Here is a 71,837-nt window from a genome sequence, read left to right as displayed (position 1 = left end):
GCCACACAGGTAGCTTGGCTGGTTATGGTCTTGTCTTGCTCATTCAGGCACCCCAGCTGCTGCAGCTAGCTCTCCTCTCTGCACCCCTGGAGTGTTTTCATGCCCTGGCTGCCACATGGGCTGCAGATGGCCGGTCCACTGGCAGCCTCATATTTGCATTCTGAGCAGGAGGGAAGAAGAAGAAATCAGCTACAAGAGAAGGACTGGGCAGTGACAACATGAGGACAGATGAGTTTCCCAGGAGGGGGTCCCCAGAAGACTCCACTATGGCCTCATGGGCCAGGGATCTGCCCGGAGCCACCTCTAGCTGCAAGGGAGGCTGTCCTGAACATAATCACAGTTCGCAAGGAAGAAGAAGAGGTGGGTTGGGGCAGTCAGGTGGGGTGCTCTGCACACTGGAGATCACCCCCACATTGAGACCACTTCAAATGCCTGTGATGAGTCCAAGACACAGAAAGCAGGTGGCAGGGACTGGAAGGAGAGCACCAGGGTCCAGAAGGTGGCAGAGTCACCTACGGGGATGCTGCTTCCGAGCTCCCTGCAGAGCTGAAAGACTCGTGCCCCCCATTGTGGGGAGTTCTACCAATGCAAGCTCAGCTGTCAGACTTCTTAGCACATCCTTGGCTGAAAGGAGTCCCACCCCCTTCCCAGGACAACACTCCTCCACTGCCTTGGCGCTTCATGGTTTTGCCAGGCCTGCCGGCTCCAGCTGAGTCTCTGCGGTTTGCCGAGACTCCCAGATTCTGTGGCCACCCCACTCCTCCCTCTTCCCAGTCCTGCCTCCTGCCCTTCCTCCACCCCCAGGGTCATCCCCAGGCTTTCCTGATAAACACCTACAGGGGCACAGCCCACACTAAGGACGAGCCACTTCTTTCTTTCTCTAGTTCACCTAACAGACATCTGCTGAAGGCAGGATATGTCTGAAGCCTGGAGCCAGGGCTGGGAGTGCAGGCGCCCGTGAACACAAACTTGAAGACGCATCACCACCAGCCCTCTTCAAGGAGCTCACAGGCTCAAGCTCATGCAACGGAGCTGGGAAAACAAGCAACTAAGACACAAGACAAAATACTGTAAGACGAATGTAAGGTGCAGAGGATGAAATCATATGATGCTTGTCTTTCTTTGGTTGACTTATTTTGCATAAGCGTAATATCCTTTAGTTCCATCCATGTCGTTGCAGATGGTAAGATTTCATCCTTGTTGACGGCTGAGTCATATTCCACTGTGCAAAGATACCACGTCTCCTTTATCCGTTCATCTGTCGGTGGACATCTAGGCTCTCTCCGTAGTTTGGCTATTGTGGATATTGCTGCTATAAACATTGGGGTGCAGGCGCTCCTTGGGTTCACTAGGCTTATATCCTTTGGGTAAACACCTAGTAGTGCAGTTACTGGGTCATAGGATAGGGTAGCTCTATTTTTAATTTTTTTGAGGAACCTCCATGCTGTTTTCCAGAGTGGCTATACCGGTTTGCACTCCCACCAACAGTGTAGGAGGGTTCCCCTTTCTCTGCATCCTGGTCAACATCTGTCATTTCCTGACTTGTTAATTTTAGCCATTATGACTGGTAAGAGGTGGTGGGGAAGGGAGGGGAAAATAGGGAGAGACAAACCATAAGACACAAACTGAGGGTTACTGGGGGGGAGTTTGGATAGGGGGATGGTGTCGCTGGGTGACAGGCAATAAGGAGGGCACATGATGTGATGAGCACTGGGTGTTATGTGCAACTGGTGAATCACTGAAGTCTACCTCTGCAACTAATAAGACACTATATGTTAACTAATTAAATTGCAGATGATGCTATCAAGTTTGGACCGTAAATCGGCAGAGATTAGGAAATCCAGAGGAGCATCCCGGGAGAGGGAGCCTTTGGAATGGCCTCTGAGGATGACAGGGCAAAGCAGCACTCCAGGCAGGGCCCTGCCCAGAGGGTAGCAACACATCCAGTTTGGCCAGAGTGGGAAGTGAAATCGAGTACTAGTTAAGAACACCAGGCTCCAAGTGAGTCAGACAGCTGGGGGCTTGCCTCCCAGCTCCTGGTCCTCTGAGAGTGGACTTTGTTTTTTTAAATTATTTTTTATTTATTTTTTTATTTTATTGGAGTTCAATTTGTCAACGTATAGCATAACACCCAGTGTTCATCCCATCAAGTGCCCCTCTCAGCGCCCGTCACCCAGTCACCCCCACCTGCCGCCCACCTCCCTTTCCACCACCCCTTGTTCATTTCCCAGAGGTAGGAGTCTCTCATGTTCTGTCTCCCTCTCTGATATTTCCCACTCACTTTCTCTTCTTTCCCTTTTATTCCTTTTCACTATTTTTTATATTCCCCAAATGAATGAGACCATAGAATGTTTGTCCTTCTCTGATGACTTATTTCGCTCAGCATAATACCCTCCAGCTCCATCCACGTCGAAGCAAATGGTGGGTATTTGTCGTTTCTAATTCACAACCAGGACTTTGTAAAACAGCAGTGACACGTGCCCTTTTCCCAAGGGGTTCGGGGGGGGGGGGGTGTCAAGCAGTTACAATATGTAAAGCACTGCAGAGATGCCTGAAATAGCATGAGACTAAACTGACTGTCACACAAGAAGAAATACTAAGGACATGGCTATTTAAACTAGGGGTTCTCAAAGTTAGGTTTCCAGACCAGCAGCACCTTGTTACCTGGGAGCTGGTTAGAGACACAGATTCTCAGGGTCCCACCTTCACCCTATTCAACCAGAAATTCTGGAGGCAGCACTCCATAGTATGCTCTTCACCAGCCCTCTGGGGAAGCCGAGGTGCATTAAAATTCAACACTGCTGGTTTCAGCCAACAGAGGAATATATTTGAAGGATATGGGGGCTTGTCAGGGGATCCAAGGACAGAAGTGCAACAGGACCTCAAAGATGGACAGCCAAGATGGGAGCCCAAGGCAACAGGAGCCTCCTCTCCCTTCTCTTACCCTTGGGCCCCACTCTTCCTGCAGCTGCAGAGGAGCTTCCTCTGAGTCTCCTTCCACAGGCCGGGGGTTTCTGCCACAGAGTGGCCAGACCAGGAGGCTCCACTCTTACACAAGTCATTCTGGAAGCGGCTCACTGGCCCTGCCAGAGATAGACCGAGTCACTTGATCTGAGCACAGTTACCTCCCCACCGCCAGCCCCCCTAAGTGGATGGAAAGGAGTGTGAGTCTCCTGTGCTTGGAATGCCAGCCACATGCGTGGGAAAGAGGTCAAGGTGAGGGGATGAAATTTAAGAATTATAAGCTTTGGGCTCAGTCCAACAGAGCAGTGGTGTCAGCCACCACCCCAGACCTACGGAACCAGAAACTTTCCAGTGGGCTTGAAAGTCTGTGCTTAGCAAGGACGAGTCAGAGAACCACTCTCAGGGCAGGCTCAGAAAGGGTGCAAAAACCCTATTTGATCAGAGGGACGAATCACCTCTATAACCTCATCTGTCTCTCACCCCACTTCCTTAAAGTCATAGTGAAATAGGCAGAAAGGACATCAGAAGAAAAAAAACCATCTGCCGGGGGCGAGGAGCAGGGGCGGGGAGCAGGGGCGGGGGCGGGGGAGGCTTCCCCTTACTTTTCTTGCTCCAATGCAGCCTGCGTAGCTGGAGCCGGCTTCTCAATGCCACGGACCCGGCAGGGCTGGGATGGAGCCTGATGTTCTTTCTGCACTGTTGGGGAAACTGAGGTTCTAAGAGGTCACAGGCCACGTCCTACGTCTCTCATTCATCGACAGAGGAGGACTGAAGCTCAGGCCTCTTGGCTTCAACTTATCATGATGAACAATGGAATTTTTCTTGGTCAAAGAGAAAAGTCACGGAGAAAGTAGATCAGAACAGAATCCCGTGAGACCTTCATGAATAATGAAGAGCCACGCAGAACCAGCCAGTGGAGCTGGCCTAAGGGTTGCATCTACAGTGTCATTTTGTAGAATCCCTAGCCAAAGCGATCAACCAACATCCATTATCAAGCCTCAGATCCCACCATTGTACTTAAGAGTTTTTCATAAATCGGGCAAGCCTAAACCCAGGGCTACCTCGAAATTAGAATATTCATAAAGCTTTTATAAGAACGGGAAGGAGAAGGGGAGAGGAAGGAGAGAAAGGAAGAGGCATTTTGCAGAGCAAAAGAAAACTAAGCTTCTAAGTTCTCAGAGTTATTATTATTTTTTTTTAAGTTCTCAGATTTAAATGGATCTGGGAAATATTCCACAGGGGCAAGTAGCTGAAACAACAGTGGACAGAGCAGTGAAAATGATCTACTTTAAAAACCTGACCTTTGGGAAACTACAAAAAGAAAAATACTCTTGGCAGTTATTGTGTCATCCTTAATAAAAGGAAGTGGCAAGTCCAGTCCGAATTACAGTAGGTCAGTGTGGCGTGTGTGGGATGCAGAAAGACGCGAGCAGACAAACAAAAGGAAAAAAAAATTTTTAACAAGGATAAAAGAGGAAGCAGACTGAATCCAAACCAAGAAATATTTGTTAGCTCTTAGCAATGGGTTTTACCAAGATGCAGACTAGAGGAGGGGTGGGCAAGGACAGTTGTGCAGGTTGCACCCTGAACACTGCTGGGTTGCCTTTTTGAGGTTTGTAATTTGCTGTATGTATGCTCAAAGTGACTGCTTGGCAACCCATTCACCTAAGAACAAATATAAACAAAACATGACTTGGGTTCTTTTCATAGAATACCTGTATTTTCTTTATAAAGTCCCAAACTCAGGAGATATAAGCAACCATTTAAGCAAGTCAATATCTTGGGGCCAGAACAAAATGATAGCACACTGTGAGTGACAGTGACCAGATCTGCTCTAGGGAAGGGGCCCCAACTACAGGATGGTGCCCTTCTGCTTCTGGAGCCAGAGTCAAAACTCTCCTTACTATTATTATTATTTTTAAAAATGTCATCTTGTTTATTTCTGCAACTAATATTTTCAAGATCTCAGGGATTTTGATGATCTATTTGGGGACTTGCTTTCTTATGTCTTTCCAGGACACCTCCATGCTTTACGCGACTAGGAGTTGTCAGACCATTTCAACTCTTGGAAATCCTTCCCGAACGTCCCCTCTCCGTGATCGAAATCCAGCAAACAGAAATAGTAGTGGCCTCCTCACTTCCACAGGGAGTGGGAGGGGAAGGCTGCTCCCCTTGGGAGAAACTGGCTTCCCACAAGGACATACTGAAGGGAGGCGGCTTGTTGGCTGTTTGAAAATTTCTCACCCACCCAACTGGACAGTGCGTGGGGGTGAGGCCAGGGTTATGCATGTGCTCAGCATCAGTCATCCAGGATCTGACCCCGTCTCCCCCACCTCCATTGCCATGGTTGCCAAGCCCCCACGCCCCCACTGCCACCGTGGGTAGGACTTGTTTCTCTGTGTGCTTGATCAGGCTATGTCCAGTGCTGCTTCCAGAGCAATCCCATAACAACATCAGTCCCTCCTCTACCCAGAGCCTCCAGTAGCCCCCCAGCTGGTGCCCAGTGAAGGGCAAAGCCCACCCAGGGCCCAACAGCTCCTCTTGACCTAGCTCCCACCTTCCCTTCTGCCAATGTGGATCCCCCCACACTCCCCCTTGCTCCCCTCCGCTCCAGCTACCCTGGTCTCCTGGCTGTTTCTTGTGGACCAGTGTTGCATTTTTCCAGGCCAGAGGCATACCTAAAAATGGAAGTGCCGAATCAGAGCATCTGTACATTTTCTAGATATTACCAAATTGCTCTCTTACCCAAGTTATCGAGGGAGCTGGCTCTCCACATCATCTGTAGCACTTGGTATTAAAGATTTTACTAATCACATGGGTGGGAAATGTTAGCTCAATACTGTTTCAATTTATATTTTCTTCATTATGATGGAAGTTTAGTGTATTTTCATGTTTACTGACCGTTGATAGCAAATACTCTGGAAATCTGCTGGGGTAGAGAGGAAATTTTTAACAATTCAGTTTCTTAAAAAGTTTATTCTGTTTTTCTATTTTTTCAGGGGTTAATTCTGACAATGTATAATTTTCTAGACAATTACTCATTTTGTCTGAATTTCCAAATGTTTTGGCCTAAAGTCATGCCAGGTATTCTCGTAAGGTGACTATTCTTTCTTCTATGTAGTTATGTATTTTGTTGTTGTAGTTGCTAATATAGCTTATTTGTACCTATTCTATTTTTTTCCCTTCATTGTCTTGCTAGAGGTGAGAAAATGAAGACTAAGTAGGCTCAGGTCAGATTTTGCCACCAGGCGAGTTATGAACTAAAGTTTCAGTTTTCAGAATCTTTTGGATTTCAAAATTGCAGACTGCATGGACTACAGATCTTTGCTTTCATTTTCATTCAGCTCTCATTTCTTGGTGATTTTTGTTCTGCTTTTATTTTGAACTCCTAATGCATTTAAAATTGTATTTTCCAGTTTTCAAAAACATGTGGTTTTTTTAGGATTTATATAAGGAGGGTTTTTAATTTAATAAATTACAGTCAGGGAATGCAGTCTGTGTGATACCATTTTGTTCATATTTGCTAATAAGTCTATTATGAACTTGCAAAAGGTCAGCTTTTATCAAAATCCATATATATTCTGTTTCAGAACTTCCCAGCCAGTGAGCTATGAACGGGCTATGGGTGTGTCGCAACATATGGATTTCTTCAGCACTGGGGACAGATGGGTGGGGCCTTATTCTAAGCAATCTCATCTGGGGTTCCTGGCAGGCAGCCTCTCGTCCAGGAAGCTCACCTGGTAGCCCCGCATGGGCAGCAAGCACACGACCTCCCTGCAGCCTTTGTACTCTAAGGTCAGGAGCTGAGCCTGGGCAAGGAGGCATCCTTCGGTGGACATCCACATCGCCCGCCAGCTGCAGAGCTCATGGCTGCCCATCAAAGACAAAGGGTCTACAGAATTATAGGAGAGTTCATTCATGTTCCAGGTGCCCAGGAGGTGGAGCACAGCCAAAGCCTCATGGTTGGTAGAGGTCAGGGGGCAAGAGAGTCTTTGCTAGGGCCCCTGGCAGACACAGCTTTAGGCAATAGCACCAACTCTCTGTTTTACGTTTTTTTGGTCACTTCTGCTCATTTGTGGCTGATGTGCTGTCTTACTGGCATCCAAACCGGCCACAGGGGTGACTCTTCTCACCATGTATGTGTGATTTGTAAAGTAGAGCTGCAGCATTTTTCAAACTCTTAGTATATGACATTTAGTTGCCTCTGATAGTCATTGTATTTCAGTATTACAAGAAATTTCAACATTACATGTGTTAATGAAAGTGAAAGAACTACCAGATTTCTCAAATATAATTTCAACTGTTGCAAAAGTTTGTATGGTTATAACCATTTTGTTTTAATTTTTATTAAAGTGAATAGAATTTCTCATTGATGCTGATGATCAAAGATTTGAAATTATTTCATCAAAAGTCTTGATCTGCAAAAAAAAAAAAAAAAGTCTTGATCTGCAATGTGTCCACCAATCTCAAGCATAAAATATGATTAAGGCTTATGTCTGTAGGGGCAACCTCATTTCTCGTTTAAAAATGGGAAAATACCCTATTTATAAAACTGATAAAAAGTCAATATTTTATATTTTATAATATTTATAATACAGTTATAAAATAAATTTAAAAGTCAAATAAAATTATAAAAGAAGATAAAGTTACAATAATTTCTAATTAATTAGACGATAATTGTGAATTTTACATTGTTTATAACTACAATATTAACAAATTGAGTATTACTTTCCTAATAGATCATTCTTTTAATATTATATAATTTTATTCTTTTCTTAAAGATTTTGCTTTAAGTTCTATTTTAACATTCTACCTCAGTGTTTGTGGAGTTTTTTGGTTAAATTTTTTCCAGAATATCTCTTTCCTTTTTTTTTTTATTTAAAGATTTTATTTATTTATTCGTGAGAGACACAGAGAGAGAGAGGCAGAGACACAGGCAGAGGGAGAAGCAGGCTCCTTGTAGGGAGCCCCATACGGGACTCGATTCCAGGTCTCCAGGATCACGCCCTGGGCGGAAGGCAGGCGCTAAACAGCTGAGCCACCCAGGGATCCCAGAATATCTCTTTCCTTCTCTTTATTTTCAACTTATGTAGTTTTCTTATAGTTCTGTGTAAGCAGTGCCTGATGATTTATGACATTTGACAAATGATGTCAATTCATTTACTTTTTATCTTTTTTTGCGATTACGAATATAATCAGACTGACCAAAGCCATCTTATTTTGTTTGTTTACCAGCTTTTCCCTTTTAGCTCATCCTTAAATCTCTTTCCCCATCTTTAATGTTTGTTTCTCTTGTGTTATTTTGGAAGCTAGAGATCATACTCAATTCTCTTTGAAGTTCCTTTTATGTTTTTAAATATGCATAGTTTTTTAAAAGATTTTATTTATTTGAGAGAGACGGAGAGAGCATGAGCAGGAAGGAAGGACAAAGGAAGAGGGAGAAGCAGACTCCCCACTGAGCAAGAAGCCCAAAGCAGGGGCTCCATCCCAGGACTCTAAGATCATGACAGCTGAAAGGCAGATGCCCAACAGACTGAGCCATCCAGGTACCCCTAAACATGCATATTTAATTATAGATTTTTCCAACAGATTCTAAAGTGATTTAATATTTTTATCTTCCTCCTAAACACAACATAGTTTTTGTACAATTTTTTCACTCACCGAGTATCCCCTCTGTACTATGTAATCATCACTGCCTTGAGTGTTGTTTCTATGTTTGTTTTACATTTATAAACAACAACCAAATTTTCTTCCATCAGAATTTAAATTTGCTGATAGATTTTTATTGGATAGTCCTTTTATTGTTTGTAGATAGTAAAATTCCTTAATCCTTGTATGTCTTGGGATCTTTTAAATTTGTCTTGAATGATAAATTAGCAGGGCATCAAATCTCTAGGTTGACAGTCATTTTCTGTAAATACTTGGATGTTATTATTCTTTTGTCATCTGGCTTAAAACCCATCTTTTCTCTCTGACACCTTGGAAGAGTTCCTCTGGACTCTTGATGTGCTACACTTTCATAATAATATGATTGGACATATTTTGGTTCCATTCAAGATGTGCCTAGACATATTGCTGTAAATTACTAAATATAGTTATTTTAAAGTCTTTTTCAATTAATTAATAATTTCATCCAGAGTTTCACATTTGAAGCAGCATAATTTTAGACACAACTAACAGAAAAGCCAACCAAAATAACAGCTTCAACAATAAGGAGGGTTATTATTTCATACTTTTAGAGGTCCAGAGCTAAGATAATGACCTGACAGTAACCAACCATGCACAATGCTTTAAGATAAATCTACCTGTATCATTAGTTTCTTTTACCTTCTACATTCTTCTACTTCATAAAGAAATTATACATGCCTTTTTCATTATAAGTATTTATACTTTACAAAATCATAAGAGCCATGAATATTATTACCAAGGGCAACAAATGATCAAGCAAAGAATCAATTCACATATCAGACATTTAGATACTTAAAGCTGCATTTGATAGTGATAGTGATAATAGTATAATGTCTACTGTCTATAGTAATGTCAGTGGTTATTTCTAGATGTCTTGAAAATCTGTTAGAAGTGCAAAGTAAGAATGACTTTTTATGATACGTGTAAAAGGTGATCGAAGTTAACGAATATTCTATTTCTTAACAGACAAAGGAGTAGGACCAATATTCTTGTGAATGTTTCCAACTTAATACATTACTTAGAACTGACTCTTGAACTATATGGTTCAGAACTTTGCCTTCTACAGCTGCTGAACAGTGGGGTTGGTAGAGAAAGAGAAAGGGAGAAGGACTTCCTTAAGTCTAATTTTTCTTAGACAATTTTCAGAATTGATAATGAAACTTGGAATTGATAACTAAAAGGACCTAAATTCTCAAGGTTAAGGACAGGCCTATCATTACTTCAATTTCTGAGCACACAGTTGTTTTTTTTTTTTTTCTTATAAAACCGCTTTCTTATTTTATTTTATTTTTTTAAATTAATTTTTATTGGTGTTCAATTTACCAACATACAGAAAAACACCCAGTGCTCATTCCGTCAAGTGTCCACCTCAGTGCCCGTCACCCATTCCCCTCCAACACCCGCCCTCCTCCCCTTCCACCACCCCTAGTTCGTTTCCCAGAGTTAGGAGTCTTTATGTTCTGTCTCCCTTCCTGATATTTCCCAATATTTCTTTTCCCTTCCTTTATATTCCCTTTCACTATTATTCATATTCCCCAAATGAATGAGAACATACACTGTTTGTCCTTCTCCGATTGACTTATTTCACTCAGCATAATACCCTCCAGTTCCATCCACGTTGAAGCAAATGGTGGGTATTTGTCGTTTCTAATTGCTGAGTAATATTCCATTGTATACATAAACCACATCTTCTTTATCCATTCATCTTTCGATGGACACCGAGGCTCCTTCCACAGTTTGGCTATTGTGGCCATTGCTGATAGAAACATCGGGGTGCAGGTGTCCCGACGTTTCATTGCATCTGAATCTTTGGGGTAAATCCCCAACAGTGCAATTGCTGGGTCGTAGGGCAGGTCTATTTTTAACTCTTTGAGGAACCTCCACACAGTTTTCCAGAGTGGCTGCACCAGTTCACATTCCCACCAACAGTGTAAGAGGGTTCCCTTTTCTCCGCATCCTCTCCAACATTTGTTGTTTCCTGCCTTGTTAATTTTCCCCATTCTCACTGGTGTGAGGTGGTATCTCATTGTGGTTTTGATTTGTATTTCCCTGATGGCAAGTGATGCAGAGCATTTTCTCATGTGCATGTTGGCCATGTCCATGTCTTCCTCTGTGAGATTTCTCTTCATGTCTTTTGCCCATTTCATGATTGGATTGTTTGTTTCTTTGGTGTTGAGTTTAATAAGTTCTTTATAGATTTTGGAAACTAGCCCTTTATCTGATATGTCATTTGCAAATATCTTCTCCCATCCTGTAGGTTGTCTTTTAGTTTTGTTGACTGTATCCTTTGCTGTGCAAAAGCTTCTTATCTTGATGAAGTCCCAATAGTTCATTTTTGCTTTTGTTTCTTTTGCCTTTGTGGATGTATCTTGCAAGAAGTTACTGTGGCCGAGTTCAAAGAGGGTGTTGCCTGTGTTCTCTTCTATGATTTTGATGGACTCTTGTCTCACATTTAGATCTCTCATCCATTTTGAGTTTATCTTTGTGTATGGTGAAAGAGAGTGGTCCAGTTTCATTCTTCTGCATGTGGATGTCCAATTTTCCCAGCACCATTTATTGAAGAGACTGTCTTTCTTCCAATGGATAGTCTTTCCTCCTTTATCGAATATTAGATGACCATACATTTCGGGGTCCACTTCTGGGTTCTCTATTCTGTTCCATTGATCTATGTGTCTGTTTTTGTGCCAGTACCACACTGTCTTGATGACCACAGCTTTGTAGTACAACCTGAAATCTGGCATTGTGATGCCCCCAGCTATGGTTTTCTTTTTTAAAATTCCCCTGGCTATTTGGGGTCTTTTCTGATTCCACACAAATCTTAAAATAATTTGTTCTAACTCTCTGAAGAAAGTCCATGGTATTTTGATAGGGATTGCATTAAACGTGAGCACACAGTTTTTATGTGACTAAAAAGAGGGCTTTACCTTAAAATCCAATATATTTTATCCCATTGGTTTTGGCCCATTATTCCAGCCTATTATGTGTGTTTGAATTTTGATCTTGTTTTTTAAATCATCAGCTATCACTCCCAACTTTGTGTCAGTTGCTATTCTAATAAAACACACTTCTTTATTTACTAATACCCTCAATCACACAGAGCAATCACTCATTCATTTGTGTGTGGTTTTTTAAAATTAGAGTTTTTTATTTCAAGATAATTGTAGATTCACAGGCAGTTATAAGAAATAATGCAGAAAGATTTTACGTGCCCTTTACCTCATTTCCTTTATGGTAACATCTAGGAAAGTCAAATACAGTATTACAGCTAGGATATTGACTTGGATACAGTCAAGGTACAGAACAACAGTGTGTTTCCCCATTCAACCACTGAAGGCCATCTGAATGGCTTCCAGTTTTTTGCTCTTATGAATAAAGCTACTAAGAATATTTATGTACAGGTTTTAGTATGAAGATAAGTTTTCATTTGTCTTCAAAGCTGCAACACATAGTATTTACATGTTTAATTTTTTAAGAAACTTCCAAACTGTTTTTTCAGGATGGCTGTGAGATTTTACATTCTCACCAGCAATGCAGGGTATGAGCACTTTTTCTGCATTGTCACCAGCATTTGATTTTGGCCAGTTTGATAGGTATTTAGTGATAGTTCATCATGGCTTAACAGGAAGCAACACTGAACATCTTTTCAAGAGCTTTTTTTGCCATCTATGTATCCTCTTGAGTGAAATGTCTGTTAATGTCTTTTGTTCTTTTAAAAATTGGATTATTTGGTTTTCTACTGTCAAGTTTTGAGAATTCTTTGTATATTTTAGATACTATGCCTTTGTCAGGTATGTAAGTTGCAAATATTTTCTCCACTCTGTAACTTATCTTTTCATCCTCTTAAGAGAATCATTTGCAAACCAAAAGTTTTTCATTTACATAAAGTTCAATTTATCCATTTTTTCCTTTTATGGATCATGCTTTCAATGTCAAGTCTAAGAACTCCACATAACCCTAGATCCCAAAGATATATATATAAGATTTTTATATATATATATAAGCTATATTGTTTTATGTTTAATATTTAAGTCTATAATCCATTTTGAGTTGATTTTTGTATAAGGTGTAAGGATCTTTTTTTGGGGGCGACTATTTGACTATTATTTCTTAAAAAGTTAATTCTTCATTGAATTGCTTTTGTGCCTTTGTCAATAATCAGTTGGTTATATTTATGTCTTTATATTTATATTGGGTCTATTTCTGGATTCTGTAGTCTGTGTCATTTATCTATACCTTAGATATCTATTTCTCTGCTAATTCCATACAACATTGATACTGTAGTAATATAGTAAGTCTTGAAATCTAGTAGACTAATTCCTCCCATTTTATTCTTCATTTTCAAAATCATTATAGCTATTCTAGTTCCTTTATCTTGCTCATATCTACAAATAATCCGACTGGGATTTTGAATGTAATTGCATTAAGCCTGTGTATCATTTTGGAGATAATTGAGGTCATTACTACATTGAGCCTTTAATCCATGAACCTAGTAAGTCTTTTCATTTATGAAGATCTTTTTTTGATCTCTTTCATCAGCATTTTATAGTTTTAATATATGCATCCTATGCATGTTTTAGGATACTTAAATATTTCATTTTTGAACAATTGTAAAATTGTATTGAACTTTCAGTTTTTGTGTCCACATGTTCATGGTTAGTATATAGAAACAGAGTTGAATTTTATTTGCTTATCTGGTATCCTGCAACCTTGTTGAACTCACTTATTACTTCTATGTGTTTTCTTGTATATTTTTTTAGATTTCTTATGTAGACAATCAAATCATCAGCAAATAAGGACAGTTTATTTCTTACTTTCAGATCCACAGTTTTTAAAATTTCTTTTTCTTGTCTTATTCATTAGGTAAAAGATCCAGTGCAATGCTGAATAAGAGTGGAAAAAGTTGACATTCTTGCTTTTGTTCCTGACTTTATTGGAAAAGCATTAACCCATTTACTGTTAAATATGATGCTAGTTTTAGGGTTTTTTTGCAGTAGCTCTTCATCAGTTGAGGAAGTTTTGCCCTATTTCTGGTTTTCTGAGATTTTTTCCACATGTGCATTTTGAATTTTGTTAAATGCTTTTCTGAATCTATTGATATAGTCATGTGATTTTTATTTTTTATCCTGTTAATATAATGGGTTATATTGATTAATTTTGCATCCCTGGAGTAAACCACGGACTCATGATGTATAGTTGTTTTCAAATGTTATTGAATTCTATTTGTTAAGATTTTTAAGGGATTTTTTGAATTACATAATCCGTAGAGATATTGGTCTATAGTTATCTTTAATTATATTGATTTTTTCTGTTTTTTTTTAATAAAGGTAATTCTAGCAATATAAGATTATAGCTGTTTCCACCTTTCCTATTTTTTGACAGAAAGTGCATAGAATTGGTTTAATTCTCCACTGAAATCATATGGACCTGAAAATTTCTTTCAGGGGGAATTATTTTTTTTAATTTACTTATTTTTAGGATTTTATTTAGGGGCACCTGGATGGCTAAGTGGTTGAAGATCTGCCTTTGGCTCAGATCATGATCCGGGTCAAGTCCCACATCAGGCTCCCTGCAGGAAGCCTGCTTCTCCCTCTGCCTATGTTTCTGACTCTCTGTATCTCTCATGAATAAATAAATAAAAACTTTGTAAAAATAATAAATATTTTATTTATTTACTTGAGAGAGAAAGACAGAGATAGCAACAGAGATAGCAAGAGAGAGCATGAGCAGGGGAGGAAAGAGAGAAGCAGGCTCCCTGCTCATCAGGAAGCCTGATGTGGGTTTGATCCCAGAACCCTGGGATCATAACCTGAGCTAAAGGCAGACACTTAACCCGCTGAGCCATCCAGTTACCCCCCTGGGGAAGTTTTCAAATTTTAAATTAATTTAAACTAAATTAATTTCCTTAATAGTAATATGGATATTTAAATGATCAATTTCATATTGGGCGAATTGTGATAGTTTGTGATTTTGAAAGAATTGGTCCATTTTATCTATGCTATGAAATTGATGTTTGTAGAATTGTCTGTACTATTTCGCTCTTTGTTAGTCTTCCTGGAGGTTGTCAATATTATTGATCTTTCAGAACTAGCTTTTGTCTTGATGATTTTTTTTGTCTTGATGATTTTATGTTTTTCTCTTTTCAATTTCCTTGATATCTACTTTTATTTTTACTTATCTCTTCTTGTTTTGAGTTTTTTAGCTCTTCTTTTTCTAGCTTCTTGTGGTGGATGCTTAGATAATTGATATGAGATTTCTCTTCTAATATAAGCATTTAGTGCTATAGATTTCCCTCTTGGCACTCCTTAAGCAGTGTCCCAAAGATTTTGATATGTTGTGTTCCCTTTTTTATTTTGTTTAATGTATTTTTTTATTTTCTTTGAGTCTTCCTTTTTGATGCATGGACTTTCTGAAAGTAGATTGCTTAAGGTCCATATATTTGTTGATTTTCCTGTTATCTTCCTATTTTGATTCCACTGTAGTCTGAGAACACATTCTGTATTATTTCAACTCTTTTAAATTTGTCGAGGCTTGTTTTATGGCCCAGGACATAGTCTACCTTCACATGTGCCCTGTGGATGCTTTAAAAAAATATATGTACCTATAGTTGTTCAGTAGAGTGTTCTTTAAACAAAATTAGATCCTGGTAATGAATAGTATTTTTATAAAGGATTTAAAAAAAAAAGATTTTCTTTATTTATTTATTCATGAGAGATACAGAGTTGGAAGCAGAGACATAGGCGGAGGGAGAAGCAGGCTCCCTATAGGGAGCCCAATGCAGGATCCCAAGGTCCCAGGATCATGCCCTGAGCTGAAGGCAGATGCTCAACTGATGAGCCCTCCAGGCACCCTGTGAGGCTGTTACTAAGTCCTTCTGTAACCTTGCTGATTTTTGGTCTGGTTGTTCTATCCATTGTTGAGAGAAGGATGTTGAAGTCTCCAGCTATAATTGTGGATAGATCTATTTCTCCTTTCAGTTCTTTCAGTCTTTGCTTCATTTATTTTGTGGCACTGATTTGGTACATACATCTTTAGGATTTCTGTGTCTTCTTGGTGAAGTGTCCCTTTCCTCACTCTGTCCTCTCTGTCCCTCTCGGTCCTTGTTAATTTTCTTTCCCTGAACTTTGCTTCAACTGATATTAAAATAGCCCATTATTACTTCTTTTGACTGATGTTTGCATGCCATATATTTTTTCCATCCCTTTATTTTCAATCTACACGTATTGTTATATTTGAAGTGAGATTCTTAGAAGACCAAATAGTTGGGTCATATTTTTAATCCATCATGCCAATCTTTGTGTTTTAATAGGTATATTTACACCATTGACATTTAATGTAATTATTAGCGTGTTATGCATGCAATTTATTTTTAGTTCCTGTTTTTTTCAATATGCCTCTCATTTATTTTCTTATTCTGCCTTTCTGTGAGGCCTTTGTACATTTTTCTCGAATTTCACTATAGTGTTTTTGAAGGCATTTCTTTTTGTATAGGTTTTGTTTTGTTTTTGGTGGTCATTCCAGTTACTACATGATATATGCATAACAGCACAGCTTACTGGTACTGACATTTCACCAGTTCAAATGACATGTAGAAACTTCCTTTTACTTCCCTTTATCCTTCCCTATTTATATTTAAATTATCTTAAATATTTCCTCTACATATTATTTCAAACCACATCAAATAGTGTTACAATTTCTGCTGTGAGTGTCAAACATCATTTAGGAAACTCAGAAGGAAAATGTATTGTTTTGACCCATATTTTTACTCTTTTCATTGTTCCCATCCCTTTTTTAATGTTCTAAGATTTCTTATTTCATTATTTCCTTTATGTTTAGAGAATTTCCTTTAGTCATTCTCTTATGGTGGTCTGCTGGTAACAACTTCTCTCTCTTTTCTCTCATCTGATGTTTTGATTTTTTCTTCACTCCTGAAGGATATTTCCACTGGACATAGGATTCCAGATTAATAGGGGAGCTTATTTGTTTTTATTTTATTTTTTTACTTTTCTTTAAAAAAAAGATTTTATTTATTTATTTATTCATGAAAGACACACACACACACACACAGAGAGAGAGAGAGAGAGAGAGAGAGAGAGGCAGAGACACAGGCAGAGGGAGAAGCAGGCTCCATGCAGGGAGCCTGATGTGGAACTCGATCCCAGGACTCCAGGATCACGTCCTGGGCCAAAGGCAGGCGCTAAACCGCTGAGCCACCCAGGGATTCTCCAGTTTATTTATTTGTTTGTTTTTGTATTTAGCACTTGAAAATGTTGTGCCACTCACTTGGACCTTTATGATTTCTGATGAGAAATTTACTATCATCCTAATTGTTTGCCCCTATAGATAAAGTTGCTTTCAAAATATTTTCTTCATCTTTAATTTTCAGAAGTTTGACAATGATGTGTCGTGGTGTGGATTTTGGGGGGTATATCTTGTTGTAATTTTCTCAGCTTCTTGAATCTGTGAGTTTCAAACTAGGTTTTTTGTTAAGTTTATAAAACTTTCACCTGTTATTTCTTTGAGTACCTTTTCAGCCTCCTCCTCTTTATCTTCTCCTTTTGGAACTTTGATGCTGTGAATGTTAGATCTGCTGCCAAGTCATGAAGGTCTGTTCTTTTTTTCTCAATCTTTTTTCTCTTTGTTGTTCAACATAGGTCATTTCATTGTTCATTCTTCAGGTTCACTTTATTTTCTTTGTTACTATCTTTATGCTGTTGAGTCCTTCTAGCAAGATTTTTGTTGTAGTTTTGAATTCTGTAATTATCCTGTGATTCTTCTCTATATATTCGATTTCTTTGCTGAAGGGTTTTTCAAAAAGGATTTTATTTATTTGAGAGAGAGAGCATAAGCAAGGGAGATGGGTGGTGGGGAGGGAGAAGCAGACTCCCTGCTCAGCAAGGAACCCGATGCAGGGCTCTATTCCAGGACCCTGAGATATTGACCTGAGCCAGAGCCAAAGGCAGACACTTAACCAACTGAACCACCCAGGTGCCCTTCTTTGCTGAGACTTTCTGTTTCTTTGCTGAGTTATTTGATTTATTCATATGCTTCAAGTGTGTTCATAAGTGCTCTGTGAAGGCTTTATATGATGGCTACTTATAAATATTTGTATTTCTAACACCACTTCCATTTTGGTGTTGGAAGCCATTGATCATCTTTTTTTTCATTCAAGTTGAGATTTTACTGGTTTGTGGTATGACAAATGACCATCTAATGAAAGCTGGACATTTTGAGTAGCATAATATAAGACTGAATCTTATTTAAACCCTCCGTTTTAGCTATTTTCCTTTGACACTAGTCTAGTGGCAAAGAGTGCTGCTTTGTTACTGTCAGGTAGGGGTTGGAGATTTTTCTGGTTTCCATTGACACCCAAGGCGGAAGAAGGGCTCTTGTATTGCTAGGTGGAACTGGGAGTTCCTACTAGGTTTCAGTTAATACCATTCTGGATGGGAGGGTTGGGTGTGGCTCATTACTGTTCTCCCATGTAGTCTCTGCTGACAACACATTACCACTGGACCTTGTTACTGATGAGTGGTGATAAAAGTCCTGCCTTCCCACTAGCTATCCTCTGACACCACCCCAATGGGGAGTGAGAGGGATGGTTTTATTCTACTGCTGGGTGGGAGTTGAAGTCCAGGCTCCTCACACAGTCTCTGCTGACCCTGCAGGAAGGAGAAGATGAACCTCATTACCACCTGGCTGGGATGAAAGTCCTTGCTTTTTAGCTGGCCTTCTCTGACACAATACCACCATGGGAGGAGGGGAGGTTTGGGCAGTCTCCTTATACCCTGTGGAAGATGAAAGTCTCTGGTCCCCAGTGGCCTTTAATAGCATGGGTGGGGTTGGGACATAGCTTTTTCTGTGGTGTTTGGATGGAGTAGAGCATTTAATGCCTAAAATTTTTTTTGTCTTTGTAGTCCTTTGGCTAGAGAGAGTCAGCTTTTGTTGGGGTTATTTTTTGTCTGTGTCTGTTATCATTTCCAGGTTTCTAGCTTCTCCAGCACCTGGGGAATATATGAGACACAAGAAAAAGCCAGAGAACTCACCACTGTATTGTTCCTTGCAAATCCTGAGGTCTCAAGCTGGTCTGCTTTCTCTCCACCTTTGAGAGTTTCCTTATGTTGTTTTTTATATGATGATCATCAGGGTTTAGTCATACTTAGCGGGAGGAATAGGGAAAAAATACTCTTGCTTCAACTCCTTGGAAGTATCTGTTTGTATACTTTTATGTCTTTTTCCCACAGCTAGACTGTAAGACCAGACTGTAAGTTTGTGAATATCATAACTTGGATATCATTTTTTAATTTATTTCCACCTCCAATCTCTGGCCTAAACTTCCCTGCAATGATTCCACCATTCTTATGAACTCTCTGGTTTAGCCCCTCTTGTACGTGCTTAAGCAATAGCTTCTAAGTTCCACCCCACTTGCCCACCTCTGGTTTTGTTGTTGCTTAATCCCTTGGCCTATTGCCACTCCCCTCCTTTGGCAGAGCAACCAGCTCCTCCACTATAAGACAACATAAATCCCCTAACAACAGTTCACACCACACCAACCACATTTCCCTTTTTTAACGAAGTTACTCAATTGGTAAATCCAGGAATGCCTGATGAACCTCAGTGCGAACAAGTTATTCAGCAGACTTCCTGCTGCTTAGTATGTATTTTGGCATTTGAGGCTTAAATCATGACAAAATAAATTTAATTGCATTGGATTGGTTTGAGTAGAGTCTACGGGATAGCTTAAAGGTGAATGAAGACTGACTGGTTTGACACTGGTCTCTCATAGTAGTTGATTAATGGGCTAATCTTACCCTCAAAGAAGGTCTTTTAGGGTAAGTTAAAATGCATCATATTGAACTATTTCCTAGTCAGTGATTTGTCAGTTACTTGAATGAGGACACTAAAGCTGTGCCTTATTGGAGTGACAATTGGCACAAAGTTGGGAATGATAGCTAATGAGTTAAATAACAGAAACAGATTTCAAAAAACATCTTGACAGCCTGAAATAACTATTTAAAACTAAGAGGATAAACTGTAATTGGAATAAATAAATGTAAAATCTGGTTTTAGAGGCATAAGAACTAACCTCTCAAAACATCAAATGTAATAATAGCTAATGTTTATGAGTTTGTAGTAAACATGACCCATTCATATTTCATAAATTTTTATGAAATTCATATTTCATTGAAAATTCATAAACATCATTGGAAAGTTACTGAACAAATGTTTCAATACTCACAAACTATTTTTCCTCTTTGACACAGTAACTCCATTCCTAGGACTTTATCCTGCAAAAAATAGTTTTTGAATATGAATTTCATAAAAATATCTAAAAAGAGGAAAATGTCAAATACAAAAAGACTTATGACAGCACTATTTATAATAGGAAAAACCAGGAGATGAAGGTTCAACAACAAATGATAATATTTAGTAATTTGATATGTATGTCAACCACATTGTGCAGCTTTTAAAAAGGAAGTTTTAAAAGGAAGGGGTGTTATTCTAAAGACAATATAGCAACAGGAAAAGATCTTACAGTACACGATAAAAACATAAGATTAATTATTTCCTATTCTGTGTGTTCAGTTGCAAAGTTAGATGTGCTTATGTATATTTTGAATGAGAATTATAAACAAGAATTGCACAAAAACAGAAAAATGAAAGCAATCTGTGTTAGGCTATTCAGTAAAGTATCTGATCAATATTTTTAATATGAAGAACAAAAGACTGATAACGAGGTATAATAGAAAAGGTATTGATATCTGATAGAGCTTACTTCTTGTAGTATTTGCCTCAGACAAACTACAAAACTATCTGAGCCTTAAGTTTCTCATGTTTAAAATGAAAATACCGGGGTGCCTGGGCAGCTCAGTCAGTTAAGTGTCTGCCTTTGGCTCAGGTTGTGTGCCCAGGGTCCCGGGATCAAGCCCCATATTAGGCTCCCTGCTCAATCAGAAGTCTGCTTCTTCCTCTCTCTCTGCCTCTCACTCACCTCGTGCTTTATCACTTGCTCATGCTCTCTTTCTCTCAAAAATAAATAAATAAATAAATAAATAGGCAATCACACCAAAGGCTCTGACTGATCTCCAAACATAAGAGACCCTCCATTGCTTGAACATCATAAGCTGAGGCACCTAGAATGAGAGCCGACCTGGACTAGACCAAGGCCTCCCTATCATAGGGCCTTCAGGGGCTGACTTCAAGTTTGTTCATGAAGTTCTTACCTATTGTTGTACCTTGTTTGTTGTGTGACTTTGTAGTGTACTTTGTTTTGTGTGACATGTATGAAGCCAAGTTAAATGCCTAGTGAAATGTCATTGAGCTTGAAATGACAATCCTGAATCTGCTTAACAGTTAAGCTAACCTTACTTTATGAGTGAATAAAGCTGATGTTGTAAAGTCACAACTTGTGTAGGCACCTTTACAGTGTGCTCGTGACAAATAATGAAAATGGGGGATACCGGTGCAGAGGTAGGCAAACAAATGAAATGAAATAGTCAAAACAAACTTACATCTATATAGAGATTTAATATATATTAAGAGGAGTATTTCAAATTAGTCAAGAAGAGATGGGTTATCTAAGAAGTGGTGTTGGGAAAATTGGTTATACATTGGAAAGAAATAGTTCAACTCTCCATACAATATATAAGAAACAAATTCCAGGGATGCCTGGGTGGCTGAGCAGTTGAGCTTCTCTGTCTTTGGCTCAGGGTGTGATCCCAGAGTCCTGGGATGGAGTCCCCCACCGGGATCCCTACAGGGAGCCTGCTTCTCCCTCTGCCTATGTCTCTGCCTCTCTGTGTCTCTCATAAATAAATAAATAAATAAATACAATCTTTAAGAAGAAAAAGAAAAAATCTAGACAGCTTAAATATAGAAATGTATGAAATAAAACTCTTTAAGTACTTGAAAAAAATATAGAATATTTTTATTCCTTTAGGGTACGGAAGGTCTTACTAACAAAAACATAAAATCATAGTAATAAAGGAAAACAGTCAGACACAATAAATCAATTTAAAAGGCAATAGAGCAGAAGAAAATATTCGTTTAATAGTTCGAAGATTATTATCCAGCCTCCATCTTTATGCCTCTTTAATTTGTCCCACATGGATCCTCAAAGCAAACCAACTGCTTCATTTTGAGCAAAGCTGAAAATAAAAATAAAAATAAAAATAAAAATAAAAATAAAAATAAAAATAAAAAAGATCTGTTCCAATAGTGAAGGAAAATATTGGTGGAGTAGCTAGCACCTTCAGGCAAATTAGAAAAAGCTATTTTTTCTAATGAGCCACAGTTGGCATTCAGCTTGATGAGCAGAGGCAGGACTGTATTTCAACTTCCAGTAGCACCCCAAACACAATCATTCTCAAAGTTCCTGAATGTTGCATTTCCCAACAAATTGTTCACTTTGCCGTCTGTCATATTGTGATATAATAAGAATATAGATGTTTGATCTTCTTCCTGGCTTCTGGCCAGGGATCCTAAACCCCTTGTAATTTCCTAAGTGATAAGAAAGATAAGAAGATATCTTTCGTTATAACATTTGAGTTTTGTTCCCAGTTCCTGAGATAGCACAGGAATGAGAAAGCTGAAAGGCATATTTTTGTTATTCATAACAAACTCCTTTCAACTGCACCTGAGTTTATGGTAATGAGGTGACTTTTGGAAAACCTCTAAGGATGAGGTGATGGTTGCCAGGGAGCCAATCATGATTCCCTGGATTAGAAGGTTGGAACTTTTTGTCCAACCCTCTACATATCCTCTCTGTTCTCCTTCACACCTCAACTCCTGGGATCGGAGAGGGGCTGGAGATTGATTTCAATCACCAATAGCCAATGTTCTAATCAACCATGCCTATATAAGAAAGCCTCCTTAAAAACCCTAACCAAAGGAGTTTGGAGAGCTTCCAAGTTGGTGAATACATTGAGCTGCTGGGAAGATGGCACATCCCAAGAGGACATGGAATCTCCACATCCCTCCCCCCATACCTTGCTCCATGCATTTCTGTCATCTGGCTGTTCCTGGGTTGTATCCTTTTATAATTTACCAGTAATCTAGCAAGTAATTCATTTTCCAAAGTTGTATGAGCTGTACTAGCAAATTATTGAACACAATTTGCAGCTAGTATCTGAAGTGGAAGCAGTCTAATGGACTGAGCCCTTAACCTGTGGGGTCTACGCTAATTCCAGGTAGCATCAGAACTGGGTTGTAAGACACCAAGATATCCAGAGAGTACTGGAGAATTGGTTGGTGTGGGAAAAACTCCCATACATTTGGTGTGAGAAGTATTCCGTGGGAAGAGGAAACAGGGTTTTCCTTTATTTGAAGTACTGTGAGCAGAGTACAAAAAAAAAAAAAACTTTTCTTTTAGTCTTCCTGAGGATTTTCAAGGGTAGTATTTCTTTGCTTTTAATTAGTTTTTGTTTTACTCTACGTTGTGATCTATCTGTGGGATGCAACTAAAATAGTGCTTAAAGGGAAATGGATAACATAAAACAATATAGAAGATACAGAAAATAATAGAAAAAAAAAAGGTCTCAAATCAATGACCTCAGTCTACCCCTTAGAAAACTAGAAAAAGTTGAACAAATTAAGCCCAAAGCAAGCAAAAGAAAGAAAATAAGATAAAAGCATAGATCAATGCACTAGAAAGCAAAAAAAAATATAGAGAGAAAAATTGACAAGCTAGTTCTTTGAGAAGAGTAAGATTAATACAACTCTGGCCAGATTCATTGAGAAAAAAAAGACACAAGTTAAAAGAAAGAAGACACAATATCAAAAAAGAGAGGGAGCATCACTACAGACCTCACAGATAATGAGGGACTATTATGAACAATTTTATGAGTAAGTTAAACAATTTAAATAATAACAAATTATCTGAAAGATACAAAGACCACCTAAAAAGAAACAGATAAACTGAACAGCTACATAGCTATTAAAAGAATTGAAACTGCACTTAGCCCCCACCCCATAATGAAAACTCTAGATCCAGATGGCTTCAATTCCACTAGATATTTAAAGAAAAAAAATTATTAACAAACTTCTTCATAAAATTGAAGAGGAAGGAATACTTCCTAACCCATCCTATGAGATTAGCATTACCCTGATACCAAAATCATACAAAGAAAATCTAAGAAAACTACACATAAATATTTTCTCATGAATGTAAATAAAATCAATCTAGCCCCATGCATAAATTGACACTTTACTCTTCTACAAATACAAGCAATCCAGCATTGTTGAGTGTCCTTCCAGTTGTGTTAAATCCTGCCTCTTTCACTTTAAGGCATCCTTCTTAAGGACACATATCAATGTTTCCCTCCTTACAACTCCTTCCTCAGTCCTCAGCACTTGCTGACCTATCACTACAAGGATAAAACATAGAATAATTTCATGAATTATTTTAAGGAAAAAATAAGAGGAGAAAAAGAATTTTGTATGGGAGAAGAGGGAGAAAATCCTTGTGGTTTTGTACAGATAGAGCCAAGGGAAAATTATAGATGTGAAAAGAAAGAATGTGTAAAATGGTGTCCTTGGTATCTCACATATAAAATGATTTCATTCTTTTTTTTGAAAATTACAAATATATCAGTGCTTGGTGCTAAATCTTTATTGAATGTGTAGTATATCTGGTTCCTCATCCCTGAGGTTGGAGATGATAACTTCCTGTTTTCATTTGATTATATTTGGTGAAACAATTCAAAGGCTGAGATTTAAACACATTCTATTTCAGGTGCATGACCTTACAACTGGGCTTATCACAAGATGAATTACAGTTGAAGGTGCCAGAACTTTTCAGTTAAAAGTTTAACAGAACTTTTCTTATAACCCTGACTTTGGCCATATAGCTCTGACCTTAACATCAAAGCAGACAAAAGCCAGAGGAAGTGACTCATTTCTGCTTGAAGTAAGTTGAAGCCTTCTAATGAGGAAAGTCAAGATGCACATCTTCTAGCTCTGGTGTGTAAAGTCCATATAATTTAGGACTTAGGATCTATCTGGATTTAAAAATCCATAATCAAGCATTGGAACTGGAGTGATTGGGAACTACACTGGTGGCATCATGGGCTATGGAATGTCACAAGAAAGTGAAACCCCATAAAGATTAAATATCAAAACTCTCCCATTCACTTTCCTCGGGGATGTGGATTATGGCCATAGACTGACATACCTGGGATGGAATTGGAGAAAATATTATTAAGTAGGCGCTTCAAAATATTTGTGAGAGCTAGCTTCTTTGAATAAGAACCCATCCTGTTTCCATGGTGACTCACTAAGCATCAATTCTAAGAATCCATGGGTCAGAAGAGTCTTTGTCTTCTCTATCACCTGGGACTCCAGGGAAGCCCAGCATATGAACCTTTTCATATTCCTTTTTTTTTTCCTGCCAATAGTCTAGGTGTTTCTAGAGGGCAGGAGTCAAAATCATGCCTAATGGGCAGTCCCGGTGGCCCACCAGTTTAGTGCCGCCTTCGGCCCAGGCTTGACCCTGGAGACCGGGGATCAAGTCCTGCGGCGGGATCCCTGCTTGGAGCCTGCTTCTCCCTCTGCCTGTGTCTCTGCCTCTCTTTCTCTCTCTGTGCCTCTCATGAGTAAATGAAATAAAATATTTTTTTTTAAATCATGCCTAATACATGGTAATTACTCAGTATGTATTTGTTGAATGACTGAATGCATGAGTAAATGAATGAACCTTAACGACCCTCCCTAAATTTGATTTGTCAATCATACCTCAATAAAGCTGGGGGGAGGGGATCCCTGGGTGGCTCAGCAGTTGAGCGTCTGCCTTCGGCTCAGCGTGTGATCCTGGAGTCCCGGGATCGAGTCCCACATCAGGCTCCCTGCATGGAGCCTGCTTCTCCCTCTGTCTGTGTCTCTGCTTCTCTCTCTCTCTCTCTCTCTCTTTCTCTCTCATAAATAAGTAAAATCTTTAAAAAATAAAAATAAAAAAATAAAGCTGGGAAAATGAGCCTCCTTGTTTCTGACCAGAAGATTAGTTGTTTTGCTATTTTCTTACAGGCGAAAGCTCAGCACCTGGGGCATCTAAAGTGATCTAGCAGTACAGTGGCTCTCAAACTTTGCTGTGTTTCAGAACCATCTAGAGGCTCAGGTTCTTTGAGGTAGAATAAGTCCTAAGCCTTTGTAGTTTTACCAAGTTCCCCAGGTGATTCCAATCTATGCAAAGTAGAGAACCAATGCTTTTGTGTCATACTTCTCAACCTTTCCATGCCATATCAGTGTAGAAAATGATGCTTATTCAGCATAGTAAACAAGGGGAAGCTACTTGCAGCCAGAGGACTCAGCCTCTTGGCCCACGCAGGATCCCGTGGCTTACTGAGAATACCAATTGGAAAGTTCTGCCTGACCTTGATAATCAAACAGTGGTTGGGAACTAGCAGCTTCAGTCAGGAGCTTGTTTCAAATGTGAATCTCAGTCTCTCCCTCAAACCTGCTGAAGCAGAATTAGCCTTCTAACAAGATCTGTGGATTCATGTGCATATCCGAGATTGAGAAGCACTCGCCTTGACACCCGTAACCCTGAAAGTCTAACTCTTCTCTGACCTAAACAAAACTTATGTATGTCCAGGAAAAGGCATGACTCCTTCCTCCCTATAGTTGACTCACAGACACAAGGGAAGTGGGGCCGAAATCTGCTGAGCTCAGCTACAACCACTATTCACACTTGAGGTTGTGTGTATGTGTGTGTATGCACATGCATGCATATGTTCCATTCCTGTCAGGGCACTATGGAGCCAGAGTGTAATGAGTACAGTCTTAGATGTTTAAAAAAAGTCAAAATGCTGAAAGATGCTGAAGAAAATTTCACATTGATCCTTAAGGTCTCTGTCTGCAGTTGAGACTCAGGACAAAATTTTCTGTTCCATTCCTGCTACCTGACTTCAGTTCATTCATCCACTCATTCATTCATTGAGCATCTATTCTATACCAGGCAAAATGTATACTAGGCACCAGAAATACAAATGTGAAACAACACAGATCCTCACTCAACTTTCTGCCCTTAACTTCTCATCCTCTCGATTCATATCACATAGTGCACCACACTAACTGTCTTAAAATTCATATTTCATTGTGTCACTCCTCCTCTGGACCAGATCCTCCCATGGCACCAACATTTGTTATTTTATGGCCTATCTCCTAGCATGTTCCTATATAGACCTATCAGTCCCAGAAGTTGGTCATTCACTGTCCCCCAAGTGTGTTGAGCACACTGTTGCTGCAATCTGATTGAGCTGAGTCTAAGGAGAGGCCTGAGCATGTTATTTCTGTACTATTCCTTGCCTGGGGCTAACCCACAGCCATGACACAGAATTGCTTGTTAACGAGATCAGAGACTTGACCTTTGTCTTTTAGATATTTGTGGTCTAGCAATGATACAAGAAGGTGGGAAAGGTGTTACTCACCACAGGTTGACATCAGCAGGGGTGAGGCTGACCCTGGACAGGTCCTCCAGGAAGCTGCCCAGAGGAGAGGATGCCTGAAATGGTGTTTTGTAGGTAGATGAGAGGAGGAAAGACATTTAGGCAGAAGATGTGGTATGAAGCTGCATAATAACTTCAGGGGCCTGGAATGGGTTTGGTATGGCTGGGGCTCATGTGGGGTAGTGGCAGGAAGAGGGGGTGGGAAGGGAGAGGGCCAGATCTCAGGTCTGCTATGCCACTTCTCTAGTGATTTTAAAAACATAATGGGGCCTGGGAAAGCAGCATGGAAGATTTAATCTGGGGAATGGACTGTGGATCTGAACTGTAATATCATCAAATGAGCAGTCTGGAGGTTTTACAGAGGACATGAATGATATGGGAGCTGGGAGCAGGTAGCAGGGGAGTCAAATTGGAGAAGGTTAATTGGAGAAGCCACATATGAGTCTAGTGTAGTATAAGAGAAGGAAAGCGGTCAGGACTTGGCTCTGCCACTAGTGGCTGTGCAGCCTTGGTCTAGTAGCACCTTCTCAGGGCTCAGTCTCTTTAGCTATGACATGGGCAGATTACATCATGTAACCAGAAAGATCACTCCCAGCTCTACTAGCCCACAATGTGGTGAAATTTAGTCTGAGAGACATTTTTTTTTAATTGTGGGGAAAATACACATAAAATTTAGCATTTTATCCATTTTTAAGTACACAGTTCAATGGCATTAAGCACATTCACATTATTGTGTGGCCATCACCACCGTCCATCTCCAGAACTTCTTCATCTTCTCAAAATGAAACTCTCTTCCCATTAGGCATGCAACCCTCATCCCCTGCCCCTGGCACCCACCGTTCTGCTTTCTGTCTCTATGAATTTGACTTCTCTAGGACCCTCGTATTAAGTGGAATCATATAGTATTTGTTTGTCCTACTATGACTGGCTTATTTCATCAGTATAAAGGCTTCAAGATTCATCCATCTTATAGAATTTCCTTCCTTATTAAGATTGAATGATCGAGGATGCCTGGGTGGCTCAGCGGTTGAGCATCTGCCTTCAGTTCAGGGCTTGATCCCCGGGTCTGGGATCGAGTCCTGAATCCGGCTCCCTGCAGGGAGCTTTCTTCTCCCTTTGCCTATGTCTCTGCCTCTCTCTGTGTGTCTCTCATGAATAAATAAATAAAATCTTAAAAAAAAAAAGACCAAATGATCTTCCACTGTATGTGTATACCACGTATTGCTTATTCATTCATCTGTTGGTGAACAGTCAGGTGGTTTCCACCTTTGGCTTTTGTGAATAATACCATTATGAAGACGGGTGTACAAACATCTGGGGCAAGTCCTACTCTCAATTCTTTTCAGTATATACCTAGAAGTGGAATTACTGGATCATATGGTAACTCTATGTTTAACTTTTTGGGGAACCAGCATACTATTTTCCACAGTGGCTGCAGCATTTTACATTCCCATCAGCAATGCACAAAGGTTCCAACTTTCCTACAGCTTTTTAAAAAATATTTCATTTATTTATTCATGAGAGACACACAGAGACAGAGACATGGACAGAGGGAGAAGCAGGCTCCTTGCAGAGAGCTGGATACGGGACTCGATCCCGGCACCAGGATCATGCTCTGAGCCAAAGGCAGACACTCAATCGCTGAGCCACCCAAGTGTCCCCAACTTCGCTACATCTTTATAGACACACACTATTTTCTGTTTTTTGTTTTTTGTTTTTTTTTTTTAGTAATACCATCCTAGTGGGTACACCTGTACTTTATACCCTCTGTACCTCATTGTGGTTTTGATTTGCATTTCCCTACTTATTAGGGAAGTGAACATCTTTTCAAGGACTTACTAGTCATCGTCTTTTTTGAAGAAATGTCTATTCCTTTGCCTAGTTTTAAATTGGGTTGTTTGGTTTTTGTTGTTGAATTGTAGTTCTTCATATATTTTGGATATTAATCTCTTATCAGATACATGATTTACAAATTTTCTCCCATTCAGTGGGTTGTCTTTTCATTCTGTTGATGGTGCTCTTTTGATCAACAAGGTTTTTAATTTTGATGAAGTCCAGTTTGTCTATTTTTTCTTTTGTTGCCTGTATCTTTGGTGTCAGATCCAAGAAGTCACTGCCAAGTCCAATATCATGAAGCTCCCCACCCCCTATGTTCTCTTCTAAGAGGTTTATAGTTTTAGCTCCTACACTTAGATCTATTATGAGTTAACTTTTGTATATAATGTAAGGTAAAGGTCCAGATTTACTATTTTGCATATAGGGACCCAGTTTTCCCAACACCACACTGAAAATACCGTCCTTTCTTCACTGAATGGTCTTGGTACTCCTGTTAAAAATCATTTGACTGGGATGCCTAGGTGGCTTAGCAGTTGAGTATCTGCCTTTGGCTCAGGGCATAATCCCAGGCCTGGGGATGGAGTCCGGCATTGGGCTCTCCGTGGAGATGGAGAGCCTGCTTCTCTCTCTACCTGCATCTCTGCCTCTCTCTCTGTGTATCTCATGAATAAATAGATAAAATATTTTTTAAAAATAAAAATAAATAAAAATCACTTGACCGTTGATTCCATTGATCTTTATGTCTGTCTTTATGCCACTACCACTGTTTCGATTATTGTAGCTTTGTATGAGTCTGAAATCAGGAAGAGTAAGACCTCTAATTTTGTTTTCTTTCAAGACTGTTTTGGCTATTTAGGGTCCTTTGAAATTCCATGTGAATTTTAGAATGTATTTTTCTATTTCTGAAAAAAAATACCCTTAGGTATTAGGGTTTTGACAGGGATTGCATTGAATTTATAGATTGTTTTAGTTAGTATTCACATCTTAAGTCTTCTAATACATGAACATAGATGTCTATTTTGTCTTCTTTAATTTCTTTCTGTAATGTTTTGTAGTTTCAGTGTGCAACTGTTTTATTCCTTTTTATGCTATTATAAATTAAATTGTTTTCTTAATTTCCTTTTTAGTTTGTTCATTGTTGTTAAATGAAAATGGATCATGTTTTTGTGTACAGATTTTGTATCCTGCAACTTTGCTGAATTCATTTATTAGTTCTTACAGGTATTTTTATGGAACCTTTATATATATGGTTTTCTATATATAAAATCATATCATCTGGGTATGATAATTTTACTTCTTTCTTACTGTTTTTGATGGCTTGTGTTTCCTTTTCTTGCCTAATTGCTCCAGCAACAACTGTCAGTACTATGTTGAATAAAAGTGGTGAAATCAGGCATCCTTGTCTTTTCCTAATCTTAGAAAAAAGCTCTCAGTTTTCCATGATTTGAGAGACTTTTTAATCTATTTTTGGATTTAAAGAACTTCAGAGGTTTGCTAAGTAAGAGGTCATTTTATTGGCTTAACTAGCAATAATGTGGAGACATCAGAAAGGAAATAGAAGAGATTGAAAAGCATCTGGTGAGTATAATGCATTGAGTGTGCTACATATACTTCTAGTTTTCCATAGGTATTAAATGCATCACAAAAGAATGAAAAATAAAGCAAAGTGCTAAAAGTTGACGGTGTATCACTGAATGAAGTGGCTTTTCCTTTACCCCCATGGATAACTTCCCAAGGAGACTCCAGCCTTGATTTTAAGCTAAAACAACAACAACAACAACAACACCTAGCATCTAAAACCAGAAGCCTTGGAAGAATAAAGAAGGACTTCAGTGACCCAGGCCATGTCTATTCCAGAACAGGTTTCCTTCTGGGGTTCTAGCCCCTAAAGAGCTATGCAAAAAGTACCCTTGCCACATCTGCTGAAAGAAGGAAAGTTGATCTAAAAATAATGAGAAGGAACCGAAACATTTCAGAGAAGGCAGGGCTCAAAAGCCAGAAACAAAAAGAGGAAGATAAAGTTCTAGTTACAAAAAAAAGAGGAATGGAAATTGAATTCTCTTACAAAGAAAGTCCAGGAGCTTCCCCCTTTTCCCTGAGTACTCCATCAAAAAAGGGGAAAAAATAGTCAATGGGAAACAGCTCTGAGAAAAATAAGTCTGCACCATTACAGTTGAGAATTCAAGCAACCTGACCTGAAAAGCCAGGCAATTTTCCAACTACAACTGTGTTAGAGTTGAAAGGGCTTGTCTTGAAATTTTCCATCCCTTCCATCTCAGGAAAGGAACTGAGGATGAAGGCCTTCTGAAGCTCTCCCAGGGTCACAGAGCTAATGAGGGTCAGATCAGGCTGGAAGATCACTTTTGGACATTTGTCCTGTGTTCTTTTCATTGGACCCCCATATCAATATAATGTACTTCTTGCATTGAATTAACATCTCACCCTGAGCTTTCCTCAGTGCTGGGTTTACATCCAAGACCATGGTTCTCAGAGTGAGGTCCTCACTCAGCAACACCAGCAGCACCTAGGAACTTGTCAGAAATGCACCATTCTCAGCCCCACCCTAGGCCCATGGAATCAGAAACTTTGGGGATGAGGGATGGTCCTAAAAAGCCCACCAGGGAATTCCGATGCACTAAGGTTTGAGAACCACTGGTCCAAGAAGTAATATTCCTTTTATTCATTATAATATAGCATAAGTAATAATCAGCATGTGTTTCACAACTTACAAAAGAGCTTTTAACATGCATTCTTTTTTATTTGAGGAGGGCCATTTTTCCTTTAGCTATTCATCTATTTCCATCTCTCCTTTCATTTCCATTGCCTTCTCTCCAGTTACTTCATGCCAAGTAACTCTTATAATGGCCTCTTAGCTCATCTACTCTGTAGGTTTGTTTGGCTTCAATCCATACTGCCCACTGCCATCAGATTTACCTTGTCAAAACACTAATTCATTAAAGGCAGGTTTGGGATAACAAATCTGTTCCTCCTCATTGTCTAAAACTCCTGAACTTTTCATTCAAAGTCTTCCATAACTACCATGAGTCAACTTAATATTTTAGCCTCATCCCCAATGTCTTCACCACATACTTCATGCTATCACTCTTTCTCTACTCATAACTTTGCTTATGCCATTTACTCTACCTGAAATGTCCCTCCCTTACCATCTACCCAGATTTAAATTCTTTGGAGCTCATTTCAAACACCTTTTCTTTCATGAAGTCTTTCATGAAAACTCCCATCAGGAGGGTCTCCCGTCTCTGAGCTCTGCAAAACATAGAGATCTACATTTGTGGCTATTATCCTGTGTTGCCTTGTATTAAAACTTCCCCAGCTTGCCACATTTTCATTCCCTTAAAGACAGAACCTTATCATGCTTTATGCATCTTTGTATTTCATTACCACAGCATCCAAAATGCTTTAAGTACTCACCTAGTATTCAATGAATGAAGCATATATTCTATTTCCAGTCATATTTGCATATGTTTTGAGTGAACCATTAATTTTTCCTGATAGGGACCTAAAGAATTAATGAGGAAAGTCAGTGCAAGTCATTAACAAATATAGAGGACGATTTATTGAAAAATTCTACAGGCTGATCTTTACATATTGTAATACCATCCACCTGACTTTAAAGCCAGTGAAATATTGGCCATGTTAATGAGTGAAAGAAGAAAAGATAGTAAAATATAATGAAAAATGCCCAGCTAGCCCAACATCCGCCTTGAGCCCCAGGTAATAAATATGACCCTATGATAATACTTTTGAACACTAAAATTCCTGGTTCTCTCGACAGTGAAGCAAGAGCTAAGAGAGAAGTCTGCAAAGGCTTTGTATCTGGCTGCCAGAACTTTTGAGAACAATGGTCTTTCTTCTCTTCTGCTTTCCAATTAATAGTCAAATTGGCAACCTCTAACCATATAGGAAAGGGAAGCTGTATAAAAGCCATTCAAAGAGAGAGATTCTTGGAGATGTAGTCTCTTGTTTCCATTGTACATTTTCCTGATCAAAAACCTTTACAATTTTACATTAGACTTAAATTCCTGTACGAGGCATTATACACTCAAGTGCCTCCAACCCCATAAACCCTCACATTACACTTTGTGCTCTGGGAATACTGTCCGTTTAATTCCTTGAAAATGGTGGTTTCAGATCCAGATGGCTTAGAAACTTCAATTCATTTTTTGGTTATATCATTTCTGCTATAACAATATATATATATGAGAGAGAGAGAGAGAGAGAGAGAGAGAGAGAGAGATGAATACACATACGTAATATACCTCCAAAACAAAAATCCAGGCTTGAAAACAAGCATCTCTGGGAAGCAGAAGTAGAGCATAAAAACCAATGTGGTGAGTGGAGTTAAACCACAAGTTTGTTGGGCCCAGGTCCGAAAATAGGCAATGGCAGCCAGGAGTGTGGCTTTTGATAGATAGTAGGTACTAAAAGTGTCTGCTTGAGATAGGAATTGGAGCCCAGGCTGAGTCTTAAAATTAAAAGTGGAATGAAACTCTATAACTCCAGACAGAAGGCTGACATTTTGTCGCCTACACTTTCCTAGGGTTACAGTTGTATAAAGCAGCAGATTAAGGAATCAGGAGTTCCAGACAGCACCTGGAATCCAGGCACTTAGCCAAGCAACTTGCTGTTATACCCCCAATATCCTATTGGGGCCAGTGCTTCAGGTCACCGGACAAAGCCTGGTTCCACCCTGAGGAACTAGATGAAGACCACCACAAAGTAGCTGGACAGGGAAAGACAAACACTAAAGAAGGAAGACAAATATTATTTTATTCAAAATGAGGTTACAATTCAAAATCCCACAATTCATGAAGAAATCAAGTGGTTATTAAGATAGCCAAAGCTTATCTCTTAAAGTCAGAAGCTGGGATAAGGTTCTAGGACTCCTGAGGGATAGAAATACATTCAAATGTCTGACTCTAACAGAGACTACTGTGGGCCTTCTGAAGGCTCTCCTTCCTTAGGAACTGTGTCTTGCTTAGGAACAAAATCCTGGGCAAGGAAATTAGAGCCAAACAAAAGATGACTTTTCACAGCTTCCTTTGCTACTAGGTATCGCTAGTCTGGCCAGTGAGAAGTGAACAGAAGCATTATGAAGAACTTCTGCAAATTCTCCTTAAAAATGAAGGGAAGATTGCCATTTTTTTTTCTTTCTCACTTGCTCATTCCAGCCATTTGAACATGAGCATGGTGGCTGGGCACACTTTTGACCACCAAGTGACCCTGAGGATAAAAGCTTTGTGCCAGAATGGACGGAGGTGGGGGAGTAGAAAAAGGAGAAGTGATAATAAATTTCAATATTGCTAAGACAGCAGTATTCCCCACACTGAGCTACAGATTCAACTCAACCTCTGTGAAATTCAGCTGACGTTCTTGTAGAAAGTGACAGACACAGTGATCACAAAATTGACATGGAAATGCAAGGGACCCAGGAAATTCAAAACAATCCTGAAAAGAAGAATGAACAAAGTTGGAAGGCTCATACTTACTGACTCAAAACTTACTAGAAAGTTTGGGTCAGGCAATGTTTTCTTAGATATGACACCAAAATCACCAAGAACAAAAGAATAATAGATGAATCGGACTTTATCAAAATTAAAAGGACTTTTGTGCTGTAAAGGATACCATCAAGAAAGTGAAAAGACAACTCACAGAATGGGAGAAAATATTTGCATGTTATATATCTAATAAGAGATGTCTCCAGAAGTGCCTGGATGGGATAGTTGGTTGAGCATCAGTCTCTTGGTTTCCACTCAGGTCGTGGTCATGGGTCCTGAAGTCAAGCCCCATGTTGCTGAGCATGGAGTATGCTTCAGATTTTGTCTCTCTTTGCCCCTCCTCTTGCTCTCTCTCTTTCTCTTTCTCTCTCTCACAAATAAATAATCTTAAAAAAGAGATACATGTATCCAGAATGTATAAAGAATGTCTACAACTAAACACCAAAAAGATAAGTAACTCAATTAAAACATGGGCTGGGGATATGAATAGGCATTTCTCCAAAGAATATAAAAATGGCCAATAAACACGTGAAAAAACATGCAACATCATGGTTGAGGAAATGCAAATAGAAACCACAATGATATGCCAACTCACACTTACCCAGATGGTTATAATAAAAAACACAGGTAACAGCTATTGTGGGCAAAGCTGTAGAGAAACCAGAACCCTCACACATTCCTGGTAGGAATGTAAAATACGCAGCAGCAGCTTTGACAGTGTGGCAGTTCTCAACAAGGGAGCCATATGGTTATTATATGAACTAGAAATTCAACTTCTAGATACAGATCCCAGAGAAATGAAGACATACATTTACACAAAAACTAGCATACAAATGTTTGTATTAGAAATATTAATGTAATATATTAGACAATGTTATACAAATTAACATATTAGTATATAGTATATATAAATAATATATGATTGCATCAAATATAAGACTATATAATTATAATATAAACAATATAATATACAAGGTTATGTTAATTACTATAATTTATAGTACAAATAATATGAGACACATATTTATTGTTAGCAGTATTACATTATCAATGAATAAATAGTCAAAAAATGGAAACAAACCAAATATTCATCAACAAACCAAATATTCATCAGTGAATAAATAAAAGGTGGTATAGCTATAAAATGTAATTTGGCCATAAAAGAGATAAAGTACTGTTTCATGCTACAAAGTGGATGAAGCTTGAAAACATGATACTAAGTGAAAGAAGCCAGTCACAGAAGACCATATATTTCATGACTCCATTTTTATGAGATGTCCATAATAGACAAATTGACACAGAAAGTAGGCAAGAGTTTTCTTGGTGCTGGTATGGCAGGGGGACAGGGAGTGGGAAAGATAATGAAAGGTGATTGATAATGAGTACAGGGTTTCTTCTTGGGATGATGAGAATATTTAAAAATTAACTTGTGATGGTAGTTGCACAACTCTGTGAATATACTAAAAAACCATTGAATTTTGCATTTTGAATTGGCGAATTTTATGGTTTGTGCATTATGTCTCAAAAAAACCATTAAAAATCAGGGAAAAGATAGACTAGTCAATAATGATACAGTTGATTAATTAGCATTTTAAAAAATAGGCCCTTGGGATTCCTGGGTGCCTCCATGGTGGAGCATCTGCCTTCGGCTCAGGTCATGATCTGAGGTCCTGGGATCAAGTCCTGCATCGGGATCCCCACAGGAAGCTTGCTTCTCCCTCTGTCTATGTCTCTGCCTCTCTCTGTGTGTCTCTAATGAATAAATAAATAAAATCTTTTTAAAAAATAGACCCTTCCCTCAGTCTACATTCAAAAATAAATTCCAAATGAATCAGGTGCCCAAAAATGTAATGCCTTAAGAAAAGGATTCTTTAAAAAAGACACAAAAACACTAATCATCAAGAAATATTTTAGTGAAATGCATTAAAATAAAAAATTCTGTCTACAAAATAATCCAGGAGTAAAGTTAAAATAAATCACAGTAAGAATATATTTGCCAATGATATGTTTTAAAGAAAGATCCAGAATTTATAACCATCTCCAGCAAGCTTCATTAGTAATCAGGGAAATGCAGATCAAAACCATGGTTAAACACTGCTAACCACCAGACTGGCAAATATATTTAAGTCTGATGAGAAAGATAAATACTGTATGGTTTCACTCATATGTGGAACCTAAAAAAAATAAATAAACATACAAAAAGCAGAAAGAGATCTACAAATGGAGAGAACAAACTGATGGCTGCCAGAGGGAAGGGGGGAGGGGATGGACAAGTGGAGGGAGGGGAGTGGGAGATAGAGTCTTCCAGTCCTGGAATGAATGAGCCACAAAGACACAGCATAGGGAATGTAGTCAGTGATGCTGCAATAGCGTGCTATGGTGACAGGTGGCAACTACACGTGCTCTGAGTGCAGCACAGCATATAAACTTGTCCAATCACTATGTTGTACACCTGAAGCTAATGCAACATTATGTGTCAACTATACTCAAATTTTTAAAAATTAAAAAAAGAATACATTCAAGTTTGATAATACACAGAACAGTACTGAGTTGACCCAACAATCCCACCCCTTTTAGCAGTATTGCCTGGAGAAATACTACTGAATAACTAACTAGTGTTCATGGTTACATTATTTAAATAGTGAAAAATTGCAATCAGTTAATATGTTCACAAGCAGGAAACTTGTTTTAATTGGGATTTGTTCATCTAATGGAATATTACATGAAGTAATAGTTCTTTCATTTTACCAAATGGAAGCCTTCACAAGAGGACCATTCTAACCATGGTTTGACCACTGGGCTTCTCTAGTATGCATAAAAATTTAAAGTGAACGTATTCTTTGGTCTGGTACTCCCACTTTTACCAATTTTCCAAAAAGAAGCAATTATAATTAGTGACAGTAAGTACACGGTCACTCTGTCATTTTTAAAAATATTTATTTGTGTTTAAATACCTCATTTTAAAAACAAAAATACAGGGGTGCCAAGGTGGTGCAATCAGTTAAGTGTCTGACTCTTGATTTTGGCTCAGGTCATGATATCAGGGTCTTGAGATTAAGCCCTGCCTTGGGTCTGCTTGAGATTCTCTCTCCCTCTTCCTCTGACCCTCCTCCCACTTTTACTTTTGAGTGTTAAATAAATGTTAAATAAAAATACATACACATACAAAATATGTTTGTTGTTTAGAATAATCTAAACAAACAAATAAATAAAATCTTAAAAACAAAAGCACACATGTAATTTTTTTTAATTGGCTCTTTTCTGCTTCTTGGCCTCCCTGACCTATATGGCTCCCTCTGCCTGGATTCTTCAGGCTTCAGTGAAGAGCAGGTTGTTGAGAAATACTACCTGGACTGGAGTTCCAGTGCTGAGTTGACTTAGGGAGAGATTCTAATCTCATTGCTTCAGTTTTTTTTTCCAAAAATTGAATATAATAATAGCATTGAGCTCATAGGGTAGTTACAAGGATTAAATGTGGCCCCTATATGGAGAGCGCTAGAGCAGTGTCTATAAGCACTTAATAAATGTCTGCCATTACCATCATCATCATTGATATCACCATTATTATTAAATCTCTTTGTCCAGTCAACTCCTATTTACCTTCCATACTTTAGAGATCAGTTAAAATATTACTTTTCAAAGAAGTCTACCCTGGATCTCCATTATAAATTAGATCTCGTAGGAACCTGTTCATTTTTGTACCCACACGTATCAAAATTTGTATTTTGTATGTGTATGTATTTTTATTTAAGACTTGTTTGGTAGGGACACAAAAGTTTGGGCATTGGACAAACTCCACATTTGGACACAAAAGTTTCCTGAGGGTATGTTTGCTTCATCTTTTTATATACATGGTCCTGTCTCAGGTGGACAAGGAATAGAAAGTGATATAGAGTCTGAGTATTTATTTACTGAGTGAATGAGCAGATGAACTATTTTATCATTTGAATGGTATGCAGCCATCAAAATTATGTTTACAAAGAATTTTACAGTGGAAAAAGTTTTGGCCTGCTTGGTGGAAAAACTAAAAGGTACAAAAGTGTATATGTGATGTGACTCTAATGCCATATAAATAGCACCAAAAACAAACCTATATATCAGGGGACAAGAGAGGTATACGTTCACAATGTTGTGCAACCACCTCAATCTACTTCAAAACATTTCATCATCCCCGAATAAAACCCTGTACCCATTGGGCTGTTATTCCCCACGTTACCCTCCCCAGCTCCAGACACTACCAATTCGCTTTCTGTTTTTATGTCTGGTTTACTTCCCTTAGCATGGTGTCCTTCAGGCTCATCCATGTTGCACCATTTATCAATACTTCATTCCTTTTTGTGTAACTATATATATCATGATTTGTTCATACATTCATCTGTTGATGAACATTTGGGTTGTTTCCATCTTTGGGTTATTGTGAACAATCACTGCTGTGAACATTTGTGTATCAGTATTTGGCTATTGGCTTTCATTTTGGGGGGGTGGATATCTATCTAGGACTGGAATTGCAGGGTCATGTGGTAATTCTATGTTTCTTTTTAGGAACTGTCACAATGTTTTCCAAAACTGATGTGCCATTTTACATTCCCACCAAGCAACGTAAGAGTTCCAATTTATCCACATCCTCACCAACACTTATTATTTCTTTAAAAAAAAAAAAAAAAAAAAAAAAAGGACTAGGGATCCCTGGGTGGCGCAGCGGTTTGGCGCCTGCCTTTGGCCCAGGGCGCGATCCTAGAGACCCGCGATCGAATCCCACGTGGGGCTCCCGGTGCATGGAGCCTGCCTCTCCCTCTGCCTATGTCTCTGCCTCTCTCTCTCTCTCTCTCTCTCTCTGTGACTATCATAAATAAATAAAAATTAAAATAAATAAATAAAGGACTATAGCCATCTTAGTGGGTATGAACACTTCTATACCTAATGGGTGTCTCAATGTGGTTTTGATTTGTAATTCTCTGCTGACTAACGATGTTAAGCACCTTTTCATGTGCTTACTGGCCCTTCGTATATCTTCTCTGGTGAGCCATGTCTTTAAGTGCTTTACCCATTTTTAAATGGGGTTGTTTGCCTTTTTGTTCTGGAGCTGTCGGCATTCTTTGTACTTTCTGGAAACTAGACACTTAGCAGATACACAATTTGCGAATATTTCCTCTCATCCTATGGATTGTCTTTTCACTTTACTGGTAATATCTTTAATGCACAAAGGTTTTTAACTTTGATGAAGTCCAATTTTATTTTGGTTGTTGTTATGCCTTTGGTGTCATATCTAAGAATTCATTCAAAATCAGAGGTCATAAAGATTTACCTCTATATTTTCTCCTTTTTTTTTAAATGCATACTTTATTAACCCAGGCAATACAACAAAACTTATTTTTAAAAAATTCAAACAATACAGAAAAATATAAATAAAAATTGTAGTTGCCGTTCTGTCCCATTGTACTTTCTTTGTTAAACTAAATACAATTTAATGTGTGTACATCTTTACAAATCTTTATGTATTTACAAACATGCACATGCATTTGTATGTTTAAGAGGAGTGTGTATATAAATGGGATCTTACTGTATATCCAGTCTTGCGATTTGTTTTCAACCTGATAGTATGTCATGGGGATAATTCTATGTTGATACATATAACAACTCTCCTACCTTATTTAATTGCTGCATGTATTCCTTTGTAGGATTATATCATCATGTATTTAACTCTGTCCTTTTTCTAGAAAACTATGTTTTTCCAGTTTTTCACTAATCAACAAATACTGAAATGTACACATATATCTTTGTTTTGATATAGACCAGTGTGTGTGTGTGTGTGTGTGTGTGTGTGTGTGTATATATATATATATATATATATATATATATATATATATTCAAGAAGGCTTGAGGCTAGATTTTTTGAGGTAGATTGTCTGGAGCTATATTTTCTTCTAAAAATTTTATTGTTTTAAGCTCTTCTATTTACATCATTGATCCACTTTGAGTTCCTTTTTTTATACTCTGTGAGAAAGGGATTTGACTTCATTCTCCTGTTGTCCCAATGCCATTTGTTGAAGAGAATTTTCTTTCTCCAATTAGTAGTCTTGACACCCTGTTGAAAATTAATTGGATGTAGGAGTTTATATCTGGACTCTCCATTATAATGTGCTGATCTATAAGTCTGTTCTTATGCTAGTGCCACACTGTTTTAATTACGGTAGCTTTGAAGTATGTTTTGAAATCAGGGAATTGAAGTCCTCCAAAGTGTTTTTTTGTTGTTGTGATTATTCTTTTTTTTTTTTTTTAGGATTGTTTTGGTCATTCAGGGCTCCTTGTAATTCCATATGAATTTGAGGATCAGCTTTACTATTTTTGCAAAGGCAATTGAAATTTTGGTAGGAATTGCATTGTATCTTTTAGATAGTTTTGGGCACTACGGCCATTTCAACAATGTTAAGTCTTACAGTCCGTGACATGTATTGTCCTTCCATCTATTTAGGTCTTCTTTAATTCCTTTCTGCAATGTTTTATGGTTTCAGTACAAATATTTCACCTCGTTGGTTAAATTTATTTCCAGATATTTAATTTTTTGATGTTATTGTAAATGGAATTGTTTTCATTTCCTTTTAAGATTGTTCATTGCTGGTATATAAAAATACAACTAATTTTTGTGCATTGATTTTATTTTCTGCAATTTTGCTGAAGTTGTTTATTGGTTCTGGGAGATTTCTTTGTGGATCCCTTCAGATTTTCTATATATAGGACCATGTCACCTGTGAATACAGATAGTTTTACTTCTTCCATTCCAATTTGAGAATACAGATAGTTTTCTATCTTCCATCACTCACTGCCCACTCAGGGTGAGGCCTCAGTGATGCCCAGTAGTTCCTTTTCTTTCTTGATTACTCTTAGAGGGGAGGCTTTTAGTCTTTTGCCATTGAGTCTGATGCTAGCTGTGAAGTTTTACAAATCCTTTATGATGCTGAGGCAGTTTTCTCATATTTCTACTATTTTGAGCACTTTTGCTACAGAAGAGGATTGAATTTTGTCAAATACTTTTTCTGTGTTGATTGAGATGAATGTATTTTTTTCTTCATTCTGTTAATGTTGTGTATGGCATTGGCGGATTTTTCCTATATTGAACCACCATTGCATTCTTTGGATAAATCCTACATAGCCATAGAGTATAACTCTTTTATTTATTTATTTTTAAGATTTTATTTATTTATTCATGAGAGACAGGGAGAAGGAGAGGCGAGATAGGCAGAGGGAGAAGCAGGCTCCATGCAGGGAGCCTGATGTGGAACTCAATCCCAGGACTCCAGGATCATGTCCTGGGCCGAAGGCAGGCGCTAAACTGCTGAGCCGGGGATCCCCAGAGTATAATTTTTTTAAAGTGCTGCTGGATTCAATTTACTTGTATTTTGTTGAGAGTTTTGCCTCTATATTCAGAAGATATAAGTCTACAGTTTTCTGGTGGTGTCTTTGTCTGGCTTTGCTATCAGGGTAATTCTTGTTTCATAGAATGAGTTAGGAAATGCCCCCTCCTCTTCTATTTTTAGGAAGAATTTGAGAAAGACTGATGTTAATTTTTCTTCAAATGTTTGGTAGAACTTACCAATGAAGCCACCAAGTCCTGGACATCTATCTGTTGGGAGATTTTTAAATTTTTAATTTAATCTCTTTATTTTTTTATAGACCATTTCAGATTTTCTACTTCTTGAGTCACTTTTTGGTAATTTATTTGGTTTCTAGGAATTTTTCTATTTCATTTCATTTGCCCATGTTAGTGAATTTGTTAGTGAACATTGTATATAATCTCTTCTAATCTTTTTTTTATTTTTGTAAATTCACTAGTAATATCCCCCTTTCACCTGATTTTAGCTATTTATGTCTTTTCTTTTTTTCATAGTTAGCATAGCTAGAGGAGTGTCAATTTTGTTGATCTTTTCCAAGAACTAACTTTGCTTTCAGCATGCATTATTTTAAATATATGTAATAAACCTGCATTACATTACAAGAATTGTCCTCCCCAAACCTACCTTTCCCCACTACCAAGTATTTATGGTTCCTGCAAAGCCAACAGCAGTTAGGCACATCTTCAACTAGCCATACTTGGGAAGAGTCTATCTTCCATCACTCACTGCCCACTCAGGGTGAGGCCTCAGTGATGCCCTCCAATCAGAATCTCTGCCACATCCAGATTTGTGGGTTTCTTGTCATGACACCAGAACCTGCAAAGAACACTATGTGGGCTCTTTGCAGATGACCACAGCATTATGCCCCTCCCAAGGACACCTCAGAAGCTATAGTCAGAAGGTAGATGATGTCAGAGGTGGGAGAAGAGTGATTATAGCCCTTAATGTCATATCTGAAACCTCATCCTGTAGGCAGTTACCCCATCCTCCTCTTACCACATCTTGGGTGGAGGGCAGGTGATGGTGGTGACAGTGAATTCTAGTTTCTGATTCCCCAGAACCAGCCCTCCACCCACTACTGCCATGTCCTGGGGGTCTCTAAAAATGCCTTCCAAAATGCTATGTCCTGACTCATCCCCAACCATGGCTTCCTCTCCAGAGCTAAGGTCTGAGTCTAGTCACAGAGTAGTTTAGTAGTAGTTCTTCTGGGCTGTAGAAGAACAGAAGATTATCTCTCTACTACAGGTTCAAACAACATCCTCTTAAGTCACGTGAGAGGGCTTTTCAGCAACTGGATGTATTAAAGATCTTGACTTCACCTCTATTTTCCAAAGTTGATTTGTTCTCAAGGTATAGAAACATCCCATCTGCTACCTTTACACTTTCAGTTAATGGAGACTTAAATTACTTGTTTTTATGACTTTTTTCTTTCTTTTTTTAAAATCACCTATCCTTGTTTGTTCTTGGTTCACTGGAGATGGTGGCAGACTTGGAGAAGGAGAAAAATAAGTGCCCATCTTCTGTTACTTGGCACCTTCCCTTTCCAAAAACATTTGGTTTCTGGACTTTCTTGCTGCTGTGTTACTATGTCACTTGGGACAATAGCAGAAATATTTCATATTCTTTTTATTAAGGAAACATGACCAGAACATGTAGGAATGTATAAATGTGCTTTTTCTGTGGGTATCCTATTTGTCCAGATTAATGTTCTTAGCCAAAACTGAAGATGTAAAATCCTAGAACACGCTAATCTATTTTAGTAGGTCACCGGAAGCATGAAAACCATAGAAACCACAATCAACCAAAGCATCTGTGTTTAAAAAAAAAAAAAAAAGGCAAGAATTTATCTTTTAAAGGTGTCAACTGAACAAATCCATCACAGATAAGTAAGGGAGTTAGAAACAAGGGGAGTCATCAATGCAACCTGAGGCGAATGATAAACATTTCCTGACTTCTTGCCCTGGCAGCAATTCTTTCCAGCCACACTTTTCCCCATGTTTTCCTTTAGCTGAATATTGCCATCTGTGCAAGGGGAAAGAGATTCTTAGGACTAACTTTAAGCTTCAAATGTCTGACCCCTAATTTGCTGTTGACCTTCAGACTACAGATAAATAAGAATCTTAACCTTCTCATGACTGGTGCTGGTCTGGTTCTTCCCTCTTCATTCAGGGAGCATGACCTGTTTTTATTTCTTTGATTTACAGAAACAAGTGGCTGATGACACGCCTTCCCTCAACTCTACTCAAAAGATCGTACCTCTCTCTCATACTGAGAATTTCAGTGCCAACATGTGAACATAAGGCTTTCAAACTGCTGGAAAAGCATTGTTTCTAACTCTCTTCGTGTGCATAAAGAATTCTAAGGTGTACTTACCCTCGTTCCCAATTTTCTGATTATCTGCATGGACCAGGTGAGAATATAGTGACCAAAAAAAAAAAAAAAAGTTAGACTTGATAGCTGGTTACAACAAATAGAAATCTAGAAAGGAGTCCTGGTTTGTACTGAGTATTTTGTTGTTGTTGTTGTTGTTATTGTTGTTGTTAATTCCTATTTGTTGAATACCTTCTTTGTACCAGACACTGTACTAGCTGCTTTGTATCCATTTAAATCCCACAGACCCCAGAGGCCTTATTATATCTATTTTATAGTTAGGGAAATCAAAGCTTAGAAATTTGCCAAGGTCACAGCATAAGGATCCTGACCCAACATCTGAGTTCCAGAAAATGCTTGGAGCCAAGTCAAGTGACTCAATGTTCCCTGTAGGATCTGAGGAATATTCCTAAGTGTGGTTCCCTAAACTGCAAAATTTGTACTGTTAATGGCAATTTCTCTTTTTCTTTTCTTTTTTTATTGTGATAAAATAAGCATAAAGTATATTATGTTTATATAACATAAAATCTTACCATTTTAACTGTTTTTAAGTGTAAAGTTCAGTGGCATTAAATACATTTGTAATTTTTCCAACCATCACCACCATCCATCTCCAGAACTCGTTTCATCTTGTAAAACTGAAACTCTGTACCCAGTAAGCACTAACTCCCCATTAACCCCTCACCCTGGCACCTGGAAACTGCCATTTTACTTTCCATCTCTATGATTTTGACTAAGTATCTCACATATGATTCTAAGTGGAATCATCCTGTCTTTTTATGACGGGCTATTTCACTCAGCATAAGGTCCTCAAGGTTCTTCTGTGTTGTAGCAGGTGTCAGAATCTTCTCGTAAGGCTGAATAATATTCCATTGTATGCATGTACCACATTTTGCTCATCCATTCATCCACGGGTGGACAGTTGGATTTCTTCAATGTTTAAGTTATTGTGAATAATAATATGGGTATGAACGTGGGTATATAAATATTTCTTCAAGACTCTGCTTTTGGAGCACCCGGGTGGCTCAGTTGGTTAAGTATCTGCCTTCAGTTCAGGTCATGATCTCAGGGTCCTGGGATTGAGTCTCTCATTGGGCTCTCTGCTCAGCAGGGTGTGTCTGCTTCTCCCTTTCGCTCTCCCTCTGTGCTCTCTCTCTCAAATAAATAAATAAAATCTTTAAAAAAAAAAGACTCTGCTTACATTTCTTTTGAGTATACAACCAGAAGTGGAATTGTTGGATCACACAGTAATTCTATTTTTACGTTTTTGGGGAACCACCATACTGTTTTGCACAGCAGCTGTACCATTTTACATTTCCACAAGAGCACACAAGAGTTTCATGTCTCCACATCCTCACCAATGCTTGTTATTCTCTGTTTTTTTGGATTGCACCCATCTTAAAGGCAGTGCGGTGGTATCACATTGTAGCGCTGTTTTGCATTTCCCTCATGATCACTGGTGTTGAGCATAATATGCTTATTAGCCATGCATATATCTTCTTTGGAGAAATGTATTTTCGAGGCAAGTCCTTTGTCTAGTTTTGAATTGAGCTTTTGTTCAGTTACAGCCTCTCCTGAAAAATATCCCATACATTTGAGAAGAGTGCATGTGCTATTGTTCTTGGGTAGAGTATCCTGTATCTGTCGGTCAGATCCAGGTGGCTTATTGTGCTGTTCAAGCCCTCTGCTTCCTGATTTATCTTCCATCTGGTTGTTCTATTTGTTATCAAGAATGGGGTGTTAAAGTCTCCAACTATTATTGTGCAACTGTCTTTTCTCCCCTTCAGTCCTGTCAGTTTTTGCTTCATATATTTTGATGATCTGTCATTAGGTGTAAATGTAACTGTTATATCTTCTGGCTGTATTAAACTCTTTATTAATATATAATATCTGCCTTTGTCTCAATCTTTTTTATTGATTTTTTTAAAGATTATATTTATGTATTCATGAGAGACGTACAGAGAGAGAGGCAGAGACACAGGCAGAGGGAGAAGCAGACTCCATGCAGGGAGTGATGTGGGACTTGATCCCAGGACTCCAGGATTACACCCTGAGCTGAAGGCAGGTGCTTAACAGCTGAGCCACCCAGGCGTCCCCAATCTTTTTTGATTTAAAATCTATTTTATTATTATAGTTATATTAGTATATTAGTATAGTTATCCCTGTTCTCTTTTGTTTCACATCTTTTGGTAAATATTTTTTTCCATCCTTTCACTTCCAATATATTTGTATGTTTGGATCAAAATGAGTCTCTTGTTGACAACATATAGTTAGATTGTGTTTTGTTTTGTCTTGTTTTGTTGTTATTCATTCTACCATTCTCTATCTTTTGATTGGAGAATTTAATCCATTTACATTTAAAGCAATTACTGTTCAGGAGGGACTTAATTCTGTCATTTTGCTATTTTTTTCTATGTGCATACTTACAGCTTTTTTGTCCCTCATTTCCTGCACTGCTGTCTTCTATTGTGTTTGGTTGATTTTTTTGTAGTGAAATGCTTAAGTTCCTTTTTATTTTCTTTTGTGTATATTCTAAAGCTATTTTCTCTGTGATTACCATAGGGATAGCATATACCAACTCAAAGTAATAGCAGTCTAATTTAAATTTATACCACCTTAATGTCAACAACACACAATACTCTGCTCTTTATAGCTCTGTCCTCCGCCCTCACCTCACACATCTTTATATATTGTGCGCCAAGGGGAGGCGTTGGGGGATTGGTAGCTGCTACTGTGCCAAAAACTATAACCTACCAAAGTTAACTGCAGCTGATCATCCAAGCCTTCCCCTGACAGTTGTGGCTTTTAGTACATTCCAGAGTTCCAGAATAGTTAGATTAGACAGATGCTGTCAGTGCAATTGTTGTCTGAGTAGGGAGAGGACTTCTGATGCTTCCTATGCCACCACCTTCCCAGAATCTCTGTGCTGTTTTCTTTTAGAAAAACTTCTTTCTGAGAAGTGGGACCTATAATAACTGAGGCCCTTCTTAATAAGGACATCTCTGATACAAGAGACCATTTTGCATTCCCTTTTCAATAAAAATCTCTGCCTAGATAAAATTTCCAATCAGACCCCAAATCCATGATGTCACTGAAGCCAGTGTGCATGGTCACATAAAACTCATCTTGTTTTCCACAACAGTCCCCTTGTTAAAATCAAGTTCTGCTCATCTCATGCAAATTATCACTTGTAGAAGAGAAAGGAAGATTTCCTGATAGAGGGACTCACAAGATAAAGAAGTCCAGAGTCATTAGACACAGGAGCAGATGTACCCTGTACATCTGCTTGACTCACACTCACGGTTGCATAAGTAAGATTTCAAAATTAATATTACTCTGGAGACCTCAACCTAGTGTACAATGCTCCTGGTTGGAAAAGAAGAACTATATCATTCTTTTTTTTTTCTCAGATCTTTACCATTACTTGCCGTTGTATCTCCGCCTTCTTTTCTGCAGGAAACATTATTTCCTACTTCTGCACACCAAGTTTCTACCTCTAGATCTGTTTGTTCAGTTGCTGTGAAGCCTGACCTTCCAGTGCCACTTGGAAGAAGCCATCCACTGGTGAGTTGTGGGTGCTTTTTCCATTATTTTATGAATCACAGGCTCAAAGTATCTCAATACTGGAGAAGCAGGGACTGGGAGCACCCTGAAGGTTGCATAGCTCCGGACCCTGGTTCTTGGGGGTAGAAAAGGGTGGAGGGTGGTGTCTGTATCAGAAATGTTGTAGAAGCCCTGATGGCAGTGAACAAGGGCAGAGCAGAGTGAGACCATCCCATAGGGCTCAGGTGAGAGGACAGTATGCTAAAGAAGACAGTCAGGAAAGTAAGGACACTCAGGCTTCTCAGCAGTTTCTCCTCTCACTCAATCCCTGCCAGCCCCTTAGGGCTTTAAAGAGCTGGAACTTTCTATCCAAAATACTCCCCCTCCCTCCTCCAGTCCATATATGTGATGGTCCAGGCCCTAAACCAAAATGGACTTCTTGCCTCAATTGAGAAGGCCCACAGGGGCTGAAGTGAGGAATCTACTTTTCCGACAGGCAGCTTTGAATTGATTAAGGAAGTATTCTGACACTTAAAAGTGACACCTTGCAAGTGTCTGCTGTGCCAGGAGTTAGATGTGCTGGAGGGACTGGGGAAAAGTAGTAGAGGAGGAGGTGGCTGGTGGTTGAGTAACCAGTGTAGGTAAACAACAAAGCAGAGAGAACACACGGTGGAAGTGGTTAGGGCAATTCGCCCCCTCTCACCATACCTTCTCCCCCTATCTGAATCACCAGAGGGTCTAGGCTGTGCATTTTTGACTATCAGACTTCCTGTGATACCGAAGCCCAGCATTTGAAAACCACTGGTCCAGTGCATACTTTCCCGTCCAGATGTGGAGGTTAGCCCTGTGGTTGGTTACAGAGCAGCCCAGAGGGTGTGCTGCACTTAAGGGGGTATGTGCAAAGATACCCAAAATTTTAGTCTTTATACGATCTCACACTGGATTACCTGGGAGGCTAGTCCACAGTGGGACATTGTGTTTCTTGTAGCTTGCAGCCTGCTGGTTCTCTGTCAATCACTTACTGAAATGGTATTTATTTAGTAGCCTCTAAGTGCCAGATCGGGCTCTGGGGCACCAAGACACCTTATTGCAAGACAAAGGTCTTGGCCCCTGTGGAGCTTATTTGTGTTTGTGTGTGTGTGTGTGTGTGCTGTGCATGCACACACCTCTGCATGCATAGGTGGGGAATGCTTGTATGGGTTAATGTGTGGGTTTTAAGTCTAAATGCCAAAGAAGTTCTGTTGAGGGCATGGAAGCATATCTACAAAATTATCTATTCTATATCCATCCCTGCTCTCCCAGACTGGAGATAGGAGCTCCTGAGGTCTTTTGTAACAGAATAACCCCAGATCCAAAATCCAGCTTAGCTATTACTTGTTTTGTGAGTTTGGGAAAGTCATTTAACTTGTCTTTGTTTAAATTTTGAATTACTTCGCTTGTAAAATGTATAAACACTTGCTCACAAAATTTTTGCAAATATTCAACTAATTAATGTACGCAAAGTATTCAGCACAGCACCTGGAGCTTTAGGTGCACATAATTAATGATCATTGCTGTAATTCTTTAGGTGGATACTACCCCACCCCTCGGACCTTGATTAGAGGTCTTATTTAGTTGCTGCAGATTTCCAAGAATCTGGCTCAGTGAAATGCAAGATCTATGAGATGAATCGATCATAAGGAAAATAGGAGAATAAGGTGTGTACAAAGATAAAAACCAATTCACAGTCACTAACAAAAAAGGAAAAAAAGAATATTCTTTTTTCTTTTTTTTTAAAAAAAAGATAGTATTTATTTATTCATGAGAGATACAGAGAGAGAGGCAACGATATAGGCAGAGGGAGAAGCAGGCTCCCTGCAAGGTGCCTGATGCAGAACTCAATCCCAGGACCTTAGGATCATGACCTGAGCCAAAGGCAGACGTGCCCCCCAAAAAGAATATTCTTGAGAATCAAGCCTAATGATGTTAGATGTCATACTTAGTATAAAGACTTTCATGCATTCTTTCAATGAATATTTATTGGTGCTTCCTTCATCCAGATAATATCATAAGAGCCAGAGACAGAAACATAATCTGGACTTCAAGGGGCACACAGTGTGTGGGAGATCATGTGATAAGGGCTTGTTTAAAGGCATACACGGTGTTATGAGATGATTCGATTGATGAGAGGAGGCAGGCTTGTCTCCACAGAAAAGGAGAATTTGAGCAAGAGGCACTGGCGGATGACTAGGAGCTCACCAGGCATTTTACACACAGCGGGCAAGTGTATGCAAAAACCACGGAAGCAGGTGAGTTTGCAGGAAAATAGACAGAAGATGGCCAGGGTGGGAGCACAGGACCTGGGGTTTGAGAAGTGACTGGCGATAAAGCTGGGAAGATGTGAGTGTAGAAAAGACGGACGAGTGGTCTGGGCATTGCCTTTGAGGTCCACCACTTCAAATGCATGGGACCACTGCAGTTGTCAGGTGAGAAGCACCCGCACGGTCCCATTGCAGTGTTGGGGAAGGCAGGTTGAAAGGAGTATGGTCAGGAATAAGCTGTAAGCAAGGCAAGACCATAGCAAAGATGAAAGTGGGGAGCATTTAAGGCAAGGCAGTGGCAGCTGACAGAAATGTAGAGGGGCTGAACCCGGAGGTGTTTATGAGTCAGAATTCATGTGACAATATTAGTGACAGTAGCACAGAGCACGTTGTCATGCCAGGTGCTGCACTGAGTCCTTATCTCCGTCCATCTTCACGGCCACTCAGCATAAGTAATGCTTTAGACATAAAAAAAAGGGTTAAAGAAGTAATTAGCCCCAAATGCCACAACTTGTAAGCTGGAGGGTTGAAATCTGGGTCTGTTGGCCCCTAAAGTCTGCCCCTAACCTTCTGAAGAGGAGGAGACCCGAGACAATGCCCAGTCTAGCTTCCTAGACGCTGGAGTCAAGGACATTAGCCAAGATAAAGAGTCCATTAGCTGAAGCACATTTCTGGGGATGTTGAGTTTAGGGTGAGTTTAATTGGAGGTACCTGTGTGATACCCACTTTGCTCACTGCTGTATCGCTAGTTACCTAGAACAGAGTAGGGCTCACGGTAGATGCTCAGTAACACTGGTTAAATGGGGAGCTATGCAGGAGGCTGTAGAGGAAGTGATGGGGAATTCAACTCCAAGATGTAGGGGTTGAAAGGTGGGACCGGAAAGCAGAGCTTTGGGCTGCATTGGCACTCAGGGGGCCTGACACCCTGCAATTAGACAACAGGACCCAGCAAGCACTTCAGAGTGAGAATAAAGAGGTAGCAGGTAAAGAGGTGGCAGCAAAGGATGGTGGTGCCCAGGGCTTCTCTCAGTGCGGGCAGGCGAAGGAGACGCCAATAAAGAAAATGAATGAGGCAAGAGGCAGGGGCTAACCTCCTAGAAGCCAAATGAGTTTTAAATGGAAGAACTTCGCAGAAGGATCCAATGCCTCGCAGAGGATGAGGCTGAAGCAGAGCCAGGGCAGTCAGAAGTTGGGTAGTGTTTGCAAACGTTCCAGGAAAGAAAGCTTCGGTGGGGACGTGGAGGCAGAGAGTTGAAAGGGGAGTCAGTGAGAAGGCGTTCAGCTGCAAGTAACAGAACTCAGGATTCACAGGAGCTTAAAAACAAGGACTTTTTTTTTTTTCCTCAAAAAGTCAGAGGATGGGCAGTTCAAGGCTGGGCTTACGACTTGGTGGTGTTGGGACTCAGCCTTGTGTTGTTGCTCCAGTTCTCTGAGCCTTTTGTTCAGGGCCCCCAACACCAAGCCCTCACTAGACAAGCGCCAGAAGCAGAAGGGTCAGGCCCGGGCTTCCGGTGCATCTCTCCTGTCAGAGCAGAGCATTCCTGGAGGCCCCCTCACAGATCGCCCTTCCTCGGGTCACAGGCCTGTGTGCCCCCTGCAGAGGAGGCAGAGAGGCAAGTGTGCAGCTCGGGGAACTGTATCATGAGAAGTCGGATCCTCCAAGAAGGCCCAGCCTGTTGAGAAATGGCTGGCGGGGAGAGACAACGAGCATCTGCTCCCAGGAGCAAAGGGAAGTGACCAGCCAGCATGAGAGCTTTCCAGGCTGTGGCTGCAGAGCAAAGATAAAGACTGGGCCATCGCTGAAGCGGAGCCAGGCTATTTTGCAGGTCAGGGATGGCAGCCCTTACGTGACGTGTTATCATTTTGTTCCCTGATTACAGGTCGGAGGAAGATGGGTGACAATGGCACCTTCTCCCAGGTCAGCCACAACATGCTGTCCACATCGCATTCTCTGTTCACAACCAACATCCAGGGCAGCGATGAACCCACCACCATTTACGACTATGATTACAGCGCGCCCTGCCAGAAGAGCAGCGTGAGACAGGTCGCCGCCGGGCTCCTGCCTCCGCTCTACTCACTGGTGTTCATCTTTGGCTTCGTGGGCAACATGCTGGTCGTCCTCATCCTCATCAACTGCAAAAAGCTGAAGAGCATGACTGACATCTACTTGCTCAATTTGGCCATCTCGGACCTGCTCTTCCTTCTCACTATCCCATTCTGGGCCCACTACGCCGCGAACGGGTGGCTCTTGGGGGAGGTGATGTGTAAGTCATTCACGGGGCTATATCACATTGGGTATTTTGGCGGGACCTTCTTCATCATCCTCCTGACCATAGATAGGTACCTGGCTATCGTCCACGCTGTGTTTGCTTTAAAGGCCAGGACGGTCACCTTTGGGGTGGTGACAAGTGGGGTCACCTGGATGGTGGCCGTGTTTGCCTCTCTGCCCAGGATCATCTTCACCACGGTGCAGATAGAAGATTCCTTTTCCTCCTGTAGTCCTCAGTTTCAACAAGCATGGAAGAATTTCCATACAATAATGAGGAGCATCTTGGGCCTGGTCCTGCCCCTGCTGGTCATGGTCATCTGCTACTCGGCCATCCTCAAGACCCTGCTCCGCTGTCGAAACGAAAAGAAGAGGCACAAGGCCGTGAAGCTCATTTTCGTGATCATGATTGTTTACTTCCTTTTCTGGGCTCCCAACAACATCGTCCTTCTCCTGAGCACCTTCCAGGAATCCTTTAACGTGAGCAACTGTAAGAGCACCAGTCAGCTGGACCAAATCATGCAGGTTACAGAGACCCTCGGGATGACCCACTGCTGCGTCAACCCCATCATCTACGCCTTCGTCGGGGAGAAGTTTAGAAGGTATCTCTCCTTGTTTTTCCGAAGGCACATCGCCAAACACCTCTGCAAACAGTGCCCTGTCTTCTATGGAGAGACTGCAGATCGAGTGAGTTCCACGTACACGCCTTCCACGGGGGAGCAAGAGGTCTGGGTTGGCTTGTAAATGAGTAGCAGTTTGTTTCTTACTTTAAAGGGGGGATGGCAATCTGTACATAATAAGCCTCAAGGGTCTATTGCTGAAGAGAGGCCTGTGAGTCTCTGAGGCGAGTCCCCGGGGCCTCAGGGTATTGAGCACCACCTACAGACTTCGTCCCTCGCTGTGTAGCCAATGCGCACTCAGGGGATATTCCAGAACAACCGTGGAGAGAGACTGACTTCTCCAGCAAGCTCCTCCCAGTTCCTGGAAAACACCACATCTGGAAAACGCTTCTGTGCTTCCCTGAGCCTTCACCTTTGATTGCTTCTCTGGCTCTGCAATGCTATACCTTTGGTCAGGGGCCCAGCTGGACACTGGCGGATGGCATGAGGGCACGTGGGGTCAGGCCTGAGTGCCAAGGGGAGGGGGGTGTGGTCAAGGTGTGAGCCTGGGAGAGGAGGATGGCAAGGACTTCCCTCTGCCCAGCCAGACAGCCCCCCCTCCCACCCTTGTTAGCTTGGAAGGCCTCACCTGCTCAGGGAGAGCTTGGGGACTGCAAAACTCTCCGACAGCTTCATTTGGGTCCGATCGTCCTCTTCTGTGTAAATACACGATCCATTTTTTCTTTGTTGGCGATTTATTTGTGACAACCACGCACCCTACATTTGAAAGGTGTTAAGTATCAGGCACTACTGTTGACGTGCGTCTTTAAGCCACATCCCCCTATGTAAAAATGTATGAACAGTTTTGTTTATAAAATAGGTGTCAGCTATGATGAGATGAAAAATAAAGCTCTTGTTCGCTGTGCCCAGGGAAAGGGGAGGTTTGCTGGTAGTGATGGGGAGAAGGCGAGAAGGCAGATGAGACCCTGCCTCAGGAGGGCAGGGGCTGTAGTGAGAGCTCAGGAGGATGTGTGAGGCCCAGCCCAGCAATGTTTTCAGAATCAGCTAGGAGAAGAGGCCAGGAAGGATGTGTCAGAACCATAGAAGCCTCAGGTCTTTGGATCTGCCTGTCCCTGCTTCCTGCCGCCCTGGCCCCATCTGTCACCTCATCCCCAGCCCCCAGCCCCGTCTCCTGCCCAGAGGACTGCCCTACACCTGAGCCACTTCGTGGAGGTTCAGAAGAGTAGCCTTGGGGAGTATAAAACGGTACAGCCAGAACCCTCAGGGGGCCCTGGAGAGGGGGAGCAAATATGTGGGGGCCCTGGGATGTATTGCCAGGCTGGACAAGGAGCCAAGACGTGAGAGAAGTCCTTGCCTTAGAAGTCATATGCCAGCCTGTGAATCTCGGGATCTAACCAGATGGGGCAAACCTACACAAGAAAGACTCTGGATGGGTCGGGGAAGTGTTTTCCAAACTCCCTTCGAGCCCCCCATTTTTGGATATAGGCATAGAGTTTGCATATGTTAAAAAAAAATCATAATAAAGTAAAAAGCAGAAGTAAAGCTGAAACTATAACTTACAAATGGGGCAGAGTATCATTTTAAGAGTTGCTATTATGTCCAGCCTGAAAATACTGTATTAGTCCTAGAGAGAACTCTGGTTGTGAGCTTAAAATGTTGGAGCCTGTGGTATGTTTGGGAGACTACCAATTCAACATAAATAGTTGATCAAAGAGCCCGGTGTCTGCAGTCTACTGCCTACTAGCCTATGATGACGTAGAGTCTAACTGGGACCATTTGGATCATAGCACGCACTCCACAGGTCGTATCTTGGCCTTGCTGCCACAATCCTTGTGTGTCATTATGATGCCTGGGAAGTCATGGATCTAATCATGTTCAAATGCTTCAGTGCTTTGCAGACCATTCATGTACAAACTGTCTGGTTGGGTGTGGGAACTCCTAAATCACACTGACCCCTAATCAAACTTTTAAACTCGATTTGTAAAGGAAGGGAGTTGGGTCACTAAGTCAGCAAAGACTTTTGTCTCGGCTGAACCAAGTTAAGAACGTACACACATGTTACCCAGTGTATTTCTGATATGACCCAAGAAGGAAACACAGGACTTCTGGAACCTGGCAGCTTGGGAACTGTAAGTGACAATGGTTCCCCTTTCCTTCTTTGTGGCTAGAGGTTTCAGAAAGAAGTGTGTATGTTTGGGGTTAGGGAGAGCATGCTTCACTTTCCAATATTTGTAGCATCCTAATGAATGCATGAAAGTTTGTTTGGATGATGAAATGTAAATATTGGGGTTATTTTTGTTTGTTTGTTTTTTAAAGATTTCACTTATTTATCATGAGAGGCAAAGAGGAAGACAGAGACATTGGCAGAGGGAGAAGCAGGCTCCATTCAGGGAGCCCAATTTGGGACACGATCCCAGGACTCCGGTAACATGCCCTGAGCTGAAGGGAGATGCTTAACCGCTGAGTCTCCCAGGGGTCCCAATCTTGGGGGTTTTTTAAGCTATGATTTGGAAAATAAAGTAATGCCCTAACTACATTGTTGTTTACAAAATTATCTGATTAGGACTCCCCCCCTGCTGCACCCCCACCACAGGCTCTGGCAACCACTATTCTGTTCTATACATCCATGATTCTGACTATTTTAGACAACTCATAGAAGTGAATTGTGTAGCTTTTGTCCTTCTATGACGGTTTTATTTCACCCAGCATAATGTCCCCAATGCTCACCCATGTTGCTGCATATGGCAGGACATCATTCTTTATAAGGGCGAATAAAATATTCCATTGCATGTATATGCTGCATCTATTTTATACACTTATTAATGTGCATAAAATTTCAGTTATACAAGGTGAGACCTTCCAAACATCTGCCTGACAACGTTGTACGTGTTGATGCAATACTGTATTGTACAGTTAAAAATCTGTTAAGAGGGTAAATGGCATGTTAAGCATTCTAACCATAATAATAATAATAAAAACTGCCTATTTTGTTATTCTGTGGTGTGGTAGATTGTCTTACTGTTCACCACTTTTCACTCCTTCCCTGTGTGATGACACATGTCTGTCCTTGCGGTGTGACTTGCGGTGTGCCCTACAGGTGTCCTCCCCTGCCCCATCCATGGGAGGCTCGGCCACCAAAGAGTGAGCAGAAGTGCCATCTGCTTCATCTACACAGAGTAGTAGAAGTGACTGGGCTGAGGCTCTACTCTCCATGCTCAGCCATGGGAAGGTCCACCCCAGGCAACGCCAGGTCCCATAAAGAGCCATTAAGAAGACACAGAGAACAGAACCAGAGCCCTGAACACAAGAGGTCCATGTTTGCTCTTTTAAGCCACTGTGGCGGCTGCTTGCCGAGAAGCACAGAGGCTAATTAGTACATACAGTGCATAGTGGCTTCATAAATGCAAATTGGCAAAGTATCCATTTGTCATTCCATCATGGGATTTGGTGTGGCAAACACACCTGAGGATCTATCCTGTGCTGGTCTGGGTCCGGTACATAAAGATGGCTGGGTTAATTCCCATGTTCTTAGATCCCTCTAAGTGCAGGGACGGGGAGAGTGGGAGGGGCAGAGAAAGGGGAGCCCAGAGGAGAGAGTCACTAACTCAGTAAAGGTCCTACATCACCATAGTAATAGCTACCATAGGGTTTTATTGCCACCAGAGAATCCACCCCATAAAAGCTGCCTACTATCTCCATTTCTGGCAATGGGAGCCTGGTCTTCTTTATCCCGAGGTGAATGTTTGAGTGGGCTGAATCAAGCAGATATCAGGGAAGATAAGCATCCCCAGGGATGGGTGGCTTAAGACTTCTGGTGGAGCCACCTCCTGGGAATGAGCCACCCAGACCCCATCTTCTCTCGGCTTTGCCTTTTCACATTATTAGGATTTCCCTAACAAGTTGAAATGGCTTCGGGGTGGATTACCAGTAGCAGCAGCAATGGCCACCAAGAGGAAGCTGGTCAGAGAGAAGAAGTCTCTGGGCAGGCATAAAGGTGATCACTAGGAATCTAGGGAAGGACTGGCCCTGCGTTTGGTGAGTGACTGAGGCTAGAAATGTCTTCAGACATTGTTACTTTGACACTATGTTTGTGACTTGACCCAGGGGTGTTCTCCCGTCCTCAGGACCTCCTTGTAGCCTTGCTGTTATGCCTTGTCTCCTCCCTCTCCTCTCTCCAATAACCTCTTCGCCTGCTCAGCCAGCCTGCTGTCTAGTGGACGCCCCTCCCAGCAAGGAGATGCTGGCCTCCCCTTCTTGCAAGTCCCCATCCTTCACCTGATTGTCTCAGACTCTGTGCCTTTGGATTAGAGGGGAAGACTCCCCGCCACCCATCTTCCGCATCAAGCCCACCCATTTCTACAACCCATTCCGGCACACGTTTGTCTCCTTATAGGACAGGGGTGGGAGAAGTTGACATGGCAACCATGGGCACAGAGCTGATTCTTTCACCCTAGGAAACCTCTAGGAAGATGTGTGACCCCAGGTGTCAGTGGTTTTCCTTAGAACTCTAAGGTGCTTAACACTTCTCTGCCCTCAGCCTCAGGCCATAACTGCCAGTTCTAGGGCAACAGGAAAGGTCCTGCATGATATCCTGTTTTGCACAGGTTGAATACAGAGGTCAGGTGTGATCCGATCCGAAGTCACAATGGGCCTATTGCACACCTTAATCAGTGTACTGCATTGCAAAAGCTCCATGTCTGGGCACTGATTTGAAAGAAATACCCAAAATACATAGAACAGACTTCCCAGATGAGTTAAAGGGTTTGCACCACATGTGGACACAGCTAAGTAGCAAGGAGGTAGACAATTCGCAAATGTCTACTTGGTTTGGTGGTTTGCACAGGGCCTGAGGGTTGTGGTGCAGAGGCCGGGAAGGAGGTCATTCCAGGAAGGACCTGGAGGACAGAGACACTGGGGGTAGAGAGGACAGCATGATGGTCTCCAGCCCCACTTGCCATGAACTCTATCTGAGGCTAAAGGTTAAGTGGCAAGGGGAGCCATGTCCCCTAGCATCATTGCTAAGGCACACAGGTGACCAAACGTGACACTCATGGTAGAGAGCAATTCTCCCTCTTTCTTGTGGACCATGGGGATTCTCTGACTGTCTTGGAAAAGATGACTTTGGGGACACTGGGAGCATCCTCCTTGGTGTGGTATCAGAGCACTGCCCACTGCACTGAAAATAAATAGGCAGTCCATAATCCTGATCATGGAAAGAACATGAATGTCTAATAACAGAACTCTGTCAAGTATGGTTATGGTATTACATGGAACAAAAGAAGCCAGACACAAAAGAGAATAGCGTCTATGATCCCATGTATATAAATTTAAAGGAGAGGCACATGATGATCTGTGGCGATAGAAGTCAGAGCAGCCCTTACCGCTGGGTGTGGTGCAAGGGCACATTCTGAGGTGACAGGATGATTCTCTATCATCTCGATCTGGGGGGGGGGGGTTGGTTATGTGAGTATATGTATATCAAAATTTGACCGAGTTGTGTACCTAGGATTGGTGCACTAGCTGCATCTAAATTATACTGCCATAGGAATAAAAAGAAAGAAAGAAGAAAGAGAAAGAAAGAAAGAAAGAAAAGGAAGAAAGAAAGAAAGAGAAAACAATTTTACCTGCATGAAAGTAACGATAAAAATTATATAGAGAACTTTTTAATAACATGGAGAAGTGCCTATATTTTTAACTTTTTTTAAGATTTTAAAAATTTATTTGAGAGATGGATTGAGAGTGGGAGGAAGGGCAAAGGAGAAGGAGAAGCAGACTCCCCGCTGAGCATGGACCTCCATCCCAAGACCCCGAAATCAGGACCTGAGCAGAAGGCAGACACTTAACTGACTGAGCCACCCAGGCATCCCCATACTGGAGAGAGACAGAGGGAAGTATATAGAACTGGTTTATGTGTGGGAACAATTAAGCAAAAAAGTATACATGGGAAAATGTCTGGATTGAAGCACATCGTATGTTAAAAAGTATTCTTTTGAGATTGTGAGAGTGTGTCTGATTTTTCTTCCTACTTTCCATTTTTTCTGTTTTTCCCAACTCCATACAATGAGCGTGTGTTGGTTTTATTAGACATTTGTTTTAAAAACGAAAAGATCTTCACACAGCACATCTCACTGTTGCCTGGCATTGACCTTCAGGCAGGCCGGATTGTGTGTGTGTGAGCTGCCGTGTGGCAGGCGGCGGGAGCTATGCTCACGAAGTTGACCCCCTGAACCCAAGGAGGAGAACCAATGTCTTCCCCCATCCCGTGGCTGATGCTCTGCAAGAGTGGAGCGATCCGTGCAGCCTGAATTCAATGTCTGGACACTGAGCAGCTATTATTCAAAGACTGGCCAGCTCTCCAAAAGGAGGGTAGGTGCAAGACATCCTCCAATATGGGCATGGAGTCTAGAGCAACAAATAGGGCAAAAGATCATTTCTAATGGGGACTCTGAATGCCATTCCTGGGAGAACAAGAGCCCTACAAACAGGAGGAAAGTCTTAAGATAATCCGAGACCAAGAAACTCAGGCATTGGCATGCCAGGCTGAAATGTTTCCTTGATTCAAGGCTAAAGAAGTTCCCATGGGTCCTCACTTCTTCACTTCACCTCCTAGAGGTGAACTTCCATCTCTAGAGGTGACCTGAATCCACCTCTGGACCCAGAAACCCGAAAAGGGTGACACACGCGCTAAGCTATGCTTCCATGTTTTGGTCTATGAATCTTCACCTCGTTTCCCCTCCAATTTGTATTGTCCCAACCGCTTGGCCATAGAGTTATCCAGTATTGAATGGAGGAGCTGCCTTGGGGATCCCCAGGTCTAGCACATCACCCTACTGGTGAGGATATGGAAGCTCTCAGAGAGGGGAAGTATCTTGCCAAGGGCATACAGGGAGTCAGCAGCACCTTCTGGGACTCCAAGCCAGCACCACTACCCCATACTGCCCTCTAAGGGCAAGCATGCCATCGCATCCTCAGATGCCCCGACCAGGGACAGCCAGAACCCAATTTGGGGGTGAAAGAAAAACCCCAGTCGCTGTCACGTACAGAAATGAAACATTTATCCAGCAGTATCTAAGAGTTCTACACACATTACCACCAGTGAACACAAGGCTGCTCTCCAGAAGATCAAAACTATTTATGCCACCTATTTTCTAAAAAAAATTTATATGGATTTATTTCCTATCCATTGTGTGAACCCACAATTCTGTGAAATATAAGGCATCCTTAGAGAGTCCACGGAGGGCCTCTATCTGTGAAGCACCCTACCCTTGTTATATCATTTGATCTTGACCACAGACCTATCAAGTAGGTTTGTGTCTGTGTTTTTTTTTTGTGCCCCCCCCCCCCCCCCCCCCGTTTTACAGATAAGAAAACTAAGGCTTGAGGAGTTTCGGAAGCTCATTCAGAGTCAAGTGAAATATGATGAAGCTGGAACTTAACCCCAGAGCATGTCTGCAGAGTTGGGTTCTTAATCATTGCCTCCTGACTTACACATGCAGGATGAACTTAAAGATATTTTTCATGATTCACTGTCCTGTTTATGACAACCAGTTGTTGGGCTTTGTTGTAAAACAGACGCACGCCCCTGGATGGGTGGTTATTGATTGCTGGGCTGTTTCTGCACTTTTATGGCTGCCCCAACCATCATCTCCTTCTCCTCTATTCTCCAGGCACCTGTCCCTAGCTTCACCCCTGAAGCTTCCAGGCTGCTGATAGTACTCTGCTCTAGACAAGGACCCTGGGAACCAATTATGTTGAAATTTTATCAAATAAACTCTCCCCAGGAAAGGATCACGAGTGACTAGGAGTTTGATGTTTACCAAGTAGATTTTAGGTGCTAAATTCTGGGTGTGGCTGCCCCATGTGCCCCTCCCCACAAACCCATTATTCAGCCCATTGCCCGGATGGGAAAGCTGAGGGTAGGGCAGAGCTTCAAGCTTGGGCCATCTGGCTGCAGAGGCCATGTGCTTCGCCCCGTGTTATGCTGCCTCCACAGGCTTTGTGGTCTCCGCTGCCCTCTCTTAGACCTCAAGCGGATGCTTCTGATTCTGTAGTGGAGGAAGTAGAAGACCCCAGAGGGCGCTCCTGAGGCCCAGGGTGGCTCTCCACTGTTCTCAGCTGTTGTCAATAGTTGAGGTTTTTAGATAAGTCACCAACCACCAAGAAAGCTCAATGTGCCTGCATGTGCTATTGTCATATACTTCTGAATGTGACATTCTTCTTCCACCAGTTGCTGCTCATTTTATGTGGACAATCTCTCACAGCTGCAGATAGACTGTGTCCTTGGAGGCAGGATCTGTGCTGCCTGTATCTCTGGTATAGTGCAGGCACTCACGGATGCCTGCTGGTTTGGAGGGCTGCAAAACAGTAACTGGGTGGAGGAAGTTCGTAATGACGTGCCCCACGACCCCAAGGAAGATGGGCAACATGTTTAGCTCACAGGTGAACCTACAATGGAAGCCCTTTAACTCTAAGGCAAAGGAGGGTAACTGAGGGGGAGACAATTAGAAAGGAAGACAAATCATGAGAGACTCTGGGAACCAGACGAAGGGTTGCAGAAGGGGAGGTGGGTGGGGGTGGGGTGACTGGGTGATGGGCACTAAGGAGGGCACTTGATGGGATGAACACTGGGTGTTCTAGTGTATGTTGGCAAATTGAACTTAAATAAACATAAAATAAAATAAACCTCTTTAGACAACCAGTTGTTTTCATTTGCAGAGAAAAATAGTACCAGGGGTGGGGTGGGGTATGGGTGTGAGCTGGGGTAGGCACAAGGATGGGGGGGGCGAAGGGGTAAACGCAACCATGGGTTTAATGGGAAGCATTCTTTTTTTTTTTTTTTTAAAGTGGATATTTTATTTGTACTTAAACCATCCAAACTGGTACTATTATCATGATACATTAAAATACAAGACATCTTTCCACAACTACTAGAATGAACAAATTAACAATTCTAGTAAATCACAAAGGGCAGAGGAAACCAATGAAGCATATTGTATATAGCTTAACCCTTCACCGTTAATTGAGGTGATGAAAACAAGACTCACAATCTCAGAAAATACAATTATCCTTTATCACAGGTCTTTGTATTTTTACTTCCTTTTCTTGATAGAATCTACAGCCTAAAGATACCTGAATTAGTATTACATCTAGTTATCTATAGCCAGAAACATCTTATCATGTTGTCCATAGCAGACAACGCTACTGAAACCTTTGACTCCAATCATATCCCCTCAATGGATACAATAAGCATAATGGGACACTATCAAGGCGGAGATGTAGGACCCTAAAAGACAAATCCTATCAGAAATAATACTGCCCAAATTGAGATCGAATAATATACTTATCATCACACATCTTCAGGTTGAATGTTCAGAGTAATTTGGGAAAAAATCCATTATTTGCTGAGTACTAAAATACTTAGTGGATTGCTGTAGGACACCATGGCTTTCCCCAGCAGTTTCGAAGATGGACTCCAGATCGCCCATAGAATTTTGCTGGAACTGGATCGGGGGCTGCAGTGATTCCTCTTCACAGTTGTGGAGCGGATTGTTCCAGGCCTGGTTGTTCCAGGCTTGAGGGTACCAGGTCTGACTGTTCCAGGAGTGGTTGCTCCAGGATTGGCTGTTCCAGGATTGGCTGTTCCAGGTCTGGCTGCTCCAATTCGGGTTATTCCAGGTCTGGCTGCTCCACAGTGGGAGGTTTCCAGAAGGGTTCAGCAGGTACCCCTGGCGACAGGGGTAGAAGCCTGCATATTCCGTGGTGGCAGAGCTGTTCTGAGTCACACTGTTGCTCTCCTTCGGCCAGTTGCTTTTCTGCCACCTCTTGCTTTTCATCCTCTGGTTCTGGAACCAGGTTTTAATCTGCTTGTAGCTGAGGTTCAGAATGTTGGAAAGTTCTTGCATCTGCTGGAGACTGAGGTATTTCTGTCTCTGAAATCGATCATTGAGAACATACAGCTGGGTCTGAAAGAACACAGTCCTCATCTTCTGTTTCTTGCCCTGGGTCGCCAGTGGGAAGCATTCTTATCTCAATTTCAAGTTGGTCTCCGTGGCTTTGATTGAAGACAGATATTAAGAGAACCAGAATCTCTCTTGTGTAGCCTCACCCTTTGATAAGCCCTGTGGTCTTATACAAATAAATCATTGGCCTCTGAAGCAGCAATTTCTTTCAGCAAAATGAGGGATTTTGACACAATAAATGTGAATGTTCTTTCAGTTCTAATATCCTTCAATCATTATTTCCTAACAGATTCTGTGTAGTTGGATGAGCAGCAAACAAAAGAAAATAGCGTAATGAGGAAGCTCATGAGTCAATGTCAGTCCAGAAATTTAGTTTCCTTTATTTTAAGTTCAATTGAAGAAACAAGAAAAAGAAGAACTGTGCTCTGATTTTTTGGGGTTTTTTGCCAGGCAATATACTTATTCACTAAAACTCCACCTCCCCCTTGCTGTAGAAACTGTGCATTTCCTACTTTTATGCTGCCTATATGTTTTATTTGCACAGCTCAGCTGGTCAGAGGAGCTGAGACATCCGTTCCCCTACAAGAACCCTCCTGGTAAGTCACTTTTCAGCTACTTTGCCTGTTAGGTAGCTCAGCTTCTATGATGAGTAACAGGCTTACAGGAAACCCATAGAAGACATTAGACAAACACCAGGTGCCTCTAGAGCTATCTTGAAACATAATCTTTGAGAGAAGAAAAGAGAATTTAGAATGAGTTTTAGACTGTGATAACATCGAAGATACAAAATACAATTGTGAATGAAAATTATAAAGGGAGCAATGTTAAAAAGAAAAGAAAAGGTGAGTGAGAGAGAGAGAGAGAGAGAGAGGAGAAGCTTCATCCTTCAAAAGAAAGATTATCAAGAGAGATGATTCTTGACCAAAATCTTGGCTGAGATTATCTTCTGGTAAGAAGAACTGAAACCTACCCCCCACCCCTGGCGGGATGCCCTCTGAATGTGTTTCCAAGCAGAAGTTGTAAGTAAGTCTCCCCTTCTGTTTGTTTGTTTGTTTCCCCCAAAAAGAGAGAAGCTAAAAATTGTCCAAATTAATATAAACTGCAAATAGCAAATAAAGCTTCCCTTTAATATATCAGTTCCATAGCATATTTAGTGTGTGAGTCTTGTCTCAGAATTTAAGATGAAAGTTCCTGTATGCTTCTCCTACCTGCCTAATCTGAGGTCCAGGGGACTTGAGATCCACAGAGATAAATTAAAGAAACTTCTCAACCAAGCAATGGAACTGGAATAGACCAGGCAAAGCCAGGTCCTGAATGTGGTTGAGCAAACCCAGAATGTGGTGGCGGATGAAACGTTTTACACTTGGCCATTTCTCGTGTGTGTGTGGGAGCTCTAAATCTTTGCAATTCAGGAACTATAAAAAATGCAGAGCAGGCGTGAGACTGGCAGTCTGGACTTTATAGCTGGCTGCCGGCTCCTGCCACCTTCTCGGGGGACTTGGGCTTCAGCCCATTTCATTATGACTATGCCGAGACACCAGGCTGGTGATGCCGCGCTGCAGTTACCACACTGACAAGTGAGAGATGGGGTGGCTGGTGGGTAAGAGCACAGGCTGCCTGCATTCGACATTAGTTGCTTCCTAGCTGTGTGTCTTTGGGCAAGTTACTCAGCCTCTATGTGCTTTGAGGTTCTTATCTGCAAAATGGGGACAATTACATGACCTGACTCATACAGTGACATTGAGGATTAATTGAATGAATTAATTGAATGAACCAGAATGTTGGTTGGCCCAGAGTGCTTTTGGGAACTACTAATGGTTTAGCACACTGGGGGTGATGCTCTTGTAAGGTCACTGCAGCACAGGTTGTAGGACAGTGTTGGACAGCACCTGAGTCAATTTCTTGAAATTGTTATCAAAGCTTCATTTGCTCCCCGAGGCTACAGAGCACTAGATTTTATCTGGTCCGCCAACGCATTTGTGGATTTCCCCAAGAGTCATGCTCTCTGTCTAGTGAGTAGAGATGCTAGTGGTGATCCCCTCCTTTCCTGCAAAAGTCCTTTGTTTGGCCAAACAAGGGAGCTCCGTGAAAGGTGACATCATTATACTAAGGTTGAGCGCCTGTTTGTGTTTAAGTCAGTTTGTGCTCGTGATGGACTGCTCGGTACCTTCTAGGCCTTCATAAAAGATCACTTTTTCTTTATTCACAGGGTCAAGCAAAATGAATTATCAAACATCCACTCCATACTATGACATTGATTATGGGACATCAGAGCCCTGCCAGAAGGTCAATGTGAGACAGGTCGCCGCCAGGCTCCTGCCTCCACTCTACTCACTGGTGTTCATCTTTGGCTTCGTGGGCAACATGCTGGTCGTCCTCATCCTCATAGACTGCAAAAAGCTGAAGAGCATGACTCACATCTACTTGCTCAATTTGGCCATCTCGGACCTGCTCTTCCTTCTCACTATCCCGTTCTGGGCCCACTACGCTGCAGACCAGTGGGCCTTTGGAAATAAGATGTGCCAACTTTTGACAGGGATCTATTATATAGGCTTCTTCACTGGAAACTTCTTCATCATCCTCCTTACCATGGATAGGTACCTGGCTATCGTCCATGCTGTGTCTGCTTCAAAAGTCCGGACAGTCACCTTTGGGGTGGTGACAAGTGGGATCGCCTGGGTGGTGGCCGTGCTCGCCTCTTTCCCCAGGATCACCTTCACCAGATCCCAAAAAGAGGGTTCTCGTTTTACATGCAGCCCCCATTTCCCACCCAGTCAGTACCATTTCTGGAAGAACTTCCAGGCGTTGAAGATGAGTGTCTTGGGCCTGATCCTGCCCCTGCTTGTCATGATCATCGGCTACTCGGCCATCCTCAAGACCCTGCTCCGCTGTCGAAATGAAAAGAAGAGGCACAAGGCCGAGAGACTCATTTTCGTGATCATGATTGTTTACTTTCTTTTCTGGGCTCCCTACAACATCGTCCTTCTCCTGAGCACCTTCCAGGAATTCTTTGGCCTGAATAATTGCAATAGCTCCAACAGGCTGGACCAAGCAATGCAGATTACAGAGACCCTAGGGATGACCCACTGCTGCATCAATCCCATCATCTATGCTTTCATCGGGGAGAAGTTTAGAAGGTATCTCTCCTTGTTTTTCCAAAAGCACATTGCCAGACGCTTCTGCAAATGCTGCCCAATCTTCCAGGGAGAGCTCCCCGACAGAGCAAGCTCAGTTTATACTCGATCCACTGGGGAACAGGAAATCTCTGTCGCCTTGTGACCTGGACTAGGTTTTTGTACACAGCCTGGGGGTGGGAGTGGTGCTTTTAAAAAGGAAGTTACTGTCATCTAGGGTCTAAGGTTCATTCACCCATCCGGCATCTCTTTTAAGTATATTAGATCATTTGAAGCCATCACTTCCAGAGAGTCAAATTGATATACATTGATGACATAGCAACCTTCTCATGTCCCCACCATGCACATCAATTTATTGGCAAATCTCCCTTCATTGCAAAAGTTCTTTATAAGAAAAAAAATCCTCTGAGAACTGCTGATTCTTGAGTTTGGTTGCTTAAACAAAAATAACAAAATTAATCAAGAAATATATTTTATAGTTTCATACCTGCTCCAGGCAACAGGTTGCAAATGGGCTTAAAGCAGGTCCTTGTTGGTCCTTGTCATGATGGGTTAGGAAATAACATCTTCTAACTGCAATTTGCCCTGCAAGGTGTGATTGGTAAGTTCCACAGATGTTCAGGACCAGGTGAGAACTGGGAAAGCTTCTTTGGTGAGAAGGGGATCCTCTGTTGGGCAAGGGGAGGGAAACTGAGCTCCAGGCTGCAGACCCAAAACACTTGGAGTGGCTTGGCAGTGGAAGGACTGGCACTGGCTGGGCAGGGACGGTAAGCCTGGACCATGGGGAGCATGCACAGCACCACTTGTCAAAGCCAGAGCAGAGAGTACCCCAGCAGCCATTGCAGTGAGTTCATTGCACGGCCAAAGGATGGCCCAGAAAGGTGACAATTTAGGACAGGGAAACCAACAACATGGAGATGAGGAGGCTTCCATGTAGGTCCAGGCACCAGGGATGGGAAGCAGAGAGTATTTTCACAGCACGTAGGGTGAGAGCGGAACTTAGGATGGATTTGGGTTTGAGGTAAGAGACAGAGAGGAGACAAACAGAACCTCCAGGCATCAAGCATGCAGACTGGAGACGCCCTAAGGAAGACTTCAAGCATGGAAAGAGGATGAGGTTTAGGTCAAAACCAGGAGGGGTTGGTGAAAGAGGAAGGATCTGATTTTGTGAGCTTGAACATAGCCTTCTGTAGACAGAACCTGGGCTGTCTGAGTGGCTGCTTCTGCCCTCAGAGCTGTCCTTTCCAGCCCAGCTCCAACAACGGGGTGTCTCCAGGAGGCTTGGAAACACTAGATTTATGAATGCGTGAGTCTGAAGTCCAGGAACAATTGTAGGTCCAATATGATTTCCAGGTGAAGGCTGATTGCATAGTTAATGAACCGCCAGAGCTTTATAAGCATTAAACTAAGAGGTCCTGACATAGAGAAGGAAGCCCGAATAACTACGTTTCTGGCCTCCCAGAACTCACCACGACGAACACATTTTTTCAGTAGGCTGAGGGCAGAAGGGACAGATTGATTTGGAAACAGGCCGCCTCCCGCTTAATCAGTCACAAAAAGCACAGCTTGTGGACTTTTGTGTTTCAGGCTGAGTGTGGTGGCTTTAGACACTCCTTCCAGCTGCCATCTCCAAGACAAATCGTCCCCAAACACTAAGGGACACGTTCATGTCAGAGACAGAGTCATGACTTCATGTTCTGCGGTTGCTACTTTTATTATTTGGTACCTGCCTGAGGTTGTTTTGAAGGTAGGAAATAGCTCAGACCATTTGGAAAAGATTAGGTGATGGATCATAAAGGAGTGGGAGTTGCTCAAGAGTTTAAGGTGTCAGAATCATAAGAGGCGCTGCGGACTCTCCTCAAGCTCTGAATTACGAAAGGGGAGGGCATGGGTGTCAATGGGGAGCAACCAGAGGTGCTCTTAAGGTTGTTTCGAGGGTGTAAGTATCATATGACCCTGGCTCTGGGTTAACTCAAAGACATTCTGATATTTTTGTGTATGGATATATATCATACATGTATGTGATGATCTTATGTACATAGAGAGTTACAAATTGCTTGGAAGAAAATCTTTACCTAATAAAAACCACCTCTAAAATAATTGATTATATTCTTGCTCTTTCAGTGAAGTGCACATTTAGAGACTAGCATATGAATTTTTTTTGTTTTTTTAGCATATGAATTTTTAGATAGTTTAATTCTATATACACTTTTACAAATATATTACATATATTAAAATACATATTTATTTATTATTTTTTAATTTTAATTTCTTCCCTGGGTCAAATTGCCAGAATAATTTGAGGATGCTGCCTCTAAGGGTAGCACTTCTGAGCAATGGACACTCAAAATGTTTAAATTTTTCACTTAATTCTACTTCCCGAGCAAAGATCTGACATATTAAAAAAAAAAAAAAAAAAAAGAAGAAGAAGAAGAAATTTGATGTCTGTTTCTGCACATGCCAGCTGTCTCTGTTTGACAATGAAAAAGACATAATGTCACAGCCTGGTCATTTCTGTCATCCTAAATTGCAGATGCATGATGCATGAGGATGGCCACTATACAGGTTGCTTTTCTTTCATTTCAAATCGCTTCCCAAAACTCGGCTGTAATTGCAGTGATGACAATGCATTTGTCATTGACATTTGGATTTCTGTACACATGCCTCTTGTCCCCAGAGAGGACAGGTACTCCAGGAAAAGGTGACCGGTCCAGTCACATTCACAGTTTAGAGCCTGTTGGTTTTCAGGTTCTTACCTTCCAGAGCAGGTCACCATCCTACCTTGAGGTCAGTGGAATGAGCAGAAGACATGGATAGCGGGAACTGTCACAGGGGTTGGCTTTTCCTCAACAACCTGAAGGATTGCCTTCCACCCCTTATCATGAGGAGGCACGACCCAAGGAAGGGCAGAAAGCGGCTGAATCCGAGTAGAAGAGTCCAGGGCACACTCCCATCATCCCTGCATTCCTCACTTTGCAGCACCCTCCACTGCCCACCCTCCTCTGCCCCAGCCCTTAGATTGACAAACCAGTTGGGATTCATGGTGACCTTCCAGTTCTGGCTCCACTCACTCCCCAGCCCAGAGGCCTCAGTCATGGAGGGGGTCATATCTGTGCCACGGATAAAGTCAAAGTAAAGTGAATGTCCTTGGCAGGGATGGAAAATGTGCAAACTCATAAGTTGGGATTCTACTCACACTTGTATTCCAAGATTCTAGCTTAAACACCTCCAGTTTGAGTAAAGTGCATTGGCCTCTCCACTGTTAGGATGAAATCAAGTTATTTCTCTTCTATCCAGTGGAAGGAGGACACACTCCTACACATAAACATCGAGTTTTTAGTGTTGACCTTCTGATGAAGACACAGGGCTTACCTCTGGCTACACTGGAGGCTGGAAGAGGAGATGTGAGCGGGAGAGTGACCTGAACTTCCTGACTGCTCCCACTCACAGCCTGTTCACGCACTCACCAGCTTACCCTCAGGGTGCAGAGACCTCCCATAACCCAAGATTTGAGTGTGCCAAGGCAGAAACAAGAAAGCATTTCCAGAGATCCTTTACTTTTAAGTAAAACTCGCTATGGAAGTCTGGCTTGTATTTTTCCCAAACACAGTCAAATTTGGTTTCGTTTCTCTTTCTAACTCTGGTACCCAGTTTTTGAAATTTTTCAAACTGCAATCAATGAACAGGCCTACAGAGCCAGTAAGAACCTTGGGCTACATTGCCCCCCTGTGGCCACCATGGCAACCAACAAGGGCATCCCACACCTCACCTGGACCACAGAGCCTATCTTCCACGGGGAAAAGTTTCCGTTCAGCTGTTTGTGTTTGTCTCTGCTGGCACCCTCCCTGTTGTGGACAAAAGGTATCTCCACAACAGCTCAGAGTAGATAATACTCGATTCTTGCTGTTTCTGAAGAATAAGAGGAGCACCAGTGGAGGACAGATTGATGTCTGCGGGGGAAATGAAAGTCGCAGTGCCCCGGGGCCCATCTCTGCAGATCACTGAACCCACGTTCTTGCAACAAGGTCACAAAATGTTTTGTGACAAAGTATTTTTCACAGACCATCAAATGCCACAGCCTCTCCCCTGGGCCTGTCCTGTATATTCAGCAATGGACACAGGTACCAAATGTTCAAAGCAATCAAATAAGGTAGCCAGCTGGGTGGGTTTCTTTTTTATTCACCCTTGTCTTTCTCCGTTCCTGTCTTCACCTCATTCTGAACCCTCTTCTGGTATCACATCATCTGGAAACAGAAAGGTTGTTGTAGACCCGTCAGCCCGACTCCTCTCTTTATGAACAAAGAATAGAGCCCCCTCCTCACCCCCCAGCGCCAGAGATTCTGACGTCATAGGTCTGGATGGGCCAGAGCACCAGGCCTGGTTTCAGTTCTGGTGGGGTTTCCCCGTCACACCTGCGCAGCCAGCGATGCACCATTGAGGAGAGCAGGTGGGAGCCCTTCTGACTTCCTTGATGGTCAGCACCCATGTTAGTGAGGGGGAGCCGGGCCTGTCATTCATGGGGGCCAGGAGCAGGGCCCTGGCTTCATCTTAGCTGCTCCTTGGAGTTACCTGGGCAGTTTTACAAATAGTGACACCTGGTCCCACCCCCAGGCTTCTGATTTGCTAGGCCTGCCGAAGCTCCCAGCGGTTCTAAGTATAGCCCCCTTTGACAAGCACTGCTTAGGGATGCCTGGGTGGCTCAGTGGTCAGGCATCTGCCTTTGGCTTAAGTCGTGATCCCAGGGTCCTGGGATCGAGTCCTGCATCAGGCTCCCTGCAGGGAGCCCTCTTCTCCCTATGTCTCTGCCTCTCTCTGTGTGTCATGAATGAATAAATAACTCTTAAAAAGAATACTGCTGAAAGTCCTTCAGACAGAGCATGCAAGCGAGGACTGCTATCTGTGGAGGATCCTGCCCACCTGGAAGTGAGTGGAGCACAGGCCAGGGAGAGTCCGTAGTCGATTCCTTGATTTTTCACTACAGAACATTAACTCTGTCTTCCCACAAGCTGATGTTTAAAGCATACGACCCTAGACCGAATTGGCAATATAAAAGACCTATGTTGGAGGCTCCAAGTATCTTGGCTTTCGTTTCTGGTTTTGGATTATGTTTTAACCTGTCCATTTCAAGTGAAAAGTAAATAAAGATGGGATGCCAGGTGCCCATGTGGAGTTTGGCGCCTTCAAATTCAAGACAGAATAAGTAGAGATAAGTGGATAAGGTCTGCTTGAGATGTTCGACAGATGAATGCGGATTTTTCTTAAGTTGGCAAAAGAATTCTCCCCTTCCCCTATTTCCTCGTCCCTCCAGGGAGCCATCCCTCTAACTGTGTCCGATAAAGCCTTATGCGTGAAGACCTAGAAAAGACTTGGAAAATCTGGAAGTGTGTGTCAGCCCTAGGTAAGGCAATGATACTTCTGCAGAGAAAGCAACAAGTTAGTTTTAAAACAGCAATAGCCCATATTTACTCTAAAATGCCTGTAGTTTGGTTTATTTCCCCTAGTTAATATTCTTCAAAAATCCCTGGTAAAAACATGATTTTTTTTCCCCTAACAGATCATCAAATCAGGACTCTCTGTTGATTTGTTATCTCACTGCTTCCTACAGGGTGGAAAGTGGAGCCTGGTAGACAAAAGAGCTGAGATTTAAAAGTCAGACTGACTTGAGGTCCAGCATTGAGGCTGAGAGAGCTTGGGGATTGACTCAGAGTCAGATCAGGATCCCAGAGTCCCTTCCTGCGACTTGGGACACTCTCTACCTGATAGCTGTGTCAGGATGTAGTTAGTCTTGAGACCAAGAACTTTCAGTAATG

The 71,837-nt window shown here is 41.3% G+C and overlaps 3 protein-coding genes across 6 annotated transcripts; 2 read left to right on the top strand and 1 right to left on the bottom strand.

Annotated features, from left to right (window-relative positions):
- The first annotated feature begins 44,039 nt into the window (after positions 1–44,039).
- Positions 44,040–55,927, top strand: LOC112912504 (C-C chemokine receptor type 2-like). 4 transcript variants are annotated; one of them, XM_072721078.1, is made up of 3 exons: positions 44,040–44,245; positions 47,662–47,769; positions 51,929–55,927. In XM_072721078.1, the coding sequence occupies exon 3, from the start codon at positions 51,940–51,942 to the stop codon at positions 53,056–53,058; it is 1,119 nt and encodes a 372-aa protein (XP_072577179.1). In that variant the 5' UTR covers positions 44,040–44,245; positions 47,662–47,769; positions 51,929–51,939; the 3' UTR covers positions 53,059–55,927. The 4 variants fall into 4 exon arrangements, with proteins under 4 accessions (XP_072577179.1, XP_072577178.1, XP_072577181.1 ...); XM_072721077.1 differs by lacking the exon at positions 44,040–44,245 and adding an exon at positions 47,426–47,516; XM_072721080.1 differs by lacking the exons at positions 44,040–44,245; positions 47,662–47,769 and adding exons at positions 48,494–48,585; positions 49,925–50,036.
- Positions 55,928–61,758: 5,831 nt separating this feature from the next.
- LOC112913159 (homeobox protein NANOG-like) lies at positions 61,759–63,273 on the bottom strand. The gene has a single exon (XM_025989766.2). The coding sequence runs from the start codon at positions 62,915–62,917 to the stop codon at positions 62,291–62,293; it is 627 nt and encodes a 208-aa protein (XP_025845551.2). The 5' UTR covers positions 62,918–63,273; the 3' UTR covers positions 61,759–62,290.
- Positions 63,274–63,448: 175 nt separating this feature from the next.
- CCR5 (C-C motif chemokine receptor 5) lies at positions 63,449–68,127 on the top strand. Its single transcript, XM_072721076.1, has 2 exons — positions 63,449–63,916; positions 65,103–68,127. The coding sequence occupies exons 1-2, from the start codon at positions 63,892–63,894 to the stop codon at positions 66,170–66,172; spliced, it is 1,095 nt and encodes a 364-aa protein (XP_072577177.1). The 5' UTR covers positions 63,449–63,891; the 3' UTR covers positions 66,173–68,127.
- Positions 68,128–71,837: the final 3,710 nt, after the last annotated feature.

This window comes from Vulpes vulpes, chromosome 9 (genome assembly GCF_048418805.1).
Source record: "Vulpes vulpes isolate BD-2025 chromosome 9, VulVul3, whole genome shotgun sequence".
Lineage (NCBI taxonomy): Eukaryota > Metazoa > Chordata > Mammalia > Carnivora > Canidae > Vulpes > Vulpes vulpes.
The sequence above is the reverse complement of the archived record's forward strand: the minus strand, read 5'-3'. Positions and strand labels throughout refer to the sequence as shown.

Bases quoted from the DNA above. Each gene is read 5' to 3' on its own strand.
- LOC112913159 (XM_025989766.2), bottom strand. From the start codon at position 62,917: ATGAGGACTGTGTTCTTTCAGACCCAGCTGTATGTTCTCAATGATCGA.
- CCR5 (XM_072721076.1), top strand. From the start codon at position 63,892: ATGTGTTTCCAAGCAGAAGTTGTAA. The intron at 63,917-65,102 runs GTAAGTCTCCCC...CTTTATTCACAG, and splicing joins TTTCCAAGCAGAAGTTGTAA to GGTCAAGCAAAATGAATTAT.
- LOC112912504 (XM_072721078.1), top strand. From the start codon at position 51,940: ATGGGTGACAATGGCACCTTCTCCCAGGTCAGCCACAACATGCTGTCC.